Below are 72089 nucleotides of genomic sequence, written 5' to 3' on the forward strand. Positions count from 1 at the left end.
CCCGACTGTAGTGTGCTTCCCAAATCATCTTGGCACGCTCGCTTGAAGGAACACAAAGGTGACCGAGGTGGCATAATAGGGCATCCTGGAGGTGAAAATCTGCAACCTGCCGACCCTCCAAGAGTGTCTGGTATGTGTGGCCGAATTCTGGGTCGCTTTTGTAGAGAAGTGGCCAATCAGAAGTCTCGTGCCCGCAAGAGTTGAGCACGGTGGTTAGCGCCATGATCGGTGGTCGACTGAGGCAATCTGCAACATTATTGGTGCTGCCCTTTTTATACTTGATATTCAAGTGAAACTGTTGCAGGTATGTAGACCACTTCTGATGGCGATCATTCTGCAATTTCCCTTGGGTCTGTATGAACTGCAGAGGTCGGTGGTCTGTGTGGATGACCGTTTCCTTCCCCAAAATGTAATGCTTCCATTGTCGGCAGGCCTGTACAATGGAATACATCTCTTTATCATAAGTGGGGTACTTCCGGACTGTGTCTGAAAGTGTTTCACTGTGATATGCCACTGGATGTCCATGTTGAGTAAGGACTGCCCCAATAGCATAGTCAGAGGCATCTGTCTCGACCTCAAATGGTTGTTGTAAATCTGGTAACGCGAGCACTGGTGCCGTGCAGAGGCGATCCTTCAACTCCCTGAATGCCTTCTGTTGAGATTCAGACCAAAAGAATTTTGCTTTCGCCCCGCCCTTGGTGACTTGACTCAAGGGCCAAGAAATATGAGAAAATCCCAACACAAACCTGCGGTAGAAGTTGGCAAGACCTAGAAAGCTGCGGAGCTCTGTTAGAGTGGTTGGAGAGGGCCAATCCCGAATGACTTGGACCTTGGCTGGATCGACATGCACCCCCTGTTCATCAATGATGTATCCCAGATACTGAACCTCGGTCATGCCAAAAGTGCATTTCTCCAAATTGGCACATAGCTTGTGTTGCCGCAGTGTTTGGAGAACCTGTCGGATGTGGTGGAGGTGCTCTTCCCAACTCTGGCTGAAGATCAGAATGTCATCCAAGTATACTACTACAAAGGAGTTGGTGAATGGCCGCAAGATGTCATCCATTAGCCTCATAAAGGTTGCAGGAGCATTCGTCAATCCGAAAGGCATGACCAACCATTCGAAGAGGCCCTCCTTGGATTTGAAGGCAGTCTTCCACACATCTGAGGGTTCAATTGGTACCTGGTGATATCCTGACTTCAGATCGATCTTGCTGAAATATTTCGCCCCCTTTAGTTGGTCTAGGAGGTCATCAATCCGCGGGATCGGGTACCTATTACGGACAGTGATCTTGTTCAGCGCCCGATAGTCAATACAGAGTCTCCACGTCCCATCCTTCTTCTGTACCAACACTATCGGGCTCCCACAGGGCGAAGAACTCGGACGGATGTGACCTTTCTGCAGGAGCTCCTGAATCTGCCTCTTGATTTCATTGTTCTCCAGAACGGAGCGCCGATAAATTGGTCCATTGGGTAGCGGCGCACCTGGGGTCAGATCGATGGAGTGCTTGACTTGACAGTGCAGAGGAACCCCTGCCGGGGAGGTGAAGATGTCTTCGTACTCCTCCACAATCTTGTCCATCTGTAGCTGCCGTGCAGAGGGGCCCCGTTTGGAGGCCGCGGCCACTGTCTTCTTCTTCCCTTGAGGGCGTATCATCAGGAAAACAAATTTCCTGGTTTTGGAAATGATCTTACTGCATTGTTTTGCAGTAATCAAAGAGATGGCGGCAGGTGGTGCTACCTCTGGTATCCTGAACAACTTATTTCCCAATGTAATAATAACAGCACGGGGCCTTGATTCATACACAGCATGTCGCTTCCACAAGTATGGTTGTCCTAGTAATACATCACAAACTTCAAGGGGAGCAATGTCACACAATACCTCATCCGTGAAGGGCTTGATGTTGTATGGAAGGCGACACTGCTGGCTCACGCGAAGATCTCGCCCTTGGTGAAGCCACCCAATGGTGTATGGTTGTGGATGTGCTGTGGTCGGTAAGCCCAACCGCTTCACGACCTCTGCCGAAATGAGGTTCTTTTGACTCCCGCTATCAACAATGAACTGTATCGGGGAGCCCTTTACCCACATCTGGGAGTGGAAGAGACGCTCCTCCTCCTCTGGATCTTCGGGTTCATTTTTCTGGATCTTTGCGGTAGCAACAGTGGCGCTGGGATCCGCATCAATGATCTGCTTCCCTTTTTCATACCCCTTATCGGGTTCTGACTCAGAGTCGGAACATGCATCTGATTCTGAAACCTTTAGCTCAGCCACCAGTGACTGCTTGGCCCGACACTCACTTGTGTTGTGAGTGGAGCTCTTATGGAACTCGCACCATTTTCCAGTGTCCTTTCTCGGCTTCGCGGCGTTGCTCTTTGCTTGCAGCTTCGGCTGGTTGTCTTGGGCTGTCCCGCCTTGGCTTTGTCCTTTGTTCTGTGGTTTAGGGGCACCTTTCCCCTGCTTTGGATTCGCAGATCCAAAGTCTCGCTTCTTTTGTTTAAACTTCTGCTCGACCTTGACGGCATACCGGTATGCTGCGCCGAGCGAGGGGATGTTTAGGAACTGTATTTCTTCCTGGATGTACTTGTGCAGGCAGCCACGGTATTTGAGTATCAAATGTTGCTCCGAATCCTTGATACCCAACTTTGTGCGAAGGGTATGGAAAAGATTGGTGAACTCCGGCACGTCTTGGTCCCTTCCCTGCCGCAGCGTGGTCCACTTTATGTATTCATCCTCATAGCTTCCGACAGGGTAGTACTGCTCCTTGATGGCATCCCGGAACGAATCCCAGGTGGGTGCGGCTGAAAATAGTGAGCCAGTACTTTCATCCTTCTGCTCGCAGTAGGTTTCCCACCAGTCCTTGACGTGGGGGGCTGCTTTGAGAAGAGCAAAAACAATCTTTTCCCGACTCGAAAATTCATGAACAGAAAAATAACCCTCTAGCAGATTTAACCATTTATCTACGGCATCGGCGTCTATCTGACCCTCGAATATGGGGATTTCAAAATTAACTTGTACCTTAAAGGGTGTGGCGTTTCCAGAGGAGCTGCTGGAAGCCGATGCGCCGCTTCTGGGTAGCCGCTGAAGGATCTGCGCAAAGCTGTCCATCATCGCGTTCCGTTGTCGCTCGAGCGCTTCTTCGAGCAAGATTTTGATGGGATCTCCTGCCCCCTCGTCTTTCTTCTCGTCCGCCATGGGAGGCCGTCGGGATTTGCGAGGCTGGTCTTGCAAAGGTTCAACCAGTTCAAGCCCTAACTCCTTATATCCCGACCTTGTTGGGGACATGCAAAGAAAAACAGAGAAAAAGCAGACCGCTCTGATACCACTGATCCGGATTTAAACAGGAACGCAACAAATTACAGAGATAACCATATACACAAAGATGCAGCGGAAATAATACTTCATTTCATTAATGGAAAATACTGAAATATGCTTACAAACAGAAATGGAAATAAACTAGCTAGGGCGATGGTAGCTTATCTCTGAGAAGAGATGTGATGGCTACATGCCTCTGAACTGTGTTACAATGAGGCTCGAAGGCCTATTTATTGTTGAGAAACAATGGAAAACCCTTAACATTCCAAAACCTAACCCTAGGAGATGAAACGCCAAACTGTGGGCCCCGTTTGGGGGTAAATTGGTACATCAACTTCCCGGGGTCGTAACTTTGGCATATGATCTCCGTTTGACGCGTACAATAGCTCGTTAGAAAGATCTATCCGAGTACTACCACTTTGGGAGGCAACATCGGTCCATGGACCCATGTTGCCCCAGATTCCCAAAAAAACGTCGTTTAGGGCCTCAAAACGGCTCCGGAAGTTCAGGACCCGAAAAACTGCTAAAAATAGTAAACTGTGCTACAATTAAGGAAACTGAAAATGCTGAGAAAGACAATGTTGGGGGTCCAGGTGGACTTGGCAGGTGGCCACCAATATCCACGTGGATCACTAAAGGAAAATATGACTACTACACTAGTACTAGCCTTTCCTGATCTTCAACAGCCATTTGATATTGTGACAAATTCCAGTGGTTAAGCCATGGGTGCAGTGTTTATATAGTAGTAGATACCTATTTTTTACCATTCAAAGGCCTTTTCTCAAGCTGTTGTGAACTATCCCACTTATGACAAGGAGTTGTATGCTTTGGTACAAAGCGTTAAGAAATGTAAACGTTACTTGATTGTGTAGGAGACTGTAATTCATATAGACCACCAAACTTTATAGTACGTCCAATCACAAAACCAAGTTGCAGCGGGCTTTTCATTTCAGGTGAATCAAATTCCTCCAATAGTTTCACTTGGCAATAAAGTACAAAAAGGGTAGAATAAAAAAATTACTAGATATGCTCTCTAGACCTCTTGTTTTTGCATCAGTTATTTTGAAAAATGAATCTTTATCTCATGAAAGTTATGTTGAGCAATATGTTGTTGATGAGGATTTAAAAAAGTTTATGAGAATCAAACCCATTGAACATAGGTAAATAACTAACATTTGCAGGGAAAACCACTTTACCACCTTTGGCAAGCAATGTATTCCTACCAATGAAAGAGTCCATGTAATATGAGAATCTCACACTTCTCTTGTCTAGACATTTTGGTGTAGTAAAGACTATGTCTCACTTGTAGAGGTTTTTCTATTGGCCTCGCATGAACGATATTGTAAATAAATATGTAAAGGGGTGTTTTATATGCTCTTTTTGTAAGCCCACTAATAGAAAATTGGAGTTGTGCACACCACTCCATGTTCCTTCTCATCCTTGGGGAACTGTCTCCGTGGAATTTGTAGTAAGGTTTCCTTTTTCAAGAAAGGGTCATGACTAGTTGTATGTTGTGGTGGATAGGTTTATTAAGATGTGGATTTGTGTATCTTAATTCCATGTAAGAAGCAGATTACTATTGGGTAGACTTCTCAAATCTTCTTTCAACATTTCTAGCTCCATTTGAAGTTTCCCACATCCATTGTCTCTGATCGAGATTCTTCATTCGTTGGAGATTATTAGACAAGCTTGTGGAAGATGATGGAAACCATGCTAAAGAGGAGCATGGAATTCCATTGACAAACTGACAAATGGACGAAGGCTATCAATAGAATGGTGGTTCACTTGCTTCGAGGTTATTATAGCAAATATCCCAAGTTGTGGGATGAGCAGATTAATTATGTGAAGCATGCATACAACAGGGTCATGCACTCATCAACTCAAAGCTCATTGTTTGAGACATGATTTGGATACCTATCAAAACATCCCTTAGATTTGGTATTTGGGAAGGATGAGGATTCCAGTGAATGAAGTGATGAATAAAACACACATAAGTTCATTCAATAGATCCAAATCATCCATCAAGAAATGCAAGAACAATTGGAGAAGAGTTAGGCTTGACACAAAGCTTGACATGATGAATGCTGAGTTGATCATTAGTTCTAGGTTGGAGATAGAGTATGGATCCATATTAGCAAGGACAAGATAAAGGGAGAAGGGAAGAAATTGAGACCAACCAGATACAGTTCTTTCACCATCATGAAGAAGATTAGAAATAATCCTTATTACCTTGATATTCTATCATATATGTAGATGTATTTTGTGGTTAATGTTGAAAACTTGAAACTCTATGAACCACCCATGATCATGGATCTTAAATAGAGTGGTCAAGTTCCATCCATGGGTGATTTTGCAACAGAGTACTTGGATAAGTTGCCTGAAGACATCATCCTAGAGAAAAGAACCAAGACTTCACGATAGGGAGATGTGGAGTACCTTCGAGTGGGTTTCAAAGGCGTGCATCCTAATAAGGCAGGGTGGATGAAAAGGAGAAAGTGAGGGAGAAATTTCATCACCTGCTTGTTGATTAATGGGGCTTTTCGTCTAAAAATATTATCAATGGGGAGAAATGATCCAAGAGGATCCTAAGAGGCCAAAATTTCAAAGTCCTCATATCATAGTGAAACCAACATCAAAATGTAGAGCTCGGTAGGAGATTTCTAACGACGTGAACAACACCTCAATCTAACACCGTATGTAAAATTTATGTCCATTTGAAGTTTAAGTCAAAAAACTAAAAAAATTGTAGGCCATTGACAAGGTTCCACATGGCACTCCCATAGGATGCCATGTGTTAGCCACGTGGGATTCACGCAGTGAACGTCTGACATATCACATTTGTTCATGGCATATTAAACAATACCCTTAATTTGACTACATATTGGGAAATCCCTCTAGAAATCACATTATTTAACCTGCTACCAATATGAACCCAATACAACTTCCCAGTTTAAAAAACCCCTAACTTTAATAAATATTGTAGGTATCCATTTTTACATTAACATTTTTTATACCCCTTTATATCCTTTTCATTAACTTTAAGCTCCTTTTTTTATATTTGCCAATATAAAAACCCTTTACCCCGTATATATCCCCCAATATATTATGTCATTTTTTCTTCAATATATATCCCCTAATATGAACCCACGTGGTATGATATTGCTCCCCTAGTGAAGCCCTCGTGGTGTTAGCCTTGTTAGCAGGTACAAATTCTCCTAGGCTAATCAAGGAGTGCCACATGCCAATTATTTGGAGATGACTAGGCATATATGTCAGCAGGACATGGGAGACTGAGTGCACATGTGGGACAATGGGTGGGCACCATGTGGCACCCATTTGTAGCCCACAAGGGTCAGGCCAACCCATAGATAGATGGCAGGTTAATTATCAAATGGGATGGTCAATGTGTCGAATGGTTATGAAACAATGTAACATATATATACCATATAACATATGGTTATAAACCATATGGTATGAAACAATATAATTGTTGTAACAAATACTACAGAAAACCAATGGAGTGGGCCGAGCATGGGGTTTAACCCCAAGTTTCCAGCAACAAGCCACACCACTTGCCAATATGCCAAGGCATATGCCCTGGTAACTCTGCGGCCAACATAATATTTAATCTGTTCTTAATGCATTTGGCGGAGGGAGAGACCAATGGGACCATGTGATTGAAGGAACTTAGACTGGCGCAACCGGAAATAAGAGGCACAACCCTGTTGTCGGCCTTCCTTTCGACACAAAATATTCCAGATGAATATTTTATGGTATATTTCAAAAATATTCCAATACGGGAATATGTTGTGGAATCTAAAAGATTATCTAAGGGGCCAAATTCGCAAGTGACAGAATATAGTCAAGTTTAAATTTAAATTACTCAGAATTTGGAGAGGATTTCACTCGTGCAATATGTTCCTAGATCTGAGTGGTCCATTTTTAGCTCACTCCTAGGATTGGAAGTATAATGATGCATTTTTCCATGTATTCCTCCTTATTTTTGTTGATATGAATGAAGAGGCATCCCCACTATTGAGGTAGGGCCCAAAGATGTAGTCCACATTGGACAAAATCCATCATCAAACTTTTATGTGCATTGCCTTTAGGGTATCCTTTATGTTTCATTTTCTTTAAGGATTTTCACATATGGTTTTTACATGTTCTTTTCATGCAATTCTGAAAACATCAATGAAGTAAATATCTCATATTAGAATCTATTGCACTCCTTTTTCACCACAAAGAATAATGCGTGACCGTCTAAGTTAAGAACTTTGTACATACACAATTGTCATTTATAAGAAGCATGTGTAAAATCTGAAATGCTGACTTTTAATTGGAAGAAATCAACTATAGCTCCCCCTAAACATGTAATATATTTTCCTAAACAAAATTACTCTACCAAATACAACATTAGTAGCAAAAATCATCACCAAAATAATAATCATTTGAAATCATCATAAATTGTGAACTATTTAAATAGCACATCCACATAACTCTTCCTGAGATCATGCACCACTAATCCTGTGGACTTGGTTTTCATTTTATCCACATGTAATTCTACAGTTCTTTTTAGAGATATGCATCAGGTGTAATAGATTGACGTGATTACTATATTACCCTATTTTGAATCTGAAGAGGAGGAGCTTGACTTCCTATTTTTTCCTGGATTTTCTTTAGAGCATACAAATTTTCTGCATTTCCAAATCCTTTTATTATAACTTTTCTAGTGTCTACTTCTATAATTTTGCACCCATTTGATGTAAATACAATTACATTTCCTTTATAAACTATTTGGCCTACACTTAGAGTCTTCTACTTTAGCCCTTCAACCAAAAATACATTAGTTGCTTCTTTATTCTTAAGATCGAGATCGATACTACCCTTTCCTAAAAAAATTTCTAGTGTATTATTTCCAAGAATAATTTTACCACTCTTGTTTTTCTTTAGAGAGATAAAATTTCTCTTATTTTTGGACATGTGATGAGACCATCTATCATTTATATACCATTGGTCTTCTTCTTCAAATGTGCATAGAGCAAGGCCACACTTCACTTTCTCTTCTTCCTTTTGTTGAATATGAGGAGTGTGAGTGGATCCATATTTTTCATGTTTTTTTATAATAGTATTATTTTATGGTTGCTTTTTTTGGATGGAATCTACTTGTCTGAATATTTGTATGAGTTCATTGAGTTGGTATTGCATTCTTTTTCTACATGTATAACACCTTATGTGACCAGAGAAGGGGGGCATGAGAATCATAATATTTTTTCTTCATATTTCTACAATCAATAGCTTTATGACCAAATAAATTTCATGTAAAACAATATGCATTAAATAAAGTTGAGTACCTAGGAAATGATGGTCTTCCTGTGGAGAGATTTTTCGCTTGAGGTATAAACAATATGCTTCTGCAATCGGTTGTAATGTGTCCAAAGTTACGATAGATAAACCATTCAATATCATTGACTAAAGGAGAGTGGATTGTTATTTATATTATTGGGAGCAAATGATTTCCTTTGAAAGTTCGCTTTGCTTGGTTATTGGTTTAGTAACCATGATTTTCTTAATTTTCTTTGTTATACTCAAAATTTCCTACACAAACTTGTCAGTTGGATTCTCCCTTCATAGTTTCATGAAAATTTAGCTAGTTTTGATGAAGGGAGACCTTTGATTGTTAAGAATATTGTCCAATATCTTGGTGCTATTGTGAAAATTCAAATGTTTATCCTTTTCTACTAATTTACCTTTTAATATGCTTATCTCAGCCTCCTCTCTTTTTGTCTCTTCCAACTTTCTTCTTAACTCAAGTATTTCTTCTTTAAGCCCATTTTCTTATTCTTCAAATACTTGAAGTAACTCCTCATTTCGTTTGTTTTATTTTTCAATATCGGATTTCAGTGATATGGTCTCAGTTTCAAGTCCTTCACAATATTTTTCTTCTCATTGAGTTGTTTAGTTAATGTTGCAGTGGTGACAAATGTATCATGGTTCTTGTTTTCATATTCCTATAACTTAATCTCAAGGTTTCTATTCCTTTTCAAAGAAGACAAAATTTTTCTTCTAAGATTAAACACTTCCTCTAACCTCTCTTCTTTTGAATCAATAACTCCACCAGATATAGCAAGGATTGTTTCACGGTCACGTTCATCTTCTGATAGAATACAATCTTCTTTAGATTCATTTATTTTTCAGAAAAAATATTACCTGGTAGTTTACCTAATGAACAAAATATCTTCTTTACAAGTTTTCCTTCTCCTTCATGGATGGCCTGCAAATTATCCCATGCCTACTTTATAGATTCATAGTGCATAATTTTCTCTAATTCTGAATCAAGAATATTACAAAAGATTTCATTTAAATCCTCACCATTCTTCTTCAATTCTTGACCTGATGGCGGAGTTTTAATATAATCATTATAGACTACAAGCTAAACATTAAATCTGAGAGATATTATCCTAGGATTCATATCTTCTTTCCGGTCATAATAATTTTCATCGTTAATTATGAGCATACCTTTATTATCCATAGTTTCTGACTTGTCTTATTCTACTACTGGTTTTCCTTTATTGATAGCTGTAGATACTACTATAATATGTGATACATTTCTATCACTGTCACAATTTTCTTGAACTAACTTCTTCCTTTGAGTTTCCTTCTTCTTGTGCTTCCTTCCTAGGGTCCTCAATCTACTTTCAAATGATTAGTCTTTACTAGAGAGACTTGCTATGATATCAATTGTTAGAGATACTGATGGGGGGGTGAATGAGTATTTCATTTTAATTAATCCTCAATTGCACATTGAAATTTTTATACGTGAATTCTCTTTAAGAAACTTGCGTGTGTACACTCTTTTAATCAGCAGAAATAGTGTATACGAAAATTTCTTATTTTCATCAATTTAATCAATCATTATTTCACTACTTATACATTATGCATTAACCATGAGTAGTATTCAACATAAGAATAGATAAACCATAACACATAATCAACACATCAATGCATAGGGACACGAGTATTTTTAGGTGGAAACCCAATATGGGAGAAAACCGCCGTTTTTGCCATATTTGTCCTCTTTCTTATTATAAAAAAATATTTTACATCTTGCACTAGTATAGACTCTTACCAATACATAGGATCCTACCTACAGGATGCTACAACCTCAACAAATTATCCAACACTCACTGGAAAGAAGCTACTATTCCCTGGTCAAGTTTACCAGCTCCTACCAGAAGGAAGCTCCCTCACTGAAGGCTCCAACCTTCAAAACCTCTGTGGACCACATTTTAAAATATTTCACATTAGATCCACCTGACTCAAACACACATCAAAACCTGCAAGCCACGTTTCATCCAATTTTGAAACTAGACCCATAACGAACAATGTGCTCAAACACTGAATATCAATAACCTTTCTGAAACGAAACATTTATCAAATAGATATGCTCACTGAATTCCAAGATACCAGTCACCCCTATGCAACCAAATCACTGATATACTAAGCCAAATATCATAAACACTAACCAACCCAAATGCTTTGCTCATCAACCAAGTGAGACACTGTCCAATATCAAGTCAAACTCTTTGCCAAAACAATCTATCATCATCAATCCAGTCAACTCTAAAGATATTGTTAATTAACTCAATGCAACCATCATGATACTATGAGTTCATAGATCCATAAGATCATAAGACCTTGCCATGCAATGCTCATGAACAAATACCCTCTTACTCATTCAATGCTATGCCAAATTCTAGCTAATCAATAGTCCCAAAATATGAACTCAGACGCATTTATGTAAGCATTTGAGTTCTATGATTGTCTCGTGATCAATATGATGAATGGAAAAAAGCATTTGATAGAAAGATACAAAAGTAAATTACAAAATACACATTAAATTTTGTTTAATTATTTTATTAATTAAACATTTGATTCAATCATATACATCCACTAAATTGTTGTGATTTATTTTCTTGCTTTTCATTACAATAACCTAATTAAAATATATAAACACCAAATTTATTAAATATAAAATAACGCAAACTCAGACTATTCAATTATTCTATTGATTCAATCACATACATCCTTTGAAGTGCTCGCAATATTGATCCAAAATATTTTTCTTATAGATGTGTTAAAGAATTACATGCATAAATTGTAGCTTAACATAGAAATTTAATGTGCACATGAGAGAAGAGGAGGAACACATAAAGCATGAAAGAAGACAACAAGACTTGGTAATGGAGTTCGTCTGACTTGGACTACATCTCGAGGGCCTGCTCGATCAATTGGGAGGCCTTCATTCATTAAGTGGCATGAGAAAGAAGAGTACAAACATCAGTTACAAAAAAGGAGTTTTATACCTCCATACTAAAAAATGGCCGAAAATGTAGGACTCTGATGGAGAAACGGACAGTGCCATTGCATTCATGGTTTCGAGAAATGTTGAAACCATATAAAATTTGTCAAATTCTGACAAAGTGAAAATTCAACCTTCCTGCAAAAATCTGCTTCGAACTGCATGCGCTCCCTCCTCTACCTGGGCATACTAATGAACTGCGTTTAAATAAAAAATTTGGTGGCAGATTTCTCAAGAAATCAGTTGTGCTGAGCTAGTTTAAAGATCCAATTATTATGGAGGAGTTCAAGCGGTCAAACCCTGCCTCCTCCTTTTTTTTACACACATGATGATATTTTAAAAGAATGGATCGGGCTCGGCCCGCCTTGGACGACCCGCCCACTGCACTCATTGTTGGGTCGTATTCTCATTAAGGCATGTTGTTTGAATTGTAGTCGGGGTTAGGTGTTGGGTTTGCACCACAAGGGCTGGCCCACATTTAATGTAATGTTGTTTGTGTTTAAATGGGTCGGGTATGTGCCCCAAGGGCCAGCCCACCCAAAATCCGCGTTGGTTAATGGTGGTTCTGTGGGAGGGGTCGGGGGTTGTGGCCCACCCCTCCAATAATATATATGTGCAGATAGGATTGGGGTGGCGGGGTTGGTGGAAAGCCACCCTTTTTTTTGTTTAAATAAAACAAACTGCACATTTTTAAAAATTCAGATTTTGACCGAAGGAGTCATTTTAACTAGGAAACAATTTCACTTGGAATTTGGCTGAAGTTGTTCGAATTCCGTCTGTCAGAAAAATTCCAAATTGTGCCTTCACTAATCCTTCCCAATCATCAAAAAGTAAACCCAACTTTCACTGCCTCTATCTCCTTCATCTGGACTCGGATTGGAGTGTCGTTCGCACCGTTGGAATCAGGTCAACGATCACTTCAGTCTGATGTCAAGTTAATCGCCTTTCCACCACTTTGAATTTTGAGCTATTTCCATGCCACTAGTGTCTAGAGATCCACCTAGATAAATCCTCCCCATTGAAGAGCTTTTGGACCGCCAAAAGCCTTATCAATCAATTGGCAAATGAGGGAATTGTTCCCTCACTCCTTTTTCCAGCCATTTTTCCTTGCTAGGGTGCATCCCCTTGAAAGCAACTCGAAGGTAGTCGTGAAGTCTTGGTCCTTCGGTCAAGGATGATGTCCTCAAGTAACTCATCAAGATACTATGGTGCAAAGTCATCAATTGTAGGAACTGTGCCCACCTCTTCGGTGTCCATAATCAATGGTGGCTCATATAGCTTTAAGTTTTCCACATTCACTATGGAGTACATTTGCATATATACCGGAAAATAGATATGGAAGGCATTGTCTCCAATATTTTCCAAGATGGTGAATGGACCATACTGGATTGGTTGCAACTTCTTCCCTTCTCCCTTCATCCTTTCCTTACTAATGTGGAACCACATATTGTCGCCTACTTGAAATTGATGGTCAACTCAATGTTTGTCATGTCGAGCCTTGTACCAGGCTTGACTTTTCTCCAACTTCTCCTGTACTGCTTGCTAAATCAACTGGATCCGCTGAATGAACCACTGTGCTTTGTCCCTGTCATCACATCCATTGGAGTCATCTTCCCTTCCAAAGGCCATATCAAAAGGGTATTTTGGTAGGTAGCAAAAACATGTCTCAAATGGTGAACTATGCGTAGATTAGTGCATTTCTCGGTTGTAGGAATGTTGCACATATGGAAGATGCTCATCCCACAACTTAGGATGTTTCCCATAATGGCCTCACAACAAGTCTACCATGGTGCAGTTGACAACCTATATCTATCCGTCAGTCTGTGGGTGGAATGCCACACTTCTTTTCAACTTGGTGTCCATCATCTTCCACAAGTTGGACCAAAAATATCTGAGAATGCAAGAGTCCCAATCTAACACAGTTGATGTGAGAAACCAAAAATGGACCCAAAAATTTGGAAAGAAAAGATAAGCAGTCTGCTCTACACTGATCTTCTTTTTACAAGGCATTAAAATACACATCTTACTAAAACAGTCAACGATGATATACAAATAGTCGTGACTTTTTCTAGACAAAGGAAAACCTCCTACAAAATCCATCGACACACTTTCCCGTGGATGACTCGGAATAGGGAGTGGTGTGTAGAGTCCGAGTTTTCTATTAGAGGGCTTTGAAACAGAACAAATCACACATCCCTTTACATAATGAGTCACAATGTTCTTCATATGAGGCCAAAAAAAAAAAATATTTGTACATGACACAAAGTTTTTTCAACACCAAAATGACCAGACACAAGGAAGGTGCGGGCCTCCCGAATTACATGTACCCTTTCTGCTTTGGGTATGCACAATTTGCCAAGGTGATACAATAGTTTCCCCTACAAGTGATAGTTTTCCACCTGTGAACCATGAGTTAGTTTTGCATAAATCTCCTTAAAGTAATCATCAATAGCATATTGTTTAGCACAACTTTCAAAAGATAACGAAGCATTATGCAAAATAATCGAAGCAGAATTAGGAGGGCGAGATAGCATATCGGCCACTTTGTTGCTAGTTCCCTTATACTTTATTACCAGATGAAACTGTTGAAGAAAACCCATCCAGCTGAAATGACGAGATTGCTGCAACTTGGTTTGTGACTGAAGATACTACAAGGGTTGATGATCCATATGGATGATGGACTCCTGGCCGATCAAGTAGTGTTTCCACTTCTTCACACTTTGGACCAAGGCATATAAATCCTTGTCATAAGTGGGATAGTTTATCACAGCCTGAGAGAAATTCTCTTAATGGTAACATATCGACTTCTTTTGTTGCATCAGTTCATCTCCCATGGCATATCCACTGGCATCTATCTCGATCTTGAATGGTTATTGGAGATCTGGTAAGGCCAAGACCAGTGCGGTGTTGATCTTTTCTTTCAATGTTTCGAAGGATGTTGAAATATGGCAACACAAATATTCCAATTTTATTTGTCCTTGAATTAAATTGTGAATTAAAATCGAATTTAGTCTTAACAGTTACTTGGAAATAATTAATTAATTTATTTTAAATTAATTAGCTGGATAAATTCAAGTTAGAAGTCTTTCTGAAGTCATGCAAGATTTATCCTTTAAATTAAGGAGATGAGATTGAGTTATTTGAGTTGTAATTAATTAACTCAGTTTACTGAGTTATGTCCAGTTAAATTAGTTCCAAATTGTTTGAGGAACTAATAGTGAGTTAATAGTCAGTTGATGCATTAATGCACTCAACTAGTGCTACTCTAGTTAACTAAAGATTCCCTCATCAGAAACTCATGCATTTCTATTCTGAGAAAGACCTAGTTGAGATTAATGTTCAAGGATAGTGTACTATCACTTGAATGTGTTTTTTCATGGAGAAAACTCATGCATGCAGTCAAGGATTCATCCTTTAGGATTGCACAGTTTTGAAGGCTGGTTTTTCCACTTGGTAATAGGCTAATCATCCACAAGGAACAGCGCAAGGAAATAGGAGCTTGGAGGGTAGAGAGGAAGGCTGGAGAGAAGCCAAGATTGCCTGTGAGAATCTATGAGGATTGTATTGAGAGCTGGCTAGCTATGAGAGCTAAGGATTTTTATCATTCCTATGTATTTCCACCATGTATGATAATACAATAGTGCGGGGTTTTATGTGATACTTCCCCAATGTATTTTCATGTGTATTGTGCCATTGATTTTTCTTCTTCTAGTTATATTGTTCAGATCGATCTTTAAGCTTCTGCAAATTGATAGAAGAAGTAGGTTATAGTCTTATGCTTTGATTTATATTGCATTATTGGGATAACCTATCACAGATTTTCTACATGGTATCAGAGCTGTGAACAGTATACTGAGAAGAGAATTTGAAGTTTTAAGTTTGAGGTTGTAGGTGCAAATTGAATTCATATCATACTTCACGGTTGGCCAATGGTGTTCTATGGCTTGAGACTCGAGTATTCCTTGGAAGGTAGCTCGAATTACATAGCATCGAAAGATAGAATGGAGGCTGTATTAGAAGACAATGGCTTGAAGGAATTCATTGATCAAGAAATCCAAAAGCCAGCTTCAACTAATGCACAAGAGTTGGCTGAGTGGAAGAAGTGTGTCGCGAAGGTGAGACGGATCATCCTTAAGGTATTTCGAGACCATCTTGTCTCGAGTCTCCATGGGAAGGATACCCCATTTTCAATGTGGAAGACATTGAAGGACCTCTACCAGAATAGTAGCGACCAGAGGAAATTGGTGCTCAAGGATAAGCTTCGAAGAATCAAGATGGAGAAGGGTGATAATATTTCCACATATCTGAACAAGCTCACCACGTGCAGAGATGATCTTGGTAGTGGGGGAAAAAATATTGCTGATGATGATATGGTGAGCCTCGATCTCCTTGGCCTTCCAAAGAGTTGGAATAGATACCAGGACTCTATGAATGGAAGGGAGAAACTGTTAGACTAGTGATGAGCCCCAGAAATGAGTAATTATATGGGCTCATTTAGCCTCCTAATTCGACTTAATCCACCATTCTCATTAGTTTATTGCATGTTTTTTATTATATTTATGCTAATAGAGTGAATTGGGTTAGTCATTATGCCAACAAGTCTAATGTGTGCTTTATGCAGTTTTTTTGGTCAATTTTGAGAAAAAATCAAAGGTTTAATGAGCACTTGGCAGCCAAATTCGTGGAAGAACAAGGGAGAGGATTTGTAGAAAGGTGTCCCCTTCATTTATGAGCCCTTACCTCGAATTCTCCACCAAAAAATCGGAGCACAAGGGGCAGCCAAGCAAGTCAAGAAGGACTGTTGTTAACTGCAAATTTTGGCAGCCGAGTTCCTAAAGTTTAGGAGGACTGTTGGGGTCCTCAATTTGTATAAATAAGAAGACTTAGGGCCTCATTTGGAGTTAGTTAGTTTTTAGTCAGATTTTAGTTAGATTGTAGTTATATTTTAGTCAGTAGGTTAGCACTTTAGTGCAGCTCTGTATCAACACATTTTCGAGCCTTTTCTTGTAGACAGTTTTTGGGATGTAACTATTATTTCTTGATCAATAAAGATGAATCCAGCTTTGCACCAGATTTGATCTTCCTTAGGAGGCTGTAGCTCTTAGGTTTGGGCCCAACCCAAGTGCCAGTACCTCCTTTGTGTAATTTTATGTGCTTTTTCTGCATTCATAGAATAAATTATGTTATTTAGGTTAAGATCTTGCTTTGCTACTTAGGTTGTTTTTGATGGTTAAAGTAGCTTTTCATGCTTCAAGTTGATTTGATAGTTTGGTAAAGGAAAAGATCTTCAGAAAAGGCCATCAAGCAACCCTTGGTCTCACCTCTCCCTCCTTGGGACCATGAGCTGAGACCAAGGCATACTTGCTGCCACAAAAGCATTGTTTTTGCCTCTTCATGCAATTGCTAGTGTTAGATTTTTAGTTAGGAAAGTTGATACCAGTTGTACTTGCATGTTTAGAATCTGTTCTTACTTAGTTTCCATAGTTATATTGCATGATATTCTGCCAATAAACTTCTGTTCATCATGTTTCTGGTTTTTAGGTCAAAGTAGGTCAAAATAACTAGATCTCTGGTTTTTCTAGTCTTTCTTCAATCAGTTTTGAGAAATAGTGTGCAGAGCATCTGTAATACCTCCCTGCCTATCATACCTCCATCTTACAACCTGATCCAACCCCTAATCCAAGATTTATTCCCTTCCTTTGCCACATTTTCCCACTTTGCCCTAATTTCGACATTCTTGTGCATCATTGCTCCCTCTATCCATGAACAAATCCAACTGTCTTCAGTGCTCCCTAGCCTCATTTACCAGGTCCTACACCTCTTCACACCCTCATCCAACCTCCATTTCCACTTTTTCACCTTTATTCCACCATCAACCCTCCAAAATCCTCTTTCGGATCTTCCTGTAGAAACATCCTGTAGAAACCGCGTGTAGAACATCCTGTAGAAACATCCTGTAGAACCCCTGTAGACTTCATGTAGAAGCTCACGAGAGCAGTTTTTTGAGATCCGATCACTGTGAAACTCTCTAGAAGGGTGCTAGGGGCCCCTTAGGTGCTCTTTTCACCTTCCCAACCACCTGCAATCGCCTACGCCATTTCCTTTCGCCAATCAACCTCTGCACAGTAAAAAACAGTTAAAGCACATGCATAATAATTCTACAAAATTACTAAAAAATGAAAAAAGATGTTTTCTTCAGATTTTACTACAGAAGTAGCTTAGTCACATGCATCTTACCATTCTAGAAGTCAATGGCATCCATTTTCACCGCTTCCATCTCTTTCCTTGCACTAGTAGGGTTAGTCGGTAAAACTAGGGTTTGCAATTCCTTTCAGCTTTTCGCTTCTTTCTGCAAGTAGATTAGCCTATGTTGAGTTAGATTTCATCCATAACAGTTAAAAGCTTCTTTTGAGAGCTCATAGAAGTTGGCTTAAGCTCCTAGCAGACTTGTGCCAACTGATCAAGTGACATCCTGCGACAAGAGCTAGTACTTGTGCATACAGCACCGTCGCTTCCAAGTTTGTTACGAACTACCGGGTTGATAAAAGTAAAGAAGGAAGTCCCAAGAGTTGCAGCATTATTGCTACAATACTAGAGCCCACCATCTTTTTGGCGCCATTGTCGGGGAAGCGTCAGAGTATTTGTGATTACTTCTTTTCTTCTATTTTCCACTACAACCTTCTACTAAGTAGTTTATTTCAGCAAGAGTAGAGTAGTTGTTTCATTTCCATTCTGCGATTTCATTTCCGCAAAAGTAGATTATACATTCCCTGCTTTCATTTCATTTCAGCATGTAGATTCGATATTTCCTGCTTTCATATATTAGCATTTCAATTCTGCAGGTGTAGATTAGCATTTCAATTCTGCAATTTCCATTCTGCAAGCATAGCCTAGCATTTCATTCCTGCAATTTCATTTCAGCAAAATAGATTATCCTTTCTTGCTTTCATTTCAATTCCGCATTTTCGTTTCAGTAAGATAGATTTTAGTTAGTTGCAGTTCAATCTATTTTAGTTTTTGTAGGTACAAGCAGAAAAAAAAAACAAAAATCAATGAAAAAGATTTCATTTCATGCCTTGTAGGAGTAGAGATAAGTCAAAAAAATGTTTTCGCAACAACCCCACTGCTTCGCACAGCCAACCTTCTCTCTTCTTCAATGGCTGTGATTAAGAAGAATCCTTAGGCGGACAAAAAGACATATTTGAAGAACCTCTAGGGGGAAGAAGAAGACAACAATCCTCTGGAGCAAATGGCTGAAAATAAAAATGTTGGGAGCGGTACCTTTTCTTCCAACTCCTCCATTGAAGGTGAAATTGGAAACATGTGGGAAGATTGCAAGGGCGAGATAAGGCAGATGGTTGCATTTCATATCAAAAGAAGACAAGAGGAAGTAGAGAGGGCTTTGGCCATCTTTTGTCCCAGGTGCACTAGAAAGCATCCTAGGAACGAATGTCCATTGCACTCCATAGAAGTGTGTTTTGTCTGTGAAAGAGACCATTCTATGACCCAGTGCCCTTCCTTGCCCGGACTTAAAGCTACATATCAGAGAGCCAAAGGAGCCATTGAACCACTCTATTTCATGAACCAAAGGAGGCCACATGGACCCAGAACTTACCAAGAGGGGATGCAAGGGACATTCCAGACCTATTACAACCCCTATCAAGCCACTTCCATGCCTTCTTAGGGTTCCCCTGCTCATCCTTCATGGTCCACACCTCCTCCTTGGTCCTTCACATCTCCATATTATGCCCAACCAACTACTCATCCATTTCACCCCTATGCTCAGCCACAGCCTCAGTGGAATGCACCTCATCAGGGGTGGAGGCCCCAGTACAACTCTCCTCCCGCTCCTTTGCCTCCACCACCTGCCCAACCACAACCCCATCCACATCTGTCTCCAATATACACCCCCACTCAACTACCCATACCACCATTTCCAAATCTACACATTGGAGTAGCTCAACCCAATTACAATGCTGAGGAACAACATGTCCAAACAACTCCTCTTGAGCTCAATGATATTCACCATAGCTCATGAAGAGTATTGCAAAACAAAGATTATATTGACAACATTGAAGGACCAGATCCGGCAAAAAAAGATTCAAAAGAGGAGATCAAAGCACCATGGGCTACACTTGATGAAGAGAAGACATCAGAATCAGAGATCAAGAGAGCTCCCTCATGGTTACCATTAAATCCTCCATGTATTCAAGAGAAAAATCAACAAAAAGAGGAAGATGATAAGGTCATGATAGAAAGTGACATGAAGAATGATCCAGATCAGCAAAAGGACCAAGGATATCATAGCTATATTGAGATATGGTTCCAGACGGTCACTAAGTTGCAGCAGTACTCTCTTCATCAACTATGCTTGATCCCTTCAAAGTCAAATCAGTTGGTCTCTGAAATCCGGATACCTGTCAAATCATACATTTCAAGCCTCCACATCAATTTGTCTATCATCTCGATGTGCACATGGCTCCATTTGAAGTATTCTTATACTTGAAAATGATTTTGTTTTTCAAGTAGGGTAGGGTAGAAAAAAATAAAAAAGAGAAAAATGAAAAAATGAAAAATAAGAGAAAAATAAAAATCTAAGGTGAAAACCTCCTCTGAGGCGCCTCAGATTGGCTCATTGATTGAAAACCTCCATGAGACGGTCAATGGGTTGGAAAGAAAGAAAAAAAAGAGAATAATATCCCTGGGTGAAAACCTCCCTTGGAGGTGCCCAGGACAGGCAATTAGGGTGAAAACCTCCATGAGGCGCCCTAGTTGTTTTCAAAAAAAAAAGAGAAAAAGAAAGAAGAAAAGAGAAAAAGAAAAATAAACCTAATTTCTGTTGAATAATTGCAGGTTGCAGGAAGGACATTGCAGGTTAGGAGGATCGCACAAAACAAGGATAGAGGTCAACACCAGGCTACCAGCATCCCTCACCATCCATTCCTCCATGACCACTACCCTTTCCTAAGATTTGGTCTCATTCGGACTAGGATTTCACCTTCTACAGGAAGTTCTATGTCTTCTACAGGAAGTTCCTGTAGAACCTGCAAACAAGCCAAAATCATTCTCAGAAGAGCACTCGAAGGTTGAGAATCTATCTATGAGACCTGTAAACATCCCTGCTTCCATCCCTCACCCTTCTCCATCACTTTTTCCACCTCACTGCGCTTCTTTTCTAAAAACTGTGTTTTCTACAGGAAGTTCTTGTAGAAATTACAGAAAGCTAGAAATGGATTTTAAAAAGCAGTTTGGTGAACATGGAAGCTTCATAAAGGGTTCATAAATCCTCCTGCAATCTTCAAACCTCTCTCCCATCAATTCCAAGTCTGCATTATAGCCCAAGCTCATTTTTTCTTACTGTGCAAAAAACTGCAGAATGCTCTGATACAAAAATACATAGAGCAAAAATTTGTTTTCTCCCTAACTTGAAAACCGTGCATCCATTTAAAAAAATCATTTTATGGGGAGTTGTATAGGGATGATGGAAACATGCCCAAGCAATTTCAGCCAATTCCAGTGCACGGTTTCCAAGAAATCAGCCTCCATCACCTTCAGCCATTTTTGCATTTTCTCCATATCCGTGCATCCATTTCAAAACCTGTTTCATGGGGAGATGCATATGGGTGATAGTAACCTGCCCAAACAATTTCAGCCAATTCCAATGCATGGTTTTTGGGAAATTGACCTCTGTTACCTTCAGCCATTTTCAGTTTTTCTCAAAATCTATTCATCCATTGACCACAATTTTGCTATGGGAGGTGCATAACAATGATAGAAACATGCTCAAAAAATTTTAGGTCAATCCGATCTATCGTTTGGGAGCTATGGAGAAAACAAGTCGCTGTCCTGCAAAAATCTAGCATCAGCAGCATGAGGGTGCAAATCTGAACGTTGAAACAGACTCCTGCAGCTTAGATCCAGCCAGAGGAGACCTGCACAATAAAAATAGCCACGTATCAGCAACCAAACCAGCATTTATCCACAGAAACAAAGGCATGCAGCAGAAGAAAGGCCATAGCACCTCACAGCAAACGCATTCGACTTCCAGGTACGTGACTAAACCTGTTCCTCTGTTGCATGAACGTAATTTAAGAACTGCGTGGACAATGACATGGTTGTGATTAAATAAGATCAGTGGCTAGCTAACTGGCCACCCTCATCTAGTTCAGACAGCCCCTCGTCTAGTTTAAAGAGCGCTCGGTGGGTGCAATCGACACGTGTGCTCAGCCATCTCAGGAAGAAAACTAAAAACAGGTAGTGGTGGTTGTTTAAACTCCAATGTAATTGATGGAAGTGATTACAAGGAGAGAACATACAGTTCATAATAACACTGCAGTGGGGACCAATGGTCTGCATGGGGCCAACGTGCACTTGGCCAGCTCACCCTCCATCAACGGAAGTCTCCATAAACAACCAATCAAACTCATCTTTGAAATACTCTCACCACCATTGTTTCCATTTTATCATCGTCGCTGCAGCTGCAACAAGCTCCATACCACCTCCATAACAGCGAACCAGTCTTTCTCGGCTATTTTTCAAAACCCTCCTGCTTATCAGCATTCTACAGGAAGTTGTAATAGTTCTACAGGAACCGGGAGCCTTCTATAGGAAGGGTTCTACAGGAAAGGCATAGAACTGCTCTGCAGAAAGAAAACCTGAAATTTTCGTCAAATTTCAAGCTCAAAATGAGGTAGGCTCGAGAAAACTTCTCTGTGCATGATTTGTTTGTGAAAGGTGGTGAAGTAAACTCGGCATCAGATTGAAAAATCAGAGGAAAAGTCTACTTGTGTAGTGGAAGTAAAACGTTTGCCTGCATATTGTACTGAGTTTCCCCAATTTTCCTACATCAAAAATCTCCTCCATGTTTTCTTTGTAAATTCTCCTATAGGGAAGATATATGTATCTGTGGAGGCCAGCCTGTGCATGTGTATAAAAAAAAATTGGATTTGCATATTTGTCTGTGTGCTGAGAAGAGAACCTGATCCTTGTGCTCTGCCTGTAAAAAACAAAATTCTTCCTTTCATAAGCAAACAGTCGAGTTCTGGGTGATAGCAGTCTTAAAACAAGGGAATTGTTGCTAGTTGATATTGGACACACGAGAAATTCCTTCTTGGGTTCAGGGAAACCAAATTCAGTTATCCTCTGTTTTAGATTGACTCTTTGGTTGCCTAATGATCAGGTGTTCATGTCCTAGTGTCGTAAAAATGCTCAAAATTCAAAGTGCTCAGAACTGGTTCACAGCTGAACGACTGGAAAGTGCTCGTCCTCCCGATTCCGGCGCCACAAACGGTTCGGAAAACGGTCGCCGTATGAAGAAGATATGGCCAAAAGAATATTTTGCCCAAAACATTAGAAAATTTGAATTTTTAAAAAAAAAAATTAAGAAAAGAATATTTCGAGGAATATTCCTTGGAATATTCTAGGGAATATTCCCTTTTCAGCCACCAATCAGAGGCTGCCACGTGGCAGGCCCGGAGGGCGCCACGTGACCCCCAGATGACGTCAGTAGTTCATGGGCATATGTATTAAAAGTTTTTGGTCAGATGGGGGATCAAACCCATGACCTATGCTATAACAACCAACCGCTTTAACCGCCAGACCACACGCATATCCGTTGAATATATGGGGAAACAAATGGTTTATAAGGTTTAAACAACTTTGGGCGGGAATAAAAAAGGGGCCAGCCAATAAGGGCCAGCCCCTATGCATAAGCCCTACACGTGACCGACAGCTGAAGACCGAGGGCTCCAACATGACCGTTACCACTGACCGCCAGCGTAGATAACACGTGGTCACATGCATTTAAACCGGAATCAACAACAGTCTAACCACCGGTTTATTAAAGGCTTGGCACGAAAACCGAGGCAACCTAACCACCCACCAAATCCGGTCACATGCAGCATTAAACTCACAGTTAAACCCGCGGTTCTGTTGGAGGCAGTTTGGCGGAGCGCACCATATTTGGCGGACCCGCCATATTTGGCGGGCCTAATTGGCGCCAACTAAAGATAACTTGAGTTTTTTAAGGGAAACTGGCAGTCTGGAGTAAATGGCCATAACTTTGGCCCAGAAAGTCGGTTTTGGACGAATTTTTTTTTTATTTTGGATGATTTCAACCTTCTGAAGCCATTGGTGCAGCTCTTACAGACATCAGAGGTCATTTGCATACGTTTTGGAGCCGTGAAAGTTCTAGGAGCCACCAGGGGCCAGTATTGGGAAGACTGTACAGGGTTGCAGGTATCCATTGGAGGTGATCCAATAGTCAATCCTGAAGGATTCATGTGTTCTGAATCCATTTCTACCATCTATTTCTCCTGTAGATGCTTCTATTCAGCTGTATTTTCAATTTGAGCATTTAATAAAAACAAGGACAAGCCCATTTGGAGGCTTTGGACCCAGCAGACGTAGCCCTGGAGGGGGTGAACTGCTTTATCAACTTCTTGTGCATATGTGGTTGGTTTATTTTGCAGAACAAATTCGTTTTTATGTGTTAAACAGTAAAAGGAAATAATTCTGCTATGCTTAAATGGGTTGTAATCAGCTGAAAAATTCATGTGTTTCATTTCTGCAAGACATGGGAAGCTTTTAAATATGTTTATTTCTGAATTGAATACCTTGCAAACGAATTTCAAGTAGTTTCATATTCAAATCACCTAAGCATTTCCTTTTCTAATTAAAACATAAAAAGAGCACTCTCTAGAATGAAGTCAGTTTCCAACTTATGAAGTGCATCATGTGTGAAGGGAGGTTTAGCATCATCTATGGTTATCATTTCAGGTTGTTGTGTGAACTAAGGCATGGGATTGGCTTGCCTCCAGCCAAGAAACTGAGCATCCCCTCTTTCCTTCTTCAGTCACTAATTGAATGTGGTACAAAGTTAAATGAAGGGATCCCAGATCAGTTGGCCCATCATGGGCTCATCAAACTATTGGTGGAAGATGCTTTGCACACCTACACTGTTCCCATCTCTTGGAAAATATTCAGAAACATGTCCAGGGATGACAATATTAGAATTTTCGCCGAAAACATCACCCCATCCAGTAGTGAGGATGGAGAACACACTGAAGAAGGTGATAAAACCAATGGTGAAGGAACACAGGACATTCAAGCACGTGAAGAACAGAAAGAAAAAGGGGAAATGGGCCAAATTGCTGAGCCTAAAACAGAGGATGAAACAGCAGTAAAAACACCAAGCGAAAAGAGGATGTAGAGTAGGACAGAGAAGGCTGAAAAAGCCCAAATGAAGGCTACCACAGCCAAAGCAGGCACACAAAAACAAAAGAAAAAGACACACCATGAGATCTCAGCAACACACACAGAAATAGTTGACACAGGGATTTCTACAGGAAGCAAGGAAAAAGAATAGCAAGAGGAGAAATCACCTGAGAAATTGGCAAGGGAGGCAGCAGTTGTGCTTGCTGCATTAAGCACACCTACAAAACAAAAAGGAAAAGGAGAAAGGCAAACCTCCATGTATTTCAAGGCCAGGAAAAGCACAAGAATTCAAACAAGCAGAATAGAAAGAATAGTGGAAGGACATGGACAAGAAGGCAGAATTTTATGGCACACATGAGTAGACCACATCAGAAACTTGGGGTGATAAGGAGGCCACCAAGGCCATCAAAGATGAAGAGATAGATTAGTTGCTCAGAGGATGAGCAACACTTTCAGTAGGGGGTGATGATGAGCCCCAGAAATGAGTAATTATATGGGCTCATTCAGCCTCCTAATTCAACTTAATCCACCATTCTCATTATTTTATTGCATGTTTTTTATTATATTTATGCTAATAGATTGAATTGGGTTAGTCATTATGCCAACAAGTCTAATGTGTGCTTTATGCAGTTTTTTTGGTCAATTTTGAGACAAAATCAAAGGTTCAATGAGCACTTGGCAGCCAAATTCGTCGAAGAACAAGGGAGAGGATTTGTAGGAAAGTGTCACCTTCATTTATGAGTCCTTACCTCAAATTCTCCACCAAAATCTCGGAGCACAAGGGGCAGCCAAGCAAGTCAAGAAGGACTGTTGTTAACTGCAAGTTTTGGCAGCCGAGTTCCTAAAGTTTAGGAGGACTGTTGGGGTCCTCAATTTGTATAAATAAGAAGGCTTAGGGCCTCATTTGGAGTTAGTCAGTTTTTAGTCAAATTTTAGTTAGATTGTAGTTAGATTTTAGTCAGTAGGTTAGCACTTCAGTGCAGCTCTGTATCAGCACATTTTCGAGCTTTTTCTTGTAGACAGTTTTTGGGATGTAACTATTATTTCTTGATCAATAAAGATGAATCCAGCTTTGCACCAGCTCTGATCTTCCTTAGGAGGCTGTAGCTCTTGGGGTTGGGCCCAACCCAAGTGCCAGTACCTCCTTTGTGTACTTTTATGTGTCTTTTCTGCATTCATAGAATAAATTATGTTATTTAGGTTGAGATCTTGCTTTTCTACTTAGGTTGTTTTTGATGGTTAAAGTAGCTTTCATGCTTCAGGTTGATTTGACAGTTTGGTAAAGGAAAATATCTTTAGAAAAGGCCATCAAGCAACCCTTGATCTCACCTCTCTCTCCTTGGAACCATGAGCTGAGACCAAGGCATACTTGCTGCCACAAAAACACTATTTTTGCCTCTTCATGCAATTGCTAGTGTTAGATTTTTAGTTAGGAAAGTTGATACTAGTTGTACTTACATGTTTAGAATATGTTCTTGCTTATTTTCCATAGTTATATTGCATGATTTTCTGCCAATAAACTTTTGTTCATCATGTTTCTAGTTTTTAGGTCAAAGTAGGTCAAAATAGCTAGATCTCTGGTTTTTCTAGTCTTTCTTCAATCAGTTTTGAGAAATAGTGTGCAGAGCATCTGTAATACCTCCCTGCCTATCCTACCTACATCATACAACCTGCTCCAACCCCTAATCCAAGATTTCTTCCCTTCCTTTGCCACATTTTCCCACTTTGCCCTAATTTCGACATTCTTGTGCATCATTGCTCCCTCCATCCTTGAACAAATCCAACCATCTTCAGCGCTCCCTAGCCTCATTTACCAGGTCCTACACCTCTTCACACCTTCATCCAACCTCCATTTCCACTTTTTCACCTTTCTTCCACCATCAACCCTCTAAAACCCTCTTTCGGATCTTCCTGTAGAAACATCCTGTAGAAACCGCCTATAGAACATCCTGTAGAAACCCTGCAGACTTCCTATAGAAGCTCACGAGAGTGGTTTTTCGAGATCCGATCACTGTGAAACTCTCTAAAAGGGTGCTAGGGGCCCCTTAGGCCCTCTTTTCACCTTCCCAACCGCCTGCAATCGCCTACCCCATTTCCTTTCGCCAAGCAACCTCTGCACAGTAAAAAACAGTTAAAGCACATGCATAATAATTCTGCAAAATTACTCAAAAATGCAAAAAGATGTTTTCTTTGGATTTTACTACAGAAGTAGCTTAGTCACATGCATCTTACCATTCTAGAATTCAATGGCATCCATTTCCACCGCTTCCATCTCTTTCCTTGCACTAGTAGGGTTAGTTGGTAAAACTAGGGTTTGCATTTCCTTTCAGCGTTTCGCTTCTTTTTGCAAGTAGATTAGCGTCTGTTGAGTTAGCTTTCATCCATCATAGTTAAAATCTTCTTATGAGAGCTCATAGAAGTTGGCTTAAGCTCCTAGCAAACTTGTGCTAGCTGATCAAGTGACAGCCTGTGGCAAGAGCTAGTACTTGTGCATATAGCATCGTCGCTTCCAAGTTTGTTACGAATTACCGGGTTGATAAAAGTAAAGAAGGGAGTCCTAGGAGTTACAGCATTATTGCTGCAATACTGGAGCCCACCAACTGGGAAGGACTGTGGTTGGATCTTATGCAAGAGGACATTAGGAGGAGCACACGAGATGGTTCTTCATCTAAGAATGATGATGAAGAAAATCTGGCCTTAGCAAGTAAGGCAAGGAAAGGGAAGGGGAAGGCTTCCCATTTCAAATCGAATTGGAAGGCTTCCCATTTCAAATCGAATTCTTCTCATGGAGAGAAGAAGGGTGACATGTCTAATGTAAGATGCTTTAATTGTCACAAGATGGTACATTATGCGACTAATTGCCCATCGAAGAAGTCCAAGAAGGGATCCTTAGAAGGATTGGAAGGTGAGGCATTGGCCTCTCAGTTCCAAATGGAATTTACCCTCATCACATGCATGGTGTCATCGATAATGGGTTGTGTTTGGTTTCTAGACAGTGGAGCCTCATTCCACATGACCGGTGATAAAAAATTATTTAGTGCCTTGGAGGAGAAAGACCTCAAGATGCGCATAGATATGGATGATGATGGAAGCTATAGTGTTTCAGGAGTGGGCATGGTTTCTTTCGAGAGGCAGCTCCTCTCACCTTGACAAATGTGATGTATGTGCCTGGACTAAAGAAGAATTTGGTATTTATCGTGATGTTTGAGGACAAAGGCTATGATGTTGTCTTCAGTAAAGGAAAGGCATTCCTAAGACACGTAGCCATGGGTCAGACTAAGAGGATAGGGATTCAGGTGAAGAATCTCTATAAACTAGAGGTAGATCATTATGCAGCATTGAGTACGAAAGAAGAATTGGTGAAAATCCAAGACATTGACGAGTTGTGGCATAGGCAGTTGGGCCATTTGCATCATGGGGATTTGAAGATAATGCATCAGATATCTAGAGGACTTACCAAAGGTAAACTTGAGCAAGTTGACACATGCAAAGGTTGTACCTTGGGAAAGTACACCAAGTCTTCCTTTCATGATTGAGATAGTCGAGCAAAGGCTATCTTAAAGCGATTTCATATTGATTTGTGTGGACCAGTCTCGAAGGAATCCACAGCAAAGAAAATGTATTATGTGATTTTCATTGATGACTATTCTCGTAAATGTTGGATTTATTTCATGTAGAAGAACAACCAAACTTTCACAAAGTTTTGTGAGTTCAAATGTTTGGTTGAGAAAGAGTCAAGGAAGAAGATCAAGGCCTTGAGAAGTGACAATGGTGGAGAATATGTCTCTCAAGAGTTTAAGGACTTCTATGCAGCAGAAGGAATTAAATGAGAGTTGACAACACCTCATAACCCACAACAAAATGGGGTGGCCGATAGGAAGAACAAAACTATTGTAGGGGCAGCACGGGCGATGTTGCATGACCAAGGCCTACCACTTCACTTGTGGGCTGAGGCATACAACATAGTGGTCTATTTGTAGAATAGAAGTCCGCATCACATACTTGGGATGAAGACACCAGAGGAAGCTTTTTCCGGTAAGAGACCAAATGTGGGTCACTTCAGGATCTTTGTCTCATCGGTATATTTCCATGTGACAAAAGATACATGGAAGAAGCTTGAGCTGACAACAGAGTTGGGGATATTTGTGGGATACAATGATACACCTCACAACTATTGGGTGTACTTGCCTACCAGTCCGAGGACAGTGGTTCACATAGATCTCAAGTTTGATGAGCAGAAGGCCATGTGAGTTTCCCTTGAGAGGGAGCTCCAACTACAGGTTGTGGAGGAACTATTGGTTCCTAAGGAGGAGGAGCCTCAGACTGATGCAGAGTAGTGCATGCAGAGGTTCCAGGAGTGGAGACATCCACTCAAGCAAAGTCTTCTAGATATGGACGGAAGCGCACAAGAGAAGATGACAAATTGTTGGAGGATGCGAGAGAGAATGTGGGAGCACCATCTTATCAGCGCAGACAGAGGAGGTCACCTGAGAGGTACACTAGATACATGGCCCTTACTGGGGAATGTGTTGAGACTGAGCCATATTCCTTTGAGGAAGCAATGCAACAGCCAATTTGGGTTGACGATATGGTGGAGGAGTATGACTCCATAGTTCGTAACAGTGTTTGGCATGTGGTTCCAAGACCGAAGAACAATTCAGTTGTGAGTTCCCGTTGGCTTTACAAGGTAAAGCAAGCTGTTGATGGTAGTGTGGAGAAGCATAAGCCAAGATTTGTTGTCGTTGGCTTTTCACAGATCAAGAGTATCATGTTGCTGCAGTATATTTCGACAAAGAAGCAAGATGCTGACATTTTGACAAAGGCATTATCAAAGTGTAAATTTGAGTTCCATAGAGACAGGATCGAGGTGGTAGATAATCCCTTTCTTGTTGAGAGGGAGTATTGAAATATGGCAACAAGAATACTCCAATTTAATTTTTCCTTGAATTAAATTGTGAATTAAAATCGAATTTAGTCTTAAAAACTACTTGGAATAATTAATTAATTAATTTTGAATTAATTAGTTGGAGAAATTCAAGTTAGAAGTCCTTCTGAAGTCATGCAAGAGTTATCCCTCAAATTAAGGAGATAAGATTGAGTTATATTTGAGTTGTAATTAGTTAACTCAGTTTACTGAGTTAAGTCCAGTTAAATTAGTTCCAAACTATTTGAGGAACTAATAGTGAGTTAACAGTCAATTGATGCATTAATGCACTCAACTATTGCTACTCCAATTAACTGAAGATTCCCTCATCAGAAACTCATGCATGTCTATTTTGAGAAAGACCCAGTTGAGATTAATGTTCAAGGATAGTGTATTATCAATTGCATGTGCTTTCTCATGGAGAAAACTCATGCATGTAGTCAAGGATTCATCCTTGAGGATTGCACAGTTTTGAAGGCTGGTTTTTCCAATTGGTAATAGGCTATTCATACACAAGGAACAACGCAAGGAAATAAGAGCTTGGAGGGCAGAGAGGAAGGCTGGAGAGAAGCCAAGATTGCCCATGAGCATTTGTGAGGATTGTACTGAGAGCTGGCTAGCTGTGAGAGCTAAGGCTTTGTATAATTCCTATGTATTTCCACCATGTATGATAATACAATACTATGGGGTTTTATCTAAGACTTTACCCAAAGTATTTTCATGTGTATTGTGCCATTGATTCTTCTTCTTTTGGTTATATTATTCAGCTCGATCTTTAAGCTTCCGCAAATTGATATTAGAACTAGGTTATAGTATTATGCTTTGATTTATATTGCATTATCAGGTTAACCTATCACGGATTTTCTACAAAGGACATCTTCTACTTTCCTCCCCATTGAAAGACTTGCTTTACACTTGTCAATGTGTGTAAAGGTGTTGCAATAATAAAGAAATTGGCAATAAATCTCCTCCAATATTGTACTGCACCCAGAAAGTTGTGAACCTCAGTTACACTAGTAGGTTTAGGCCAATTTACAATTGCTTCAACTTTAGAAGGATCAATTTTTAGCTGACCATGACCAACAATATGACCTCGGTAAACCAAAGAGGTTTTCCCAAACTCACACTTTGACAATTTTACATAGAGTTTTTCTTTTTTCAATACTTCAAGCACTTTCTTCACATGGCATACATGTTCATTCCAACTTTTAGTAAAGATAAGAATATAATATAGATATACAAGAAAAAATTCATCAATGAAAGGCCTAAAGAGATCATTCATGACCCTCATGAAAGTGGCTGGAGCATTGCAAAGTCTGAATGGCATCACCATCCATTCAAACAACCCATGTTTGGTCTTGAAGGCGGTTTTCCACACATCCTGCTATGCAATTCAAACCGGGTGATAACCACTATGCAAATCCAATTTGGTGAAATGGATAACATTCTTTAATTATCTAATAAGTCATCAATGTAGGAAGAGGGTCACGATTTGTCACCGTGATTTTGTTTAGTGCTCGATAATCCATGCACATCCTCCATGTGCCATCTTTCTTCAGCACTAAGACAATTGGTGAGCTACATGGAGAAGTGCTCGATCTGATGACCCCTTGGTTCAACAGTTCCTACACCTGCTTTTTGATCGCCTCCATCTCAATGGTCGACATCTTACACATGCCAATATTTGGTAAAGGAGCTTCATGCTGCAAATGGATCTCACATTGTATTTCCCTCTTCGGAGGCAATCCCTTTGGTTCCTGAAACATCTCATCATAGTTAGAAATTAATTCACATAATTCCTTTTCATGCACATGATCACAACCCTAGAAAGCATCGGATAATTCTACATCTTTCCCCCTTACAACCATAAGCATGCAACCCTTACTGGAATTCACCAACCTCTTCATTTGTCCTACACTTACAAGCCTCATATTGGTTTTAGTTTGATGAGCCCTTACATTATATTCTACCCCATCTTTTGTGATCTAGTATTTGTTTTCATGAAGGAATAAGATTGCCTTTCTATCATATAAATATGGACTCCCTAACACCACGCCACAAATATCCAATGGTATCACATGAAGTTTTACCTCATCCACTAACTTAGAGGCCATCACATATTTAACCTTGCTTAGTTAAATTCAGTTTTGCTTTATCATGTATCCATCCTAGTGGGTAAGGTTTTGGATATGGTTTGGTTTCTAATCCTAACTTCTTTACCAAGGATTCTGAAATTAAGTTTGCTTGGGATCTGGTATCAAATAGAGTTTCCACTTTTGTATTATTTATGATAATGCTAATATGAAATAGCTCAATTCTCTTTCGTTCATTAGGAAGAGACTCATCTATTGAACTAGTACCTTTAGAATTAACATGAGGTGTAAGAGTACCTTTTTTTACTGCTACTATGATCAATGCTTCATCTCTCGAATCATATCCAAGGTCTTGCTGCACAATTGCCACTGTCTTCTTCTTGCCTTTTCCTCCATACTTCTTTGGTCTCTTTTCCAGGTACAGTTTCCAACAATGATCATCGTCATGACCTTCCTTTTTGCAGTGAGTGCAATAAGGTCTATATCCTTCATTTTTCTTGGTTCATGTCGTCCTCTTCTCCTATCCTTTTGCTTTCACTTTGGGTTTTCCATTTGGAGGTTTTAAAGGTGGTTTCTTGAAATGATCATCTCTTTCATTTTTCCCCTATTCTCAAGATGAATGGCCTTTACACTGGCCGAGTCAATATTAGTTGGTTCAAACAACAATAATGAATGTCTAAGGTAACTATGTAATGATTCAATATACTTAGTTACTACTGCAGGTGATTCGAGTGCGATGCCCAAATTAAGTGGTTGTTTTCTAAATTCCTCTCTAAAGCTTTGAACATCTTGACCTCTGCCTTGCCTTAAGTATTGGCAATCCATTAAAGATTTTTGTTTATAACGCAAGGGATAAAATTGTTCCTTTAATGTAGAAATGAAACTAGGCCATGAGAAAAGAAGATTACCCACACTCTTACTGCTTCACAATTTGCTCTCCCACCAAACGAGAGTGGTGCTACTCAGTTGAAGAGAGGCCAGTTGAATCATTGCCTCATCCTCTTCGATCTATTGAATCCTGCAGTAGATTTTAATCTGCCTAATCCAATTATTAAGATTTTCTGCATTACTTTCACTGTTAAACATGGGAAGATCAAATTTGACATCTAATTTAAAGAAAGGTTTCTTAGATGCATCCCTTGAATTTCTATGATGATGGTGATGAGAGGAAGAAGAACTTTCACTCGTGGAAGGAGAAGGAGGGGGTTCTTCTTCACCATTTCCATGCACTGAACCTTGTTCTTCTACCTTTTCCCTTATGCTTTCTCCAGTCTTCAAAGAAATTGACCTACATTTTCTGCCATTGCATAGAAGGTCTTGCAGAAATTGAGCTCCTCTTCATGACGAGCCTCTTCATCTGCCATGTTTCTCCTTCAATGTGCACACCCCACTTCATGATCGAAATACTTTAGTTTCCCTTCACCTCTTCAAAGCCTATTTCTTATTAGCATACAAACACGCAATTCACATCTAAAAAGACCTACTCTGATATGACTTGATCGAAAATCTTTTTCTTATAGATGTGTTAAAGAATTACATGCATAAATTGTAGCTTAACATAGAAATTTCATATGCACATGAGAGAAGAGGAGAAACACATAAAGCATGAAATACGACAACAAGACTTGATAACGGAGTTTGTCTGACTTGGACTATGTCCCCGGGCCCTGCTCAATCAATGGGGAGGTCTTCATTCATTAAGTGGCATGAGAAAGAAGAGTACAAGCATCAGTTACAAAAAAGGAGTTTTATACCTCCCTACTAAAAAATGGCCAAAAAATGCATAATTCTGATGGAGGAACGGACAACGCCATTGTGTTCATGGTGTCGAGAAATGATGAAACCATATAAAATTTGTCAAAATTTGACAAAGTGAAAATTCATCCCTCCTACAAAAATCTACCTCGAACTGCGTGTGCTTCCTCCTCTGCCTGGGTGCACTGATGAACTGTGTTTAAACAAAAAATTTGGTGGTAGATTTCTCAAGAAATCAGTTGAGCTATGTTGGTTTAAATATCTGGTTATTATGGAGGAGGTCGGGCGGTCAAACCCCACCTCCTTTTTTTTACACACATAATGTTATTTTAAAAGAATGGATTGGGCTAGGCCCGCCTTGGGCGACTTTCCCACTCCACTTACCGTCGAGTTGTATTCTCATTAAGGAATGATATTTGAACTGTAGTCGGGGTTAGGTTTTGGGTCCACGCCCCAAGGGCTGACCCACGTTTAATGTAATGTTGTTTGTGTTTAAATGGGTTGGGTCTATGCCCCAAGGGCTGGCCTACCCAACTCCGCGCTGGTTAATGGTGGTTCCATGGGAGTGGCCGAGGGTAGTGGCTTGCCCCTCCACTAATATATATGTGTGGATAGGATTAGGGTGGCGAGGTTCATGGCCCACCACCCTTTTTTTATATTTTTTTATTTAAATAAAACAAACTGCACATTTTTTAAAATTGGGATTTTGACTAAAGGAGTTGTTTTAACCAGGGGACAATTTCACCCGAAATCTAGCCGGATTTGGTCGGATTCCATCTGCCGGAAAAAGTCCAAATTGTGCCTTCATTAATCCTGCCCAGTCATAAAAAATTCAATCCAACTTTGACTGCCTCTATCTCCTTCATTCAGACTCCGATTGGAGTATCATTCACACCGTTAGAATCAGGGCGACGAGCATTTTGATCTGATGTCAAGTTAATTGTCTTTTTTCCACTTTGAATTTTGAGCTCTTTCCATGCCACTAGTGTCTGGAGATCCACCTGGATCAAATTTCTTCATACTTTTGATTGCAATAATATAAATACTAAAATTACTAAATATAAATTTATGCAAACAAGGCTTAACTTTTGACATTTCTAGGACTAACTATTTCATACAAACTCAACAACCCTTGACTTGACTGGAACATTAAATCATTATGCATCACTAGCCTTGGATGTTTATACATAACATGTAATTACTATTTCTAACAGTGCGTGCTCATACAATTTTGTTTGGATAGACTGGATGAAACAAAAGCTTTGGTTTATAATAGTTTATGACACATTGTCATTACCATGAATGTGACTATTTTAAATATAACATCGTGCTTGATTTGGGATTAGAGTTGAGGTGAGATGATCTCTCTGTCTGGCGCAGGTGAGGGGAGAAATAATGAGGAGTCAAACTATAGGTGATTAAACATGTCAAGAACTACGTTCATGGACAACCTAAGATTGGGAGCCGATCGAGTGAAAAATGTGGCAATATCAATTATCTTCAATATTTCATCCTTCATGTTGTTATTATAATCACCACTCCTTCTCAAATCATTATCAATTATTTCATCCATTCTCCCTTCCTTGTCCTTCTTCATAGCCCATGCAGTTAGATGTACAAATTCCTGATCGTTCTCTTTTATCACTGGAGGTTTTCCACTTACCATTTCTAATAACACCACGCCAAATCTATACATGTCCTGCTTCGTCGTTTTGTTCACTCCATACCCACATTCTACACATACAGAATATTAGGATGACATTATGATGATCTCTGCAACTACATTTCATAGAATATGATGATATCTGCAACTACTTTTCATATATAACAATAATAAATGCATCACAATCAAAGAGAAATCGCATGGACATGATTTAGTACCTGGAGCAATGTAGCCATGAGTCCCTCCAAGAAGAGAACTTGATTCAGAATCTATTGATGAATTCTTCATTAGTCTGGCAAGTGCAAAGTCTGCAATGTGTGCTACATATTCATCATCCTCTAAGATTAAAAACTTCCTCTAACCTCTCTTCATCTAAGATTAGACACTTCCTCTAACCTTTCTTCTTCTAAATTTACCTAATGAACAAAATTTCTTCTTTACTGGTTTTCCTTCTTCTCCATGGATGGCCTGCAAACTATCCCATGCCTCCTTTACAGATTCATAGTTCATAAATTTTCTCTAATTTTGAATCAAGTATGTTACAAAAGATTTCATTTAAATCCTCAGCATTCTTCTTCAATTCTTGACCTGATGGTGGAATTTTAATATAACCATTATCGACTAAAATCTAAACATTGAATCTGAGAGATACTATCCTAGGATTCATATGTTCTTTCGAATCCTAATAATTATCATCATTAAGTATGAGCATAACTTTATTATCCATAGTTTCTGACTTGCCTTATTCTACTACTAGTTTTCCTTTATTGATAGTTGTAGATACTGCTATAATATTCGATACATTGCTATCTATGTCACACTTTTCTTGAGCTAACTTCTTCCTTTGAGTTGCCTTCTTCTTGTGCTTCCTTCCTAGGGTCCCCAATCTACTTTCAAGTGATTAAGCTTTACTAGAGAGACTTGCTATGATATCAATTGTTAGAAATACTAAGAGGGGGGTGAATTAGTATTTCATTTCAATTAATCCTCAATTGCACATTGAAATTTTTACACGTGAATTCTCTTTAAGAAACTTGCATGTGTACATGATTTTAATGAGTAGAAATAACGTATATAAGAATTTCCTATTTTCATCAATTTAATCAATCATTATTTCACTACTTATACATTATGCAATAACCATGAGCAGTATTCAACATAAGAATATATAAACCATAACAAATAATCAACACATCAAGAAATATGGATATGAGGGTTTTTAGGTGGAAACCCAATTTGGGAGAAAACTGCAAGTGTTTCCATCTTTGTCCTTTTTCTTATTATAAAAAAATATTTTACATCTTTTACTGGTGTAAACTCTTACAAGTACATAAGATCCTACCTACAGGAGGCTACAACCTCCACAAATTCTCCATCTTTGACTGAAAGGAAGCTACTACTCCCTAATCAAGATTATTGGCTCCTACTAGAAGGAAGCTCCCTCACTGAAGGCTCCAACCTTCAACACCTCTATGGACTACATTTCAAAATATTTCACATTGGATCCACTTGTGATCCAAATAGAAAATGGCATCAACCAATGGTATTCATCCGGCCATGTTATTCATCCACCCATGGAATTTACCCATGGTATTGTAAGTGGCATCCACCCATGGTATTGTAGGTGGCATCCAACCATGGTATTCATTCACCCATGGTATTGTGACATCCACCCATGGTATTCATTCACCCATGGAATTTACTTGTGGTATTGTAACTGAAAAAGGTTATAAGTAACAAGTTGCATTTTGTAAAAGGACAGATTTTCCACCACAATGTAGCTTTTACAGTTAGTTTTCGTTTTAATAAAAATTTCCTTTGCAATTTTATTTACTGTGTGTTCTATCATTTTCATTCTAGCACTGCAAATTTTCAAATCTTGGGGGCCTCCTCCTAAGATCCAGATCTGTGGTATCGGATTAGGTTATGATTCCATGGGAGTGAGGGTTTAATGCATATTTCAGTTTCAATTCTTTTCAACAATATTCAACAAACTTTAGGAACTTGCTGCGACCTCCACAAAGCGCTTTCTTGGGACAAGCAAGAAGAATTTTTCTTTTTTCATTTTCTTGCAGGATTTTTTTTGGGCAGGGAGTTTTTAGATCATATCTGAAACATTTGGTGCAAAATTTGCAAAAAAAAATAAATAAGGTATCTGGATTCCTTGCGGAAAAATATCAAAATTAAAAAAAAAAATCGGCCAATGCGGAATCTGGATGAACGAGATATTGTTGATTTAAAATCAGTTATGTTGTAGAATTTTTTCTATTGGCAACTGTTGGACGACGACTCTCCTATCATTTTTTGCAGTTTTTGTGCAGAATTTTAGAACAATGATTGAAGATCTGAGCTCCTCTTAAAAAATCACATAATTTATAAAAAAATGGGTTGAATCGGAGATCGAATGTGGGAGATATATCTGATTTAAAATCAGTTATTTTTTCAGAACTTTTGTAATGACGGAACAGTTGCAGCGCGAATCTGGGACTCTAGAGTGTCCAGATAAGGATTTCCAACACATGGGAAGATGCAGAATGGTCATTATGTTTCCAAAAATAGGTTATAATAAATATTTTGAGCTATATTGACCGAGTTATGTCCATTTTAAATCTGGAGCAGCATTCGGAGCGGGTTCCCTTTGGAGACGTGCCCTCCCACCCTAGGCTATGTAGGCACCTACTACTTCATCAAAAATCAACATCATGGTTATAGGTCAACCACACAAAATTCTTGTCATTGAAGTCCATTTTCTAGGTTGCACACTGTTAGTATCATAATTGATCACAACCATTACAAGGTATCTCTATCCTTGGATCTTCATTCATCTAGTTATGGGTCATCCACAAATCCACACTTCATCAATGTCCATTTTCTAGGCCGCACATTGTCAGTATCACAGTTGCTCACAAGCATTACACAGTATCTCTATCCTTGGATCTTTGTTCATCATGGTTATGTGTTAACCACATAAAACGCTTCTCTTCAGTGGCTCTTCACATTCAACAAAGGCTTCATAGGAGGGAACTTCACGCAATAGGGACCATTGCTTCTTAAGGAGGGAGGAATGATCCGAATATAAAATGGCATCAACCCATGGTATTCATCCACCCATGGAATTTACCCATGGTATTTATCCACCCATGGTATTTATCCGCCCATGGTATTGTAAGTGGCATCCACCCATGGTATTTGCCCATGGTATTGTGACATCCACCCATGGTATTCATTCACCCATGGAGTTTATGCATGGTATTGTAACTGAAAAAATCTACAAGTAACAAGTCGCATTTTGTAAAAGGAAAGATTGTCCACCACAATGTAGCTTTTACAATTATTCTCCATTTTAATAAAAAAAATTCTTTGTGGTTTTATTTACTGTGTTTTCTCTCATTTTCTTTCTTCCATTGCAATTTTTCAGATCTTGGGGGCCTCTTCTCAAGATCTGGATCAACATGAGTTAAACACACATCAAAACTTGCAAGCCATGTTTCAACCAATTTTCAAATTGGACCCATAACCAACAATGTGCTCAAACACTGAATATCAATAACCTTTCTGAAACCAAACATTGTCAAATAGATATGCTCACTTAATTCCAAGGCACCAGTTATCCCTATGCAACCAAATCACTGATATACTACGCCAAATCTCATAAACACTAACCAACTCAAACTCTTTGCTCATCAGCCAAGCCAGACACTGTCCAATATCAAGTCAAACTCTTTGCCAAAACAATCTATCATCATCAAGCCAGTCAACTCTAAAGATCTCGTTAATTAACTGAATGCAACCATCATGATACTATGAGTTCATTGATCCATAACATCTTAAGACCTTTCCATGCAATGCTCATGAACAAATACCCTCTTACTCATTCAATGCTACGCCAAATTCTAGCTAATCAATAGTCCAAAAATCTGAACTCAGACTCATTTATGTAACCACTATCACACTATGCAATATCATTGTTAGCAGCAAACTCAAAATAGCATATTCAATAGGCAACCAAGAGAACCATAGCAGTAGCCTCAATAGTGTAATTATTCACATTATTTCAATTGTTGTTTCATCAAAACAAGTTGTGTTTGATGACTAGATGATGATAGATTTGCTTGGAGTTGATTATACTATGAATGAAATTAGAGAGGAAGTTTGTGCACAATCTTTTAGTGAATAAATTCTTGTAGTGACCAACCTTTTATTCAATAGTGAACAAGTCTAAGAATTAATCATGGGCATGTCCACTCTCCTCCCCAGACTGATTTGCAATTTATTGAAGAGGTAATAACTCCTATGTTTGTAACTCCATAATAAAGAGGTCAAGAGTGCCAAAATGTAGGTCCATTGTGTGCTAAAGTACTCTTAAATGTAATCAGATGGATGAAAATGATCTAGCATTATATGGAGGCAAGCTATCCAATTGAGCTATTCATTATCAATCATACAAAACCATTAAAGTATATTCCAACTCAAAATCTATTGTAACAAAATATCAATTATTTTTGTCTTGGTTAAAATCTAGGTGTATCATTATTATTAGGAAAAGTTTAGGTCTTGAAGTAATTAAATTTTCATAAAAAAATAATCATAGTGTTAAAAGCCTTGTGAATGTTTCTCATATTATTGGTAAGAAAATCATTTCCAAGACCATAATGCACCCCAATGTGTCTTATCACAATTAATTGTTATCAAGGTCACAAGAAAATATTGTTGGACCACATAAACATCTCATATATTAAAGGAGTAGTCTACCTAGGCGGTAGAATGGCCCGTTTTCCGTCACCGGTCGGAAAATCATCCGGCTCCGGCCACCGGGAATGTCTCCGCTCTCCACCACCCTCCTCCAGCGCCGCCACCCTCCCCTTCTTCGCCACCCTCCCCTGGCAATCCTGACATTTCCTGCCAGGGCCTGACAAAAAATCGAATTCGGATCGCAGGGAATGGGGCCTGACATCCCCTGACAAACTACTCCGATGAGCTATTGCAGTTCCGGGGAGCTCCTTATTCCGGTTCCAATTCGAATTGTCACCCGCGCGCACGTAGACTACTCCCTCTCTTTCTGTATCAAGATCCCAGAAGAGTCCGTTCTGGAAGCTTCAACTGTTGCTGGGCGTCTCTGGAACCATCATCGCAATCCCTTAAATTTCCCTCTCTCTGCGCTTGGTCATCGAATTGGTGATTTCCCTCTACTTTGTGCTAGTTCAGCGTTCGGTGCTTGCTTTGATTTTCCTTTCGACACTTTAAATTCTGCGGATTTGATCGATTTGTCACTCTACGGTAAGAAAAAGCTTTAAAGAATGGCCTTGACTCCTTTCCTTGGTCGATCGAGGGCTGGAAGCCTGTGGGATCCATGGGACCGCAACCTGTTCGATCCGTGGGTACCTGTTTCTCGAATCTGGGACGTCTTCGACCACGGCAGCGCGTTGGACTCCCCGACCTTTTCCTTCTCTCGGCACGCGCAGGCCATTGCCAACACGAAACTCGACTGTAAGGAAACCCCCGAAGCTCATGTTTTCACGGCGGATTTGCTCGGTAAGTTACCCCTTTTTTTGCATTAATTCCTCCGCATAACTATTTGCGTTCTATTAGTTAAACAACCGGCGGTCCCGTTGAATTTATGTGTGCAGGGCTGAAGAAGGAAGAATTGAAGATTGAATTGGTCGACAATGGGAGTCTGAGAATAAGCGGAGAAAGGCACAAAGAAGATGTGCAGGAAACGGACCAGTGGCACCGTGTGGAACGGTCGAGTGGACGATTCATGAGGCAATTCCGGCTGCCGGATAATGTGAATGCGGATGGCATCTCTGCAAAATTGGAGAACGGTGTTTTGACTGTGAATGCCCCAAAGATTAAACCGGCAGTTGTCTCTAATGGCGATGCCAAACCTATTGAGATTTCTGCAAACGACAAGTCAAAGGGAGCCATTGTAATTCGTGATTTAGGGCTTTCTCAAGTACAGATGCTTGAAAATAATTGCGGTCATTTAGTGTCTTGATTAGTGAGTGTACTCTTTGGCTGTGGTTAATAGAATATATCTCCTTTTGTTTTCTTTTTCGTCTTACATGATTCTTTCCCTAACATTTTTGAAGTTGTTCTCTGTGTCAACATTTTTTGGGGCTCTGGTGGTGAATTATTAACGCTTTACCTTTGAAGGATTTTTTTCGGAGTCCTGTACTGAGGTGGAGGAATTGTCTGTTAGAAGTGAGGAATTGTCTGTTAGAAGTGGAGGAATTGTCTGTTAAAAGTGGTTGGTTGGGTGGAATTTGAGTAAAAAAATTTCAAAAATTCTTGTAGATACAGTGTTTGAATACAAAAATCCCTATAAATTTTTTCCAAAATATGACAAAAATTTCCATAATTTAAAAAAAAACATAACTTTAAAAACAAACATAACATTCCCTGGGTATTTTAATGTAATATTTAAGAACAATTATTTCCATTTGATATTTAACAACAAACAAATCGTTCAAGGAGTATTTAAATGTAATATCTAAAAACAAACGTGTTTAAATCTAGTATTTAAAACCAAACAGCCACTGTGCCACAGGGATGTTTTAAGATCATGTTCGAAAACTGATTGATCTATTCGCTACTCACAATTTTTTAATTGCGTCAGATTTGAAAATCAATTATATATATATATATATATATATATATATATATATATATATATATATATAATCAGTCTAAGTTGGATATATATATATTTTTTTGGTTAAGAGTTCAGTTTAAGTTTTAAAATGAAATGTATATATATTTAATATGTGTGTCAAAGAATTGAGTAAAGGGTAAAAGGTAGATCGCTTTAAATGAGTGAAAAGAAGAAATTATGGATGAGACAAAATAACAATGGAAACTGGAATATTTAACTCAATGCATGTTCCATAGATAGAAAGGGTTTAAAGAGTTTTATTATAGAGATGTTTCGTAAGTGTATATGGGGAAAAGAGTTGGGTAGAAAAAATAAGTATTATGTTCAAGAATTTAGCCCTACTTGTGATCCCAACAAAAATAGTACATTGGTGTTAGCATTCTATGGAGAGTAAAGATTCTTATTTCTCAATTAAGAACTAATTCATATCAACTACGGTGCTAACAGGTTTGTTGAAAAGACCTAAAGAAGCTTGGGAAGAACCGGTAAAAACATTTCATTTTGAAATATGATAGAGAACAAAGATTCTTATTGCTCAATTCAGAACTAACTCACATCAACTACAGTGTTAAACACGTTTGTAGAAAAGACCTAAAAAAGCTTGAGAAGAATGAGTAAAACATTTCATTTTGAAATGTGATGTTTTCAAAGACATCAACAATAGTATGTTAACATCGGTTGCTTGACATTATTTTATCAATAAAAGAACTGTGAGAAAATTAGACATTATTTTATCAATAAAAGACTTGTGAAAAAATTATTATGAAAAAATAAATAAATAAATATATATATAGATATATATAATTTCAAAGAAAATTAATATTTTACTGATTATATTTTTTCCAAATTAAATAAAAATTAAAATAAATATAAAAAATTATAAAATTACACACTTTTATCATTAAAATTATTTTATGATTTTACCCAATAATTTTTATTGGTAAATTTTTGTATGATTTCACTGCTTATATTTGTGATCTCGTTTTTGTTTCGACAGTTTATGGATGAAATTTTTAAGGAAATTATGAATTTTTATGATATTATTTCCCGTGATAATTTGATATGTATTTCCTATTCATGAAATTAAAATTTATAAGAGTAATTTAAATTAATAAAATTATGAAATATGAGTCTTGAAATAATGTTGATCCAATTTTACAATGAAAGAGATTGATTTTATCTGATTTCACTTTATTAGTGAGCTGTAGTTTTTTTCCAAATAAAAAACTCTGGTTTTTATTAATAAAAATATAGAAACCAGTTTATAAATATTGTTGGTCCAATTTTACAATGAAAGAGGATTGATTTTATCTGATTTCACTTGATTAGTAAGTTGTAGTTTTCTTCCAGATGAAAAAAACTCTACCTTTTATTAATGAAAATATAGAAACCAGTTTATATATTGTATTTAAGGTTGTTTTACAATATATTTTGCATAAGCATATATTGCCACAAGAGGCGCATGTAATATAGAAACCAGTTAATAAGCATATATTGCCACAAGAGGCGCATGTAATAAAAATTTAGTGCCCAGTGATATTTTTACTTAGCTTTTTCAGGGAGAAGATGTTGTAATATTTAATATTTTGATTTAGTCTAGTCAAAATAAAATAAAATTAAATTGAAAAAAATAAAAAATAAAACATTGTTTTTGGTTTTTTTCATAATATTTTTCATAAAAGAATTATGAGAAAATTAGGTCTTTTATTGATAAAATAATGTCTAATTTTCTCACAGTGTTTTCATTGATAAAATAATATCAAGCAATTGATGTCTTTGAAAACATCACATTTCAAAATGAAATGTTTTACTCATTCTTCTCAAGCTTTTCTAGGGTTTTTCTACAAATGTGTTTAACACTGTAGTTGATGTGAGTTCTAAATTGAGTAATAAGAATCTTTGTTCTCTATCATATTTCAAAATGAAATGTTTTACCCATTCTTCCCAAGCTTCTTTAGGTCTTTTCAACAAACCTGTTAGCACCTCTATCATATTTCAAAATGAAATGTTTTACCCGTTCTTCCCAAGCTTCTTTAGGTCTTTTCAACAAACCTGTTAGCACCGTAGTTGATATGAATTAGTTCTTAATTGAGTAATAAGAATCTTTGCTCTCCATAGAATGCTAACACCAATGTACTCTTTTTGTTGGGATCACAAGAAGGGCTGAATTCTTGAACATAATACTTCTTTTTTCTACCCAACTCTTTTCCCCATATACACTTAAGAAACATCTCTATAATAAAACTCCTTAAATCCTTGCTATCTATGGAACATGCATTGAGTTAAATATTCCAGTTTCCATTTGTTATTTTGTCTCATCCATAATTTCTTCTTTTCACTCATTTAAAGCAATCTACTTTTTACCCTTGACACACATATTAAATATATATACATTTCATTTTAAAACTTAAACTGAACTCTTAACCAAAAAATATATATATATCCAACTTAGACTGATTATATATATATATATAATTGATTTTCAAATCTGACGCAATTAAAAAATTGTGAGTAGCGAATAGATCAATCAGTTTTCGAACATGATCTTAAAACATCCCTGTGGCACAGTGGCTGTTTGGTTTTAAATACTAGATTTAAACACGTTTGTTTTTAGATATTACATTTAAATACTCCTTGAACGATTTGTTTGTTGTTAAATATCAAATGGAAATAATTGTTCTTAAATATTACATTAAAATACCCAGGGAATGTTATGTTTGTTTTTAAAGTTATGTTTTTTTTTAAATTATGGAAATTTTTGTCATATTTTGGAAAAAATTTATAGGGATTTTTGTATTCAAATACTGTATCTACAAGAATTTTTGAAATTTTTTTACTCAAATTCCACCCAACCAGCCACTTTTAATAGACAATTCCTCCACTTCTAACAGACAATTCCTCACCTCAGTACAGGACTCCGAAAAAAATCCTTCAAAAGTAAAGCGTTAATAATTCACCACCAGAGCCCCAAAAAATGTTGAGAAAGCCCTAAATCACGAATTACAATGGCTCCCTTTGACTTGTCGTTTGCAGAAATCTCAATAGGTTTGGCATCGCCATTAGAGACAACTGCCGGTTTAATCTTTGGGGCATTCACAGTCAAAACACCGTTCTCCAATTTTGCAGAGATGCCATCCGCATTCACATTATCCGGCAGCCGGAATTGCCTCATGAATCGTCCACTCGACCGTTCCACATGGTGCCACTGATCCGTTTCCTGCACATCTTCTTTGTGCCTTTCTCCGCTTATTCTCAGACTCCCATTGTCGACCAATTCAATCTTCAATTCTTCCTTCTTCAGCCCTGCACACATAAATTCAACGGGACCGCCGGTTATTTAACTAATAGAACGCAAATAGTTATGCGGAGGAATTAATGCAAATAAAAGGGTAACTTACCGGGCAAATCCGCCGTGAAAACATGAGCTTCGGGGGTTTCCTTACAGTCGAGTTTCGTGTTGGCAATGGCCTGCGCGTCCCGAGAGAAGGAAAAGGTCGGGGAGTCCAACGCGCTGCCGTGGTCGAAGACGTCCCAGATTCGAGAAACAGGTACCCACGGATCGAACAGGTTGCGGTCCCATGGATCCCACAGGCTTCCAGCCCTCGATCGACCAAGGAAAGGAGTCAAGCCCATTTTTTAAAGCTTTTTTCTTACCGTAGAGTGACAAATCGGTTACATCCGCAGAATTTAAAGTGTCGAAAGGAAAATCAAAGCAAGCACCCAACGCTGAACTAGCACAAAGTAGAGGGAAATCACCAATTCGATGACCAAGCGCAGAGAGAGGGAAATTTAAGGGATTGCAATGATGGTTCCAGAGACGCCCAGCAACAGTTGAAGCTTCCAGAACAGACTCTTCTGGGATCTTGGTACAGAAAGAGAGGGAGTAGTCTACGTGCGCGGGGGTGACAATTCGAATTGTAACCGGAATAAGGAGCTCCCCGGAACTGCAATAGCTCAATCGGCTCATCGGAGTAGTCTGTCAGGGGATGTCAGGCCCTATCCTGCGATCCGAATTCGATTTTTTGTCAGGCCTTGGCAGGGAATGTCAGGATTGCCAGGGGAGGGTGGCGGAGAAGCGGAGAAGGAAGGTGGCGGAGCTAGGGGAGGGTGGTGGAGGGCGGAGACATTCCCGGTGACCGGAGCCGGATGATTTTTCGACCGGTGACAGAAAACGGGCCATTCTACCGCCTAGGTAGACTATATATCAATGGAGTAGTCTACCTAGGCGGTAGAATGGCCCGTTTTCCGTCACCGGTCGGAAATCATCCGGCTCCGGCCACCGGGAATGTCTCCCCTCTCCGCCACCCTCCCTCAGCTCCGCCACCCTCCTTCTCCGCTTCTCCGCCACCCTCCCTGGCAATCCTGACATTCCCTGCCAAGGCCTGACAAAAAATCGAATTCGGATCGCAGGGAATGGGGCTTGACATCCCTTGACAGACTACTCCGATGAGCAGGGAATGTCAGGATTGCCAGGGGAGGGTGGCGGAGAAGTGGAGAAGGAATGTCAGGATTGCCAGGGGAGGGTGGCGGAGAAGTGGAGAAGGAAGGTGGCGGAGCTAGGGGAGGGTGGTGGAGGGCGGAGACATTCCCGGTGACCGGAGCCGGATGATTTTTCGACCGGTGACAGAAAACGGGCCATTCTACCGCCTAGGTAGACTACTCCTATATTAAATGCAGTGTGAAAACCCTTGAAATGTCTCATATCATTAAATGCAGTGTGAAAGCCCTTGAAATGTCTCTTAATGGATAAGATGTCCTTGACACAAGTGGCCAAATGGATTCAAAGACACCCACGATTGAATATGGAGGCAAGTTATCCAATTTAACTATTCATTATCAATCATACAAAACCATTAAACTATATTCCAATTCAAAATCTATTATAACAAAATATCAATTATTTTTATCCTTGTTAAAATATAAGTGTATCATTATTATTAGGAAAAAGTTTAGGTCTGGAAGTAATTAAAATTTCATAAAAAGAAAATAAAATAATAATTAAAAGCCTTGTGAATATTTTTCATGATATTAGTAAAAAAACCATTTCCAAGAACATAATGCATCCCAATGTGCCTTATCACAATTAATTGTTATCCAATTCACAAGAAAATCCTTGAAAGCGCTGGCAATATCGTCATACTTTTCATTACAATAATATAAATACCAAACTTACTAAATATAAAATTATGCAAACAAGACTTGACTTTTGACTTTTCTGGGACTAACTATTTCATAAACCACACTTGACTTGACTCGAACATTAAATCGTTATGCATCACTAGACTCGGATGTTTGTTTATACATAAAATGTAATTACAATTCTAACAGTGCATGCTGGAACAACTCTGCTCGGATGAACCGAAAGCTTTGGTGTATGATAGGTTACGACACACTGTCATTACCGTGAATGTGACTGTAGGCGATTAAACATGTCAAGAACTAGGTTCATGGACGGCCTGAGATTGGGAGCAGATCCAGTGCAAAATGTGGCAATCTCAATTATCTTCGATATTTCATCCTTCATGTTGTTATTATAATCACCGCTCCTTCTCAAATCCTTATCAATTATTTCATTCATTCTCCCTTCCTTGGCCTTCTTCGCAGCCCATGCAGTTAGATGTACAAATTCCTGATTGTCCTCTTCTACCACAGGAGGTTTTCCGCTTACCATTTCTAACAACACCACTCCGAAGCTATACACATCTTGCTTCGTCGATGCCTTCACTCCATACCCACATTCTGCACATAACATTAATGTATTAGCGTGACATAGAATATGATGATCTCTACGATTACATTTCAAAACAAAAATAACTGCGTGACGATCAAAGAGAAAACGCATGGAGATTTAGTACCGGGAGCAATGTAGCCATGAGTCCCTCCTAGAAGAGAACTAGATTCAGAATCTATTGATGAATTCTTCACTAGCCTTGCAAGTCCAAAGTCTGCGATGTGTGCTACATATTCATCATCCAGCAATATGTTGGCAGACTTTATGTCGCAATGAATTATTGGAGGTTCGCAGTCTTGGTGCAGATATTTGAGTCCCTCTGCCACGTCCACTGCAATGTTATACCGAGTCCTCCAGTCCAGCCTCTGATTAGGACGTCTCGAGGCTCCGCCTAGATATTCCCACAACGATCCATTGACCATGTAGTCACACAAAAGAACTATTACCTCATTCGTTCCATCATGCTCTGTTATCAGGTCCCGATGACGCAGGATGTTTCTGTGACGGGCGTATTTCAATGATTCGATCTCGTGCCTCAGACTGCGATATTGAATATTGTCCTGATGATGATTGGCTAATTTTAAGCATTTGGCAGCATGGATTTTGTCCTGTCCTGGAATCATCACCTTGTAGACCATACCGGATGTGCCAGAGCCGATGACGTAATCATCACTGAAGTTGTCTGTAGCTTCCACTATATCTCTGTATTTGACTATACCGAGTTGTCCATCTCCTGGAAAAATAGTACACTTGTTGTGTCTATTACTGTTCAGCTTTGACGCTTTTAAACCGTATAGCAGCGCAAGCATGAGAATAGTTAGGGTCCCAATACAGGCAACGGTAATCCCTGCCACTTCGGCTGAGCTTAATTCTTCTTTTTTACCTGCTACTTCTGAATCCGAACAATTGTTCCTTGTTGGTGGTCCGCAAAGGCCTGGATTACCCTCAAATGCATTCTGCGGGCCTTGTAAAAATACCCTTAATGAAGGAATGGGCCCTGTGAATAGGTTGAAAGAGAAGTTGAAATTATCTAGGCTTATCATATCTGTGAGAGATTGAGGAATATTACCAGACAGGCGGTTATGGGAGAGGTCCAAGGATTCAAGTAACCTCAAGTTTCCTATTAGAGGAGGAATAGATCCCGACAGATTGTTCCAGCTTAGATCCAACCCATATCTGAGACTGGCTGCAAGCTTTCCCAACTCCAAAGGAATGGTCATGCTCAGTTTATTTCTAGCCAGGTATAGTTCGCTTAATTGTCTGGAATACCCCAGGGAACTGGGGATCCTTCCTGTTAATGCGTTTACACTCAAGTTTAATGTCAGCAGATTCATAAGATGGCCCAAGGCTGCCGGTATGCTTCCTTCCAACGAGTTTCCGCTCAAATCTAAAACCTCCAAACTAATTAAGTTCCCTACTTCTGGAGGAATGGTTCCACTGAGATTATTGCGGCTCAAATTGAGCATTCCCAGTTTTCTAAGCCTTCCTATTTCAGGAGGAATGACACCGCCAAGATTGTTGTCCGCAAGGAGGAGATTAGTAAGATTCTGCATCTCTCCCATGACAGAAGGTATACTTCCATGGATGTTGTTGGAAGAAATGTCAAGGTAACTCAATGCAGAGAGCTTAGAGATATCACCTGGTATGAAACCCGTGAAGAGGTTGTTCTGCAGCCGGACGCGTTGCAGTGAAACGCAGTCTTGTAGAAGGCCGGTGATGTTCCCCTCTATTCGGTTATCGAAGATGGCAAGACGAATCAAAGATCTACCGTTGCATAGTCCAGAGGGAATCGATCCGGTTAATCCGCTTGAATATGAATTAAGCTTCTCCAGGTTGCCAAAGCTTCCAAGTCGAGCAGGCAGCGGACCTTTGAACATGTTTTTACTGAGATACAACATTGTCAAATTGGGAAGGAGGCCGATTCCTTCAGGCAAAGTGCCTTCAAAATTATTGTAAGATAGATCTAGGATCTGCAGGTTTGTAAGATTGGTGAAGGACGAAGGGATCGACCCTGACATGTTATTGTAAGCAAAGGACAAGAATGCCAAATTCTTAAGATTACCCATTTCTTATGGTATAACCCCACTCAGATTATTGGTAGATGCATCAAATGATTCCAATTTCAGCGGTCTAGTGAAGAAACCTGCGGGGATGGAGCCTGCAAGATGATTCTTGTAAACCCATAAACATCTCAGATTTTCCAACAGGGCTATTTCCCCTGGTATCGTACCTTGCAAGGAGTTGTTATAAACTGCAATGGCTTCGATGCTGCTGCAGTTGCCGATAGAAGAAGGGATGGCACCGATCAAATCGTTTTGGTACAGCGTCACCTCTACGAGCATTTTCAGATTCCCAATTTCCCACGGAATCTTTCCTTGCAATCCCGCAGTGTCCATGTACAAAATTCGCAGCTGACTGCAATTGCCGATTTCGGACGGTAGAGAGCCACTGAAATAGTTGGAGTATGCGGTGATTGTATCAACATTGGCAAGCTTTCCAATAGACGAAGGAATGATACCGGTGAGATTATTTGTATCCACCGACAGTGTAGTCAGGCTTATTAGATTACCCAGTGCAGGCGGAATAATACCTGATATATTGTTGGTACTGATATTCAGAACCGTAAGAAGGCTACAATTCGCGATATCCGGAGGGATGAAGCCCGTGAAGAAATTGTTGGCGAGATTGAGTTCTCGAAGCTCTGTGCAGTTGGCTAGCTGGCTAGGAACCGTGCCGGATAACCTATTGCCCGAAAGGTCGAGCTTCTCCAGGGTGGCAATCTTGCCTACTGCACTGGAAAGACGGCCAGACAGCCCTTTGTACGGCAGGGAAATTGATGTGACCCGCTTTCCATAACTGCTGCAGCCTACACCTTCCCAGCTACACGGATTGACATCAGAAGAGCTGTCGTTTCTCCAACTTGAAAGAACATTCGGAGGAACTGCAAAATATGACTTCATTTGTAAAAGAGCCACTCCATCTGCAGACAGAGCATTAGCGCTGCAAATAAGTGCAGGTAATGGGCCAAAATAATTGACCTGAGTATGAATGACAATAAACATTAATATTAGTAGACACGGAAGATTGTATCCTTTCATTCTCATCTTGCCTGCTCTGCTGCATGGATCAAGCAACATCATGAACATGAACAATTGGCTATGTGAGTGTCAGTGGCTCCTCCTGCCATGAACTATTTATAACTAATTATTTATTTATATGAGAATCGTGATTATTGTTGCAAGTTAATTATTGAAACAAAGACTAGACTCCACCAAGTCGTACATAGATTGCGTTTTTGGCACGGTTGAATGTCACATGTAAGTAGGTTTCAAAAGCGACCGGTTTGATTGGTGCACCAACGGGCAGCAGCAGGTCAAAGTGGATATGTTATGACTTTGTTTGCACCATGCTTGAAAAGTCACTCAAATCGCCCTTCTCATACCCTTTTGGGCGCGTCACCCAGAACAGTGAATAGTTTGCTTGCACATCAAGAAAATTCAACACCAATGAAAGACGGTGCTTCCGAGCAATGAAAAATCTCTCAAATATTGAATTCAATGAATCTGTCATTGTTTTTCATCTTATTCGTTAAAAATAGGGAAATATTAGAATTAGAGTTTAGGAATTTCAAATTTTAAAATTACGAATGACATAGATTTGATAATATGGGAATATTCTTTTACTAATATAGCATTTACCCAATATGTGGTCTGTTAATTAGATAAAATATTTTATATTATTTTTAATATATTTAATTAATATATTTAATCAATATAGTTGATATATATTTGATTAATATATAGTTGATATAAATTTAATTAATTAATCAATATAGTCAATATTGCTGATGTGATCAATACTTATTTCTTTCAAATCTAAATATTATTCCATATTTTTTAAATCAATACATATTAAATCAATAGTACTTCAATCATTATTTTATTTAATCAATAAGTTACCCACACCAACACTTAGCAACTCACATTTAAATATACTTTAGTAGATAAGTCACCGCCGCCAACACTCTTTATATTAACTTTAAATTTATTTTCACTTTCATTTAAATTCAAACGGTTCACGCTCCCTTACATGATAGTTGTTGAAGAAGCACTAAGACAAAGCATATCTTGAGTATATTCTCTTAAGATTCAATCTTTATGTCCATTTAAAAAAAACAAATGTCAACAAACTTACATCCATGGTCTCATAATTAGAAGTCGCTCCAGGAAGAACAAATAATGTTGGCATATAAAATTTGTTGTTGCCATCCCATCTTACATTGGGTGTGCTGGTATTTCATGTTTTCCAATAATCCCTCACACCAATTGAAGAGTTTTGGCTCCACACATCATATAGCCAGATCCATATGAGACTTGGTGGCTAGGTGTTGATGACCCAACTATTTGAAGGATAGTGAAGAGCATAGTCTGTAGGGTGAGCTATGAGATATCTTTGATGGGTACCTTATTGCTCAGTTTTCTCACATGTGGCCCACAATATTGAGCCACATACTCATCTACATTGTCCTTTACAGTTCTCCTCACACCATCTAGAACCATTAGTGCACCCTGCCTATGTGAACCTATCAGAAATCTTATGTCTTCTACCTCTAGCTGCAAAATTCCCCCATTCACTATGAAATGTTGGTTTTGGAAATCCCACATCTCCACCAAACATTGTAGTAACCCTGTCTAGCTCTTCGTGCTTTGAGTTTTGAAGAATTTAAGCAAACCATAGTCTCTCTAAGCCTAAAGGATTAGGGGATGAGCGAGGGCTTGGATATCATTTTCCTTGTTCTCACGTTCTCGTCACTCAATCATGATGAAATTCCTAAATAATAAGAGAAAATTGGTCAGGCCACTCAATGGAGAAAACCCATCACACATCAACTCAATTAATTTTTACAACCCTGGGTTGCATTGCTCACACCTACACTATTTGATGAGGCTCATCAATAGCTATATTATATGGGTCACAATGCCATCCTCCAACTTATTAAATGATCTTTTTCTCACATTTATCTACAAATTTCGTTATATTATGCTTAGTGTAAGAGTTAAAGATGTGTTTTTATGTCTTGTGGCCTGATGCGTGTTAAATCCAGAAATTGGGGCAATTTTGATTTGATTTGAGTGTGGGAATTCATAGTAGACAAGAAAGAGAGATTTTAGGAGCTGGTCCACCTCCTTAACTCCTCCAATCAGTTGAATATCCTCCTCTCCATCTCATCAACTTGGTGTCAATGGCAGCTAAGCAGGCCGAGTTCATTGACAGTTGAGCCAGTGCAAGTCAAAGAAGAGTTAGATTCACCTATTCTCGAGTTATGGAGTCAAATATCGCTAATTTCTAGGGATTTGTTGGTAGCTCCACTTTTGTATAAGTAAAAAAGCTAAGGGACTCATTAGGATTCAAAGTTTTATTATATCCAAGAGGCCATTGAGCTGAAGAACATTCTACTATTATTTTGATGATGTATTTGACACTTTTTGAATGATAATGAGAAGTTTTTTTTTGATCTAATACTAAGTTGACTTAGAGGTTGAAGCTCTTGGGTTAGGGCCCAACCCTAGTAGCATAATTTCCTCTCTTGTATCTATATTATTAGTCTCAAATGTTGGGTAATTGCTAAAGTTTATTCATGTTTCTTTTAGCTTAGAATATAGATTAAGTTGTTGCTCATGCACGTTTCCTTTATCTTAGAGCGTAAATTAGTTATTGCAGTTTTGTAGAGTAAATTCCATCAAAAAGTCTGTGATAGTGAACCCTATCTCATCTTCCTCATGGGATCATGATTAGAGGATCCCAATATCACAACCCAAAAACAGAGTGTGGTTTCCTGTTCATTGCATAGATAAAGTTTTAACATTGGTTAGATAGTTGTTTATGGTTTCTTGGAAAGATTTACTTTTTTTATTTTTATTCATATGATTGTTGTAGCTTAGAAGGTAGTTCATTTCATAGATCATGTTCTTAGCATTAGTTGGATAAGATTTTCCAAATTTAATTAATCTTTTCCGCATTGACTTGTAATAATTTGCAAATGAAAAGAGAAATAGGTGCATGTGTTATTGCAATGTTGTTGGATTTGCAGGCAAGGAGCCCTTTCACCATCCCCATTGAGGTCCTCTCCACCTTCTTTTTATGCTTTCCAGCCCATGTTCTAGATCTCTGTTTTTTCGGTCACCGTGAGAAACCACCTTAGCCCAAACCCAACCTTCTTGAAGTACTCGGTTTGGCTAAGGGTGTTGATCACCTTCCCCACATTTCCCACTGATCCAAGTGGATGTTGGTGGCCACCCACCTATCCCATTTGGACCCCCACAACTGTCTCTTTCAGTTTTTTTCAGCTTCTTAAATTGTAGCACAGTTTACTATTTTTAGCAATGTTTCGGGTCCTGAACTTCCGGAGCCGTTTTGAGGCCCTAAACGACATTTTTTGGGAAATCCGAGGGCAACATGGGTCCTTAGACCAATATTTCCCTTCCCAAAGTTGTAGTGCTCGGATAGATCTTTCTAACGAGCTATTGTACGTGTCACATGGAGATCGTATGCCAAAGTTACGACCCCTGGAAATTGATGTACCAATTTACCTAAACGGGGCCCACAATTTGGCGTTTCATCTTCTAGGGTTAGGTTTTGGGATGTGAAGTGTTTTCCATTGTTTCTCAACAATAAATAGGCCTTTGAGCCTCATTGTAACACAGTTCAGAACAGTTCAGAGGCATGTAGCCACTACATCTCTTCTCAGAGATAAGCTACCATCGCCCTAGCTGGTTTATTTCCATTACTGTTTGTACGCATATTTCAGTATTTTACATTAATGAAATGAAGTATTATTTCCATTGCATATCTGTGTTTATGGTTATCTCTGTAACTTGTTGCATTCCTGTTTAAGTCTGGATCAGTGGTATCAGAGCGGTCTACTTTTTCTCTATTTTTCTTTACATGTCCCCAATGAGGTCGGAATGTAAGGAGTTAGGGCTTGAACTGGTCGAACCTTTGCAAGACCAGCCTCGCAAATCCTGACGGTCTCCCATGGCGGATGAGAAGAAAGATGATGGGGCAGGAGATCCTATCAAAATCTTGCTCAAAGAAGCCCTCGAGTGACAATGGAATGCGATGATGGATAGTTTTACGCAGATCCTTTAATGGCTACCTAGAGGTGACACATCGGCTTCCAACAACTACTTTGAAAATGCCACACCATTTAAGGTACAAGTTAATTTTGAAATCCCCATATTCAAGGGTCAAATAGACACAGATGCAGTAGATAAATGGTTAAATCTGCTAGATGGGTATTTTTCTGTTCATGAATTTTCAAGTTGGGAAAAGATTGTTTTCGCTCTTCTCAAAGCAGCCCCCCACGTCAATGACTGGTGGGAAACCTACTGCGAGTAGAAGGATGGAAGTACAGGCTCACTATTTTCAGTCGCACCCACTTGGAATGACTTCCGAGATGCCATCAAGGAGCAGTACTACCCTGTCAAAAGCTATGAGGACAAATACATCAAATAGACCACACTACGACAGGGACGAGACCAAGATGTGCCGGAGTTCACAAAAAATTTTCATACCCTTAGCACAGAGTTGGGTATCAAAGATTATGAGATGCATCTGGTACTCAAATACCGCAGCTGCCTACACACATACATCCAGGAAGAGATGGAGTTCTTGAACATCTCCTCACTCGGCACAGCATACCGATATGCTATCAAAATCGAGCAAAAGTTCAAACAGAAGAAGCGAGACTTTGGATCTGCAAATCCAAAGCCTAGAGGACAAAGCCAAGGTGGGGTGACCCAAGAAAACACATCGAAGCCGCAAGAAAAGAACAACACCACGAAGCCAAAGAAGGACACAGGAAAGTGGTGTGAGTTCCACAAGAGTCCCACTCATAATACAAGTGAGTGTCAGACCAAGCAGTCGTTGGTGGCTGAGCTGAAGGCTTCCGAATCAGATGCATGTTCCGACCCTGAGCCAGAACCTGACAAGGGGAATGGCAAAGGGAAGCAGATCATTGATGCAGATCCCAGCGCCACTGTTGCCACTGCTAAAATCCAGAAAAATGAGCCCAAAAATCCAGAGGAAGGGGAGCATCTTTTCCAGTCACAGATGTGGGTGAAGGGTTTGCCACTGCAATTGATTTTCAACAGTGGCAGCCAAAATAACCTCATTTCAGCAGAGGTTGTGAAGTGGTTGGGCCTACCAACTACACCACACCCACAACTGTACAGTATTGGGTGGCTTCATGAAGGACGAGATCTCAAAGTTCGCCAGCAGTGCCGCCTTCCCTACAACATCAAGCCCTTCAAAGATGAGGTATTGTGTGATGTTACACCTCTAGATGTTTGTGATGTACTATTAAGCTAGCCATACTTGTGGAGGCGACATGCTGTGTATGAGTCAAGGCCTCGCGCTGGCATCATTTCTTTGGATAATTCATTATATAGGATATCGGAGGTAGCCCCACCTACCACCACCTCTTTGATCACTGCCAAGAAAGGCAGCAAGCTCATCTCCCAGACTAGGAAATTCATTTTCTATCTGGTTCGCTCCCAAAGTAAGGGGAAGATCGTTGCTACATCCATGACCCCTGTGAAGGGATCCTCCACGCAGCAGCAACAGCATAGGGATACAGTCATGACAAAACACAGGAACTTCTCCTCACCCACAGGGGTACCACACAAGTTTCAGGTGGGTGACAAAGTCTTGTTGCATCTGCAGAAATAATGTCTGACAAGAGCCCATCAGAAGCTCAGACCACTCCGACATGTTCCTTACAACATTACCAAGGGTGTGGGAAACAATGCTTTGGAGCACAAAATTCCTCCATTCCTTCGCTTGCACCGAGTGTTCAATGTGGACCATCATAGACCAAGCTTCCCACCATTTTTGGACACATCAGAGATTGCAAAACAACTCACCAAAGACCCAGCTCAGCACAAGCTTCCGCATCTCAAGGAGGAACTCAACGCAATGGGGACCATTGCTTCCTAAGGGAGGAGGAATGATCCAGGTGGATGTTTGTGGCCACCCACCTATCCCATTTGGACCCCCACAACTGTCTCTTTCAGTTTTTTTAGCTTCCTAAATGGTAGCACAATTTACTATTTTTAGCAGTTTTTCAGGTCCTGAACTTCCAGAGCCGTTTTGAGGCCCTAAACGACGTTTTTTGGGAAATATGGGGGCAACATGGGTCCATGGATCAATGTTTCTCTTCCCAAAGTTGTAGTTCTTGGATAGATCTCTCTAACGAGCTATTGTACGTGTCAAACGAAGATCATATGCCAAAGTTACGACCCCGGGAAATTGATGTACCAATTTACCTAAACGGGGCCCACTATTTGGCGTTTCATCTTCTAGGGTTAGGTTTTGGGATGTGAAGGGCTTTCCATTGTTTCTAAACAATAAATAGGCCTTCGAGCCTCATTGTAACACAATTTAGAATAGTTCAGAGGCATGTAGCCACCACATCTCTTCTCAGAGATAAGCTACCATCGCCCTAGCTGGTTTATTTCCATTACTGTTTGTAAGCATATTTTAGTGTTTTACATTAATGAAATGAAGTATTATTTCTATTGCATATCTATGTTTATGGTTATCTCTGTAACTTGTTGCATTCCTGTTTAAGTCTGGATCACCCGCAACCTTCATACAACTTTCCAACACTTCATCTCACCATCCTTACCCTCCAAAACCTCTCAGCCAACTTCCTGTATCATTTTAGGACATCATGTAGCAGTACATGAATCCTATAACAACATCTTGTAGAATACCTATGGTAGTCTGTTTTGACCCAGTTTTGACCTGTAATGATAGCCTGACTTAGTTTAGGAGTAGTTTGACCCCTTAGCTTGGATTCCATGACCAAAAGTGCACCTAGACCAATCCCTTCACTCCTTTTCCTTTCCTGCAAGATCATATAGCATTAGTTCTTTCATTTCTGAATTTAGCAAGTAGAACTTATTTACTCTACAAGTGTGAGCTATATAGTCAATGCATGCATTCTTGAATTATGAAATGGTAGAATAATCTTCTATTTTCAAGCAACCCTGATAGCTAGATGATTAAGTGCAAGTTAACATAGTTTCCTTTCCGCAAATTAGCATAAGATTTGTGTCCTTTCCTAAGCATTTATAAGTTGAAATATTTCATTTTATGAGTTGAAAAGAATTTACTTTCTGTGCACTAGGACTAGCCCTTACATTTTTCTTTCAGTGGTTAGACTCCTTTCAGTTTAGTAAAGGAATGGTTTGGAACCCTAATGATCAAGTGACCTAGTTGAGGATGGCCTAAGTAGGATGATGTATCTACTATGTATATAGAATTGTCACCTATAAGTTTGTATGAAACCCTGGGTTGATAAAGTAAAGTTTGTAGCATTGGGAGTTGTAACATTCTTGTTGCAATATTGAGGCCCATCACTTTTTGGCGTTGTTTCCAAGGAGGTGTCTGGGTAGATGTAATTTCTGCTTTTCTTTCAGCCATTCTTGCTTTCCTTTCTGTTTTGCATTTGGTTTTGAAACGAAACACCTAAAAAGAAAAAAATTCTTTCATTCATAGTAGGAGTAGAGAAACTTTAGGGAAATTCTTGCCAAATACCCCCACATCATCTAACAGTCAACCTTCACTCTTCTTCGGTGATTGTCAACTTCCCTCTCTGACTAAAGGGGCGTTAGAGGACCCCTTAGGTGAAAAACTTGAGATATCTTAAGAGCCTATTGGGGAAGAAGAATAAGAAACTCTTCCACATCCCTACACCATGGTTGAAAACATAAATGAGGGTGCTTTTCCCATCAGAGATACTGAAGGAGATGCCAGGATGAAAAATATAAGCCCTTCTTCCCTTCCTAACTTCCATGGCTTAACCTCAGAGGACCCTGATACTTTTTTGCTTGAGTTTGTTATTGCCTGTAGAACTTATGATTATACCTCTGATGACCAGAAATTGAAGTTGTTCCCATCCACCCTTAAGGATGAAACCTTGCCCTAGTTCATGGGTCTACCTGGGGATAACATCACTACTTGGGCTCAAATGCAACAATCCTTTAACAAAAAGTATATGGACTATTGTAGGTCCAAATACACCAATGAGGAAATCTTTAGAATGACTCTTGGACCAGATGAATCCCTGGAAGACTATGGGGAAAGGTTCCAACTCAGTTGTAAAAGGGCTAGATGCACCCTTGATCCTGAATCACTCAAGTTAGTCCTTCTTAGAGGAATCAGGGAGGACATACTGGAAACCCTAAACATGTTGTCTGGAGGATACATTTATCAACTACCCTATGACAACATTAAGACATTATTCAAAAACCATTTTAGGGTTGTTAGGAAGAAGGGTAGGTCTAGTCAAGCTTTGGCTAGTTGCTCTTCCTCCACCACATCTATCAAGAATGAAATTGGAAAAATGTTGGAGGACTTGAAAAGTGAAATGATGGATACCTTTGCTCTGCAAATGGACACCATGCAAATCAAAAGGATACAAGAGGAAGCAGAGAGATCCTTAGCTATATTTTTCCCTAAATGCACTAGAAGGCACCCTAGGAATGACTGTCCATTAAATGTTATAGAGGTTTGCTCGGTCTATGAGGAAAACCATTCCAGGGATAAGTGTCCTTCTTTTCTTGGATTGAAATTTGTATACCAATGGGTCGAAGGTGGGGCTAAACAACTATGTTACATTAATCAAAGGAGGCCTCAAGGACCTTGGCCATACCAGTAGGGCATGCAAGGTGCATCCTATTCCTATTACCATCCCAACCATAATGCACCCTTTCTCCCTAGGTATTATCCTACACATCCTTAATCATCCACACCTTCTCATTGGCTGTATGCACCTCAGTATCCTCCCCAAACTTCCAGTGAAACATTTCAGCCATATGATTCTACACATCCTCAGTGGAATAACCCATCACAAGGTTGGAGGTGTTAATTCAACCAATCACCTACTTTATTTCCTCCACCTCCATATCAAACAAAAATCATTCATCCTTCTCCACTCAGGCAACCTCAAATGCCTACTCAACCAAATCTAAACCTGGACAACAAGCAGGAACAACAAGTCTACAATGGACAAACTTCTTACCCTGTCCATGCTATGGAGATTCAAGCTGAAATCAAACTTAGGCCTAGAAGAGTGCTCCAAGATAACTAAATCCCATCTCCACCTAAGGAGATTGAAGAGGAAAAGGAAGAGAGTTTCCCTCAAAAAAACGCACCTCCTTTTCTGAAATATTGATCCATCCTAACTAGCATAGCCCAAAATAGATTGAACTTTTGGGAGAATTGAAAAAATTGTGTGTTAAAATCCCATTCCTCCAATATATCAAGGATGTTCCCATCTACAAAATGCATATAAAACAAAAATTATTCAAACATCATGGGAGGAGAAACACCATATGTAAAATTTATGCCCATTTTAAGTTTAAGTCAAAAAGCTAAAAACCTTGTAGGCCATTGAGAAGGTGCCACATGGCACTCCCATGGGATGCCATGTGTTAGCCATGGGGGATTCACTCAGTGAACCTCTAACATATCATGTGTGTTCATGGCATATTAAACGATGCCCTTAATTTGACTACATATTGTGAAATCCCTCTAAAAATCACATTATTTAACCCCCTACAAATATGAACCCAATGCAGCTTCCCAGTTTAAAAAACCCCTACTTTCAATAAATATTGTAGGTATCCATTTTTTCATTAACGTTTTTTATACCCCTTTATATTTTTTTCATTAACTTTAAGCTCCATTTTTTATATTTTCCAATATAAAAAGCCTTTACCCCCTATATATCCCCCAATATATTATGTCATTTTTTCTTCAATATATATCCCCTAATATGAACCCACATGGTATGATATTGCTCCCCCAATGAAGCCCCTGTGGTGTTAGCCTTGTTAGCAGGTACAAAATCTCCTAGGCTAATCAGGGAGTGCCACATGTAAATTATTTGGATATGACTAGGCATATCTATTGGCAGGACATGGGAGACTGGGTGCACATGTGGGACAATGGGTGGGCACCATGTGGCACCCATTTGTAGCCCACAAGGGTCAGACCAACCCATAGATAGCTGGCAGGCTAATTATCAAATGCGATGGTCAATGCATCAAATGGTTATGAAATGGTGTAACAATAGAATTGTTGTAACAAATACTACATAAAACAAATGGAGTGGGCCGAGCACGAGGTTTAACCCCAAGTTTCTAGCAACAAGCCACAACCACTTGCTAATATGCCAAGGCATATGCCTTGGTAACTCTGTGGCCAACATAATATTTAAACCAATCTTAATGCATTCGGCAGAGGGAGAGACCAATGGGACCATGTGATCGAAGGAACTTAGACGGGCAGAACCCCAAATAAGAGGCACAACCCTGTTGTGGGCCTTCCCTTCTAGACAAAATATTCCAAATGAATATCTTATGGTATATTTAAAAAATATTCCAATAGGGGAATGTGTTGTAGAATCTAAAAGATTATCTAAGGGGCCAAATTTGGAAGTGACAGAATATAATCAAGTGTAAATTTAAATTACTCATAATTTTGAGAGGATTTCACTCGTGCAATATGTTTCTAGATCTGAGTGGTCTATTTTCAGCTCACTCCTAGGATTGGAAGTATAATGATGCATTTTTACATGTACCCGTCCTTATTTTTGTTGATATGAACAAAGTTGCATCCCCACTATTGAGGTAGGGCCCGAAGATGTAGTCCACATTCGACGAAATCCATTATCAAACTTTTGTGTGCATTGTCTTTAGGGTATCCTTTATGTTTCATTTTCTTTAAGGATTTTACATATGGTTTTTACATGTTCTTTTCATGCAATTCTGAAAACATCAATGAAGTACATATCTCATATCGAAATCTATTGCACTCCTTTTTCACCACAAAGAATAATACATGACCATCTATGTTAAGAACTGTGTACATACACAATTGTCATTTATGAGAAGCATGTGTAAAATGTGAAATGTTGACTTTTAATTGGATGAAATCAACTATAGCTCCCCCTAAACATTTCATATATTTTCCTAAACAAAATTACTCTACCAGATACAACATTAGTAGCAAAAATCATCACCAAAATAATAATCATTTGAAATCATCATAAATTGTGAACTACTTAATAAACACATATGCATAGCTCTCCCTGAGATCATGCACCACTAATCCTGTGGACCTGGTTTTCATTTTATTCACATGTAATTATGTAGTTCTTTTTAGAGATATGCATCAGGTGTAATAGATTGACGTGATTACTATCTTACCCGATTTTGAATCTGAAGAGGAGGAGCTTGACTTCCTATTTTTGCCTCGATTTTCTATAGACCATACAAATTTTCTGCATTTCTAAATCCTTTTATTATAACTTTTCTAGTGTCTACTTCTATAATTTTTCACCCATTTGATGTAAATACAGTTGCATTTCCTTTATACACTATTTGGCCTACACTTAGAGTCTTCTACTTTATCCCTTCAACCAAAAATACATTAGTTGCTTCTTTATTGTTAAGATCAAGATCGACACTACCCTTCCCTAAAACATTTTCTAGTCTATTATTTCCAAGAATAATTTTACCACTCTTGTTTTTCTTTAGAGAGATAAAATTTCTCTTATTTTTGGACATGTGATGAGACCACCTATCATATATATACCATTGGTCTTCTTCTTCAAATGTGCATAGAGAAAGGCCACACTTCACTTTCTCTTCTTCCTTTTGCTTAATATGAGGAGTGTGAGTGGATCCATATTTTTCATGTTCTTTTATAATAATATTCTTTTATGGCTGCTTTCTTTGGATGGAATCTACTTGTTTGAATGTTTGTATGAGTTCATTGAGTTGGTCCTGCATTCTTTTTCTACATGTATAACACCTTATGTGACCAGAGAAGGGGGCATGAGAATCATAATATTTTTGCTTCATATTTTTTCAATCAATAGCTTTATGACCAAATAAATTTCATGTAAAAAAATATGCATTAAAGAAAGTTGATTACCTAGGAAATGATGGTATTCCTGTGGAGAGACTATTCGCTTGAGGTATAAACAATATGCTTCTGCAATCGGCTGTAATGTGTCCAAAGTTACGATAGATAAACCATTCAATATCATTGACTAAAGGAGAGTGGATTGTTATTTATATTATTGGGAGCGAATGATTTCCTTTGAAAGTTCACTTTGCTTGGTTATTGGTTTAGTGACCATGATTTTCTTAATTTTCTTTGTTATACTCAAAATTTCCTACACAAACTTGTCAGTTGGATTCTCCCTTCATAATTTCATGAAAACTTAGCCCGATTTGATGAAGGGAGACCTTTGATTGTTAAGAATATTGTCCAATATCTTGGTACTATTGTGAAAATTCAAATGTTTATCCCTTTCTACTAATTTACCTTTTAATATGCTTATCTCAGCCTCCTCTATTTTTGTCTCTTCCAACTTTCTTGTTAACTCAAGGATTTCTTCTTTATGCCCATTTTCTTATTCTTCAAATACTTGAGGTAAATCCTCATTTCGTTTGTTTTATTTTTCAATATCGGATTTCAGGGATATGGTCTCAGTTTCAAGTCCTTCACAATATTGTTTCTTCTCATTGAGTTATTTAGTTAATGTTGCAGTGGTGACAAATGTATCATGGTTTTTGTTTTCATATCCTGTAACTTAATCTCAAGGTTGTCATTCCTTTTCAAAGAAGACAAAAGTTTTCTTCTAAGATTAAACACTTCCTCTTACCTATCTTCTTCTGAACCAATAACTCCACCAGATATAGAAAGGATTGTTTCATGGTCACATTCATCTTCTGATAGAATACAATCTTCTTTAGATTTAATTATTTTTTCAGAAACAATATTACCTGGTAGTTTACATAGTGAACAAAATATCTTCTTTACTAGTTTTCCTTCTCCTTCATGGATGGCCTGCAAATTATCCCATGCTTCCTTTATAGATTCATAGTGCATAATTTTCTCTAATTCTGAATCAAGTATATTACAAAAGATTTCATTTAAATCCTCACCATTCTTCTTCAATTCTTGACCTCATGGTGGAGTTTTAATATAACCATTATAGACTACAAGCTAAACATTAAATCTGAGAGATATTATCCTAGGATTCATATATTCTTTCCAGTGATAATAATTTTCATCGTTAAGTATCAGAATACCTTTATTATCCATAGTTTCTAACTTTCCTTATTCTATTACTCATTTTCCTTTATCGATAGTTGTAGATACTGCTATAATATGTGATACATTGCTATCATTGTCACAATTTTCTTGATCTAACTTCTTCCTTTGAGTTTCCTTCTTCTTGCGCTTCCTTCCTAGGGTCCTCAATCTACTTTCAAATGATTAAGCTTTACTAGAGAGAATTGCTATGATATCAATTGTTAGAAATACTAAGAGGGGGGTGAGTTAGTATTTCATTTCAATTAATCCTCAATTGCACATTGAAATTTTTATACGTGAATTCTCTTTAAGAAACTAGCGGGTGTACACACTTTTAATGAGCAGAAATAGCATATATGAAAATTTCTTATTTTCATCAATTTAATCAATCATTATTTCACTACTTATACATTATGCAGTAGCCATGAGTAGTATTCAACATAAGAATAGATAAACCATAACACAAAATCAACACATCAATGCATAGGGACACCAGGATTTTTAGGTGGAAACCCAATTTGAGAGAAAACCGCCATTGTTGCCATATTTGTCCTCTTTCTTATTATAAAAAAATATTTTACATCTTGCACTAGTGTAGACTCTTACCAGTACATAGGATCCTACCTACATGAGGCTACAACCTCAACAAATTCTACAACTCTTACTGGAAAGAAGCTACTACTCTCTGGTCAAGTTTACCAGCTCCTACCAGAAGGAATCTCCCTCACTGAAGGCTCCAACCTTCAAAACCTCTATGGACCAAATTTCAAAATATTTCACATTGGATCCACCTGACTCAAACACACATCAAAACTTGCAAGCCACGTTTCATCCAATTTTCAAACTGGACCCATAATCAACAATGTGCTCAAACACTGAATATCAATAACCTTTCAGAAACGGAACATTTATCAAATAGATATGCTCACTGAATTCCAAGATACCAGTCACCCCTATGCAACCAAATCACTGATATACTAAGCCGAATCTCATAAACACTAACCAACTCAAACATTTTGCTCATCAAGAAAGTGAGACACTGTCCAATATCAAGTCAAACTCTTTGCCAAAAAGATCTATCATCATCAATCTAGTCGACTCTAAAGATCTTGTTAATTAACTCAATGCAACCATCATGATACTATGAGTTCATAGATCCATAAGATCATAAGACCTTGCCATGCAATGCTCATGAACAAATACCCTCTTACTCATTCAATGCTATGCCAAATTCTAGCTAATCAATAGTCCCAAAATCTGAACTCAGACACATTTATGTAAGCATTTGAGTTCTATGATTGTTTCATGATCAATATGATGGATGGAAAAAAGAATTTGATAGAAAGATACAAAAGTAAATTACAAGATACACATTAAATTTTGTTTGATTATTTTATTAATTAAACATTTGATTCAATCATATAAATCCACTAAATTGTTGGTGATTTATTTTCTTGCTTTTCATTACAATAATCTAATTAAAATATATAAACACCAAATTTATTAAATATAAAATAATGCAAACTCAGACTATTCAACTATTCTATTGATTCAATCACATACATCATTTGAAGTCCTCGCAATATTGATAAAAAATCTTTTGCTTATAGATGTGTTAAAGAATTACATGCATAAATTGTAGCTTAACATAGAAACTTAATGTGCACATGAGAGAAGAGGAGAAACACATAAAGCATGAAAGAAGACAACAAGACTTGATAACAGATTTCGTCCGACTTGGACTACATCTCCAGGCCCTGCTCGATCAATGGGGAGGCCTTCATTCATTAAGTGGCATGAGAAAGAAGAGTACAAACATCAATTACAAAAAAGGAGTTTTATACCTCCATACTGAAAAATGGCCGAAAAACACAGAACTCTGATTGAGAAATGGACAGTGCCATTTCATTCGTGGCATTAAGAAATGTTGAAACCATATAAAATTTGTCAAAATAGGACAAAGTGAAAATTCGACCCTCCTACAAAAGTCTGCCTCGAACTGTGAGCACTCCCTCCTCTCCCTGAGCACCCTGATGAACTGTGTTTAAATAAAAAATGTGGTGGCAGGTTTCTCAAGAAATCAGTTGTGCTGAGCTAGTTTAAAGATCCAGTTATTATGGAGGAGGTCAAGTGGTCAAACCTCGCCTCCCTTTTTTTACACACATGATGTTATTTTAAAAGAATGGATCGGGTTGGGCCCGCCTTGGGCGACCCGCCCACTGCACTTACCATCGGGTCATATTCTCATTAAGTCATGTTGTTTGAATTGTAGTTGGGGTTAGGTGTTGGGTTCGTGCCCCAAGGACAAGCCCACGTTTAATGTAATGTTGTTTGTGTTTAAATGGGTTGGGTCTGTGCCCCAAGGGCCAGCCCACCCAAACTCCGTGCTGGTTAATGGTGGTTCCATGGGAGGGGTCGGGAGTAGTGGCCTGCACCTCCACTAATATATATGTGTGGATAGGATTGGCGTGGCGGGGTTGGTGGCCCGCCACCCTTTTTCTTATATTTTTTTGTTTAAATAAAACAAACTGCAAATTTTTGAAAATTCAGATTTTGCTCGATGGAGTCGTTTTAACCAGGCGACAGTTTTACCCAGAATTTGGCCGGAGTTGGCCAGATTCCATCTGCCAGAAAAATTGCAAATTGTGCCTTTATTAATCCTGCTTAGTCATCAAAATGTAAACCCAAATTTGACTTCCTTTATCTCCTTCATACGTACTCGGATTGGAGTGTCGTTCGCACCATTGGAATGAGGGCAACGAGCACTTCGATTTGATGTCAAGTTAATCACCTTTTCGCCACTTTGAATTTTGGGCTCTTTCCATGGCACTGGTGCCTGGAGATCCACTAGGATCAATCCTCCCCATTGAGGAGATTTTGGACCACCAAAAGCCTTATCAATCAATTGGCAAGTGAGGGAATTGTTCCCTCACTCTTTCTTTTTCCAGCCATTTTGCCTTGATAGGGTGCATCCCCTTGAAACCAACTCGAAGGTATTCCAAATCTCCTCATCGTGAATTCCTGGTCCTTCTGTCAAGGATGATGTCCTCAGGTAACTCATCGAGATACTCTGGTGCAAAGTCATCAACTGTAGGAACTGTACCCACCTCTTCGATGTCCATAATCAATGGTGTCTCATATAGCTTTAAGTTTTCCACATTCACTATGGAGTACATTTGCATATATACCGGCAAATCGATATGGAAGCATTGTTTCCAATCTTTTCCAAGATGGTGAATGGACCATACCAGATTGGTCGCAACTTCTTCTCTTCTCCCTTCATCCTTTCCTTACTGATGTGGAACCACACTTTGTCGCCCACATCAAATTGATGGTCGACTCAGTGTTTGTCATGTCGAGCCTTGTGCTGGGCTTGACTTTTCTCCAACTTCTCCTGTATTGCTTGGTGAATCAACTGGATCTGCTGAATGAACCATTGTTCTTTGTCCCTGTCATCACATCCACTGGAGTCATCTTCCCTTCCAAAGACCATATCAAAAGTGTCTTTTGGTAGGTAGCAAAAAAATTTCTCAAATTGTGAACGATCCGTAGATTAGTGCACTGCTTGGTTGTAGGAATGTTGCACATATGGAAGATGCTCATCCCACAACTTAGGATGTTTCCCACAATAGCCTCACAACAAGTGTACCATGGTTGTTATAGCTCCAAATCTCACTCTTGATGTTTGTGATGCTACCTCATGGCCTAGGGCAACCCCTACTTCCATACCTGGTCCAAATACTTAAAAAAACAATGTTTTATTCCCTATACGTGACATTGCCCTGAGCTAAACGCGTGTATACGTGGGTCTGTGTATACCCAACCTGTGTATATGTCTTAAAACACTTAAAAAAATTAAATCTCCTTAATTTCGGGCAAAGATCATGGGTTTTACCTGTTGATTACCTATTAGTGCCCGTGGCCCAACTGTTCCCAACGAATTCCCAACTAAAAAACTACTTTGGGAGAAGTATAAAAAGGCTTCAATGGGAAGGCCTAAGGAGGAGAAGATAGAGAGAAAAATCACTCTGCTGAGATTATCCCTGACCAGGTCTAAAGATCCTTGTGCTTCTAGCACTTCCCCCATTATAGGAAACCCTTGTTTCCTTGAGTTATGGTGTCTTTCCACTACTTGAGATATCTTGGAGTAAGTCATGAATGGAAACCTGTCAAAAACTGGGAAGGACTTCACCAGAGTTCAGCGTGCCAAGCCACAAAAGGAGATCAGAAAGAAACACTGTCTGAGGCGGGTATACCCATGCTCAGAGAAAGTAAAGCATGTCCGCATATCAAGTACAAGTGGATCCACTAAGTATACAAGTATAAAAGACTGGGAAATACATAATGGATCATCTGATCATGATCGAACAAGTACATGTCTGAATATCACATATAAGAATGTCAATGATGCTGAAGGATGAAGTGGATCACTGATATCAAAGACTGATCCCACAAGTACCAAATGAAAATGATGGATTAAGATGGTACTACACTATAAACTCAGGTGCCAACATATATAATGTCACCATGAATGACTGCAACATATAAGGTGAAGTGGTATAAACTAGCAGCAACAAGAGCAATTGTCAAGTGAACCAATGAATGTTGATGCAACTTGAGGTCTTCACTGACCACCGTGGTACATTTCTACACCATGGGAATAAATGATTTGACAACCTCTGTCTGTCCGTCAGTATGTGGATGGAATGTCGTGCTTCTTTTCAACTTGGTGTCCATCATCTTCCACAAGCTAGTCCAAAACTCTCCAAGAACGCGAGAGTCCCGATCTGATGCAGTCGATGTGGGAAACCCAAAATGGACCCAAACATTTTGAAAGAAAACATAAGCAGTCTGCTCTGCAGTGATCTGATTTTTACAAGGCATTAAAATACACATCTTACTAAAATGGTCAACGAAGACATACAAATAGTCGTGAATTTTTCTAGACAAAGGCAAACCTCCTACAAAATCCATCGACACACTTTCCCATGGATGACTCAGAATAGGGAGTGGTGTGTAGAGCCCAGGTTTTCTATCAGAGGGCATTGAAACAGAACACATCACACATCCCTTTACATAGTGAGTCACAATGTTCTTCATATGAGGCCAAAAACAAAATCTTTGTACATGACACAACTTTTTTTCAACACCAAAATGACCAGACACAAGGGAGGTGTGGGCCTCCCAGATTAAATGTACCCTTTCTCCTGTGGGTATGCACAATTTGCTAAGGTGATACAATAGTTTCCCCTACAAGTGATAGTTTTCCACCTGTGAACCATGGGTTAGTTTTGCATAAATCTCCTTAAAGTCATCATCGTTAGCATAACTTTCAAAAGATAACGAAGCATTATGCAAAATAACAGAAGCAGAAATAGGAGGGGAGATAGCATGTCGACCACTTTATTGCTAGTTCCCTTCTTATACTTTATTACCAGATGAAACCGCTGAGGAAAACCCATCCACCTGAAATGACGAGATTGCTGCAACTTGGTTTGTGACTGAAGATACTGCAAGGGCTGATGATCCATATGGATGATGGTCTCCTTACCGATCAGGTAGCGTTTCCACTTTTTCACACTCTGGACCAAGGCATATAAATCCTTGTCATAAGTGGGATAGTTTATCACAGCCTGAGAGAACTTCTATGAATGGTAACATATCGGCTTCTTTTGTTGCATCAATACATCTCACATGGCATATCTACTAGTGTCTGTCTCGATCTTGAATGGCTATTGCAGATCTGGTAAGGCCAGGACTGGTGCGGTGCTGATCTTTTCTTTCAATGTTTCAAAGGATGTTGAAATATGGCAACAAGAATATACCAATTTAATTTGTCCTTAAATTAAATTGTGAATTAAAATTGAATTTAGTCTTAAAAACTACTTGGAAAATATTTAGTTAATTTATTTAAATCAATTAGTTGGAGAAATTCAAGTTAGAAGCCTTTTTGAAGTCATGCAAGAGTTATACCTTAAATGAAGGAGATAAGATTGAGTTATTTGAATTGTAATTAGTTAACTCAGTTTACTAAGTTAAGTCCAGTTAAATTAGTTCCAAATTGTTTGAGGAACTAATAGTGAGTTAACAGTGAGTTGATGCATTAATACACTCAACTAGTGCTACTCTAGTTAACTGAAGATTCCCTCATCAGAAACTCATGCATGTATATTCTGAGAAAGACCCATTTGAGGTTAATGTTAAAGGACAACTTACTATGAGTTGCATGTGTTTTCTCATGGAGAAAACTCATGCATGCAGTTAAGGAGTCATCCTTGAGGATTGTGCAGTTTTGAAGGTTGGTTTTTCCACTTGGTAGGCTAATTGTCCACAAGGAACAATGCAAGGAAATAGGAGCTTGGAGGGCAGAGAGGAAGGCTAGATAGAAGCCAAGATTGCATGTGAGCATCTGTGATGATTGTATTGAGAGTTGGCTAGCTGTGAGAGCTAAGGCTTTTTATAGTTCCTATGTATTTCCACATGTATGATAATACAATAGTGTGGGGTTTTATCTGAGAATTTACCCAAAGTATTTTTATGTGTATTGTGCCATTGATTCTTCTTCTTTTGGTTATATTTTTCAGCTCAATCTTTAAGCTTCTACAAATTGATAGTAGAAGTAGGTTATAATATTCTGCTTTGATTTATATTGCATTATCTGGTTAACCTATCACATATTTTCTACATGGTATCAGAGTTGTGAACAGTATACTGAGAAGAGAATTCGAAGTTTGAAGTTTGGGGTTGCAGGTGCAAATCGAATTCATATCATACTTCAAGGTTGGCCAATGGTGTTCTATGGCTTGAGACTCGAGTATTCCTTGGAAGGTAGCTCGAATTACATAGCATGGACACATAGAATGGAGGTTGTATTATAAGACAATGGCTTGAAGGAATTCATTGATCAAGAAATCCCAAAGCTAGCTTCAACTAATGCACAAGAGTTGGCTGAGTGGAAGAAGTTTGTGGCAAAGGCGAGATGGATCATCCTTGAGGGAGTTCGAGACCATATTGTCTCGAGTCTCCATGGGAAGGATACTCCATTTTCAATGTGGAAGACATTGAAGGACCTCTACCAGGACAGTAGCGATCAGAGGAAATTGGCGCTCAAGGATAAGCTTCGAAGAATCAATATGGAGAAGGGTGATACTATTTCCACATATCTGAACAAGCTCAACACCTGCAGAGATGAGCTTGGCAGTGTGGGAATAAATATTTTCAATGATGATATGGTGAGCCTCGCTCCACTTGGCCTTCCAAAGAGTTGGAATACATACCAGGACTTTGAGAATGGAAGGGAGAAACTGTTAGATTGGGAACGACTTTTTGGATCTTATACAGTGGAGCCTCATTCCACATGACCAGTGATAAAAAAGTATTCAGTGCCTTGGAGGAGAAATACCTCAAGATGCGCATAGAGATGGGTGACGACGGAAGGTATAGTGTTTTAGGAGTGGGTACGGTTTCTTTTTAGAGGGATTATGGAGCTCCTCTCACCATGACAGATGTGATGTATGTGCCTGGATTGAAGAAGAACTTGGTGTCGGTCGCAATGTTGGAGGACAAAGGCTACGATGTTGTCTTCAGTAAAGGAAAGGCATTCCTAAGACACATAGCCATCGGTCAGACCAAGAGGATAGGGATTTGGGTGAAGAATCTCTATAAACTAGAGTTAGATGATTGTGTAGCATTGAATACGAAAGAAGAATTGGTGCAAAGCCAAGATATTGGCGAGTTGTGGCACAGGCGGTTGGGCCATTTGCATCATGGGGCTTTGAGTATAATGTAGCAGATATCTATAGGACTTCCAAAAGGTAAACTTGAGCAAGTTGACACACGCAAAGGTTGTACCTTGGGAAAGTACACCAAGTCTTCCTTTCATGATCAAGATAGTCGAGCAGAGGCTATTTTAGAGTGAGTTCATATTGATTTGTGTGGACCAATCTCGACAACATCCACAGTGAAGCAAAGGTGTTATGTGATTTTCATTGATGACTATTATCGTAAATGCTAGATTTATTTCATGCAGAAGAACGACCAAACTTTCACAAAGTTTTGTGAGTTCAAAGCTTTGGTCGAGAAAGAGTCAGGCAAGAAGATCAATGCCTTGAGAAGCGACAATGGTAGAGAATATGTCTCTCAAGAGTTTAAGGACTTCTGTGCAGCGGAAGGAATTAAATGAGAGTTGACAACACCTCATAACCCACA

At 39.1% G+C, this 72089-nt stretch overlaps 2 protein-coding genes across 2 annotated transcripts; one reads left to right on the plus strand and one right to left on the minus strand.

Annotated features, from left to right (window-relative positions):
• Positions 1-40932: 40932 nt before the first annotated feature.
• LOC149247780 (22.0 kDa heat shock protein-like) lies at positions 40933-41368 on the plus strand. Its single transcript, XM_089455933.1, has one exon. It carries the CDS (start codon positions 40937-40939, stop codon positions 41312-41314), a length of 378 nt encoding a protein of 125 aa, XP_089312059.1. The 5' UTR covers positions 40933-40936; the 3' UTR covers positions 41315-41368.
• A 3556-nt stretch (positions 41369-44924) lies between these two features.
• On the minus strand, positions 44925-45627 carry LOC149247781 (18.1 kDa class I heat shock protein-like). The gene is made up of 2 exons (XM_089445586.1): positions 45370-45627; positions 44925-45274 (listed from the first exon to the last, which is right to left on the minus strand). Exons 1-2 carry the CDS (start codon positions 45602-45604, stop codon positions 44925-44927), a joined length of 585 nt encoding a protein of 194 aa, XP_089301712.1. The 5' UTR covers positions 45605-45627.
• Positions 45628-72089: the final 26462 nt, after the last annotated feature.

The sequence above is a fragment of the Pinus tabuliformis genome, chromosome 7, assembly GCF_031772625.1.
Source record: "Pinus tabuliformis cultivar Carrire ecotype Pingquan chromosome 7, CPIR1, whole genome shotgun sequence".
NCBI lineage: Eukaryota > Viridiplantae > Streptophyta > Pinopsida > Pinales > Pinaceae > Pinus > Pinus tabuliformis.

Excerpts from the sequence above, each read along its gene's own strand:
- LOC149247780 (XM_089455933.1), top strand. The coding sequence starts at position 40,937 with ATGTGTGCAGGGCTGAAGAAGGAAGAATTGAAGATTGAATTGGTCGAC.
- LOC149247781 (XM_089445586.1), bottom strand. The coding sequence starts at position 45,604 with ATGGGCTTGACTCCTTTCCTTGGTCGATCGAGGGCTGGAAGCCTGTGG. Across the intron at positions 45,275-45,369 it reads TTTCACGGCGGATTTGCCCG|GGCTGAAGAAGGAAGAATTG; the intron begins GTAAGTTACCCT and ends TTATGTGTGCAG.